Here is a 71,615-nt window from a genome sequence, read left to right on the forward strand (position 1 = left end):
GTAATCCAGGAGTGGATCACTGGACAGCGGTCAAGAACATCCTGAAATGCCTAAAAAGGACTAAGGATATGTTTCTCGTTTATGGAGGTGACAAAGAGCTAGTCGTAAATGGTTACAACAATGCAAGCTTTGACACTGATCCGGACGATTCTAAATCACAAACCGGATACGTGTTTACATTGAATGGTGGAGCTGTCAGTTGGTGCAGTTCTAAACAAAGTGTCGTGGCGGGATCTACGTGTGAAGCGGAGTACATAGCTGCTTCGGAAGCAGCAAATGAAGGAGTCTGGATGAAGGAGTTCATATCCGATCTAGGTGTCATACCTAGTGCATCGGGTCCAATGAAAATCTTTTGTGACAATACTGGTGCAATTGCCTTGGCAAAGGAATCCAGATTTCACAAGAGGACCAAGCACATCAAGAGACGCTTCAATTCCATCTGGACCAAGTCCAGGTGGGAGACATAGAGATTTGCAAGACACATACGGATCTGAATGTTGCAGACCCATTGACTAAGCCTCTCTCACGAGCAAAACATGATCAACACCAAAACTCCATGGGTGTTAGAATCATTACTATGTAATCTAGATTATTGACTCTAGTGCAAGTGGGAGACTGAAGGAAATATGCCCTAGAGGCAATAATAAAGTTATTATTTATTTCCTCATATCATGATAAATGTTTATTATTCATGCTAGAATTGTATTAACCGGAAACATAATACATGTGTGAATACATAGACAAACATAGTGTCACTAGTATGCCTCTACTTGACTAGCTCGTTAATCGAAGATGGTTAAGTTTCCTAGCCATGGACATGAGTTGTCATTTGATTAACGGGATGACATTATTAGGAGAATAATGTGATTGACTTGACCCATTCCGTTAGCTTAGCACTTGATCGTTTAGTATGTTGCTATTGCTTTCTTCGTGACTTATACATGTTCCTATGACTATGAGATTATGCAACTCCCGTTTACCGGAGGAACACTTTGTGTGCTACCAAACGTCACAACGTAACTGGGTGATTATAAAGGTGCTCTACAGGTGTCTCCGAAGGTACTTGTCGGGTTGGCGTATTTCGAGATTAGGATCTGTCACTCCGATTGTCGGAGAGGTATCTCTGGGCCCTCTCGATAATGCACATCACTATAAGCCTTGCAAGCATTGTGACTAATGAGTTAGTTGAGAGACGATGTATTACGGAACGAGTAAAGAGACTTGCCGGTAACGAGATCGAACTAGGTATTGAGATACCGACGATCGAATCTTGGGCAAGTAACATACCGATGACAAAGGGAACAACGTATGTTGTTATGTGGTTTGACCGATAAAGATCTTCGTAGAATATGTAGGAGCCAATATGAGCATCCAGGTTCCGCTATTGGTTATTGACCGGAGAAGTGTCTCGGTCATGTCTACATAGTTCTCGAACCCGTAGGGTCCGCATGCTTAAAGTTAGATGACGGTCGATATTATGAGTTTTGTGTTTTGATGTACCGAAGGTAGTTCGGAGTCCCAGATATGATCACGGACATGACGAGGAGTCTTGAAATGGTCGAGATATAAAGATCGATATATTGGACGACTATGTTCGGACACCGGAATGGTTTCGGGGAGTTTCAGACACATACCGGAGTACCGGGGGGTTACCGGAACCCCCCGGGGAGACTAATGGCCCTATTGGGCCCTAGTGGAGAAGAGGAGGGGCGGCCAAGGGCAGCCGCGCGCCCCCTCCCCCCCCAGTCCGAATTGGACAAGGAGGGGGGCGCCCCCCTTTCCTTTCCCCCTCTCTCTCCTTCCCTCTCCTCTCCTACTCCCACTTGGAAGGGGGGAGGGAGTAGGACTCCTGGGCGCGCCTAGGGTGGCCGGCCCCCTCCCCCTCCTCCACTCCTTTATATACGGGGAGGGGGCACCCCTTGGAGACACAACAATTGATCTCTTGATCTCTTAGCTGTGTGCGGTGCCCCCCTCCACCATATTCCACCTCGATCATATCGTAGCGGTGCTTAGGCGAAGCCCTGCGTCGGTAGCATCATCATCACCGTCACCACGCCGTCATGCTGACGGAACTCTCCCTCAAAGCTCGGCTGGATCGGAGTTCGAGGGACATCATCGAGCTGAACGTGTGCTGAACTCGGAGGTGCCGTACGTTCGGTACTCGGATCGGTCGGATCGTGAAGACGTACGACTAAATCAACCGCGTTGTGCTAAACGCTTCCGCTTTTGGTCTACGAGGGTACGTGGACACACTCTCCCCTCTCGTTGCTATGCATCACCATGATCCTGTGTGTGCGTAGGAATTTTTTTGAAATTACTACGTTCCCCAACAAATAGATTATTCCATGACATAAGTCGGGTGCCAATCAAATCCCGCCTGAACGAAATATTTGGCGAGGATGAGCTGAGCACTTGCGCAATAGTATTATTCTTATCGCGTGCAATGTTGTATAAGGCTGGGAATTATTCTCGGAGGCTAACATTGCCTAGCCAGATGTCTTCCCAAAAACGAATCTCCGACCCCTCCTTTATCGCGAAAGACCCGAAGCGAAAGATATGTTTCTTTGCCGCCATTAGGCCGGCCCAAAAGTGTGAGTCTCCAGGTTTCCAATATACCTGAGACACTGCCTTTTGGCCTATATACTTATTGCGCAGCATGGTTTGCCAAACACCATCCTCAGTAAGAAGTTTGAACAACCATTTACTAAGTAGGGCTTCATTCTTGACCTGCAGGTCATGAATACCGAGGCCACCCTGGTCTTTCGGCCTACAAACCACACTCCATTTGGCCAGCCTATATTTTTTCTTTTCACCATCTCCTTGCCAAAAGAACCTGGACCTAAAATAATCCAATCTTTGCAAGACCCCTTTTGGGAGCAGGAAGAACTAAAGCATATAAAGAACCATATTTGTGAGGACAGAGTTTATTAAAACCAATCGTCCTCCAACCGAGAGCAACTTGCATTTCCAGCTGCTCAAGCGTTTCTCTAGTCGCTCCTCTACATGCTTCCACTCCGCAATGGTGAGACGCCGATAATGAATTGGTATTCCCAAATATTTAATTGGGAATTGTCCATGTGCACAACCAAAAAGGTCAGCATAATCGGCTGCTGCCTCAACGGCTTCTCCAAAGCAGAACAATTCACTTTTATGGAAGTTAATCTTAAGACCTGACATTTGCTCAAACGCTGACAGCAAAAGTTTCAGGTTTCTAGCCTTGTCTAGGTCATGTTCCATAAAGAGAATTGTGTCATCGGCATATTGCAGAATAGAGAGACCACCATCCACTAAATGTGGCACTACTCCTGTAATCTGTCCGTCCTGCTTGGCGCGCTCAATCAGAATAGCCAACATGTCAGCCACAATGTTAAATAACATTGGGGATATGGCATCACCCTATCGTAGTCCTTTTTTTGTCTGAAAGTAATGGCCGACATCATCATTGACTTTGATGGCCACACTACCTCCAGTTACAAAATTTTGGATCCACTTGCACCATTTATCGGAGAAGCCTTTCATCCTTAGGGCCTGTTGGAGGAAAGACCATTTGACCTTGTCATAGGCTTTTTTGAAGTCTATTTTGAATACTACTCCACTCATGTTTTTTCGGTGCATCTCATGGACGGTCCCATGCAGGATTACTACGCCATCGAGTATGTTCCTTCCTTGCATGAAAGCTGTTTGAGATGGCCGGACAACATGGTCAGCTACCGAGTTCAATCTATTTGTCGCCACTTTGGTGAAAATCTTGAAGTTGACATTAAGGAGGCATATGGGTCTGAACTGTTGAATCCGTTCGGCCTCCTTAATCTTCGGCAACAAGATAATCTCGCCAAAATTAAGTCTGAATAGGTCAAGTCGGTCGGCATGAAAACAATTGAACAACTCCAAAAGGTCAGACTTGATGATATCCCAGAAATTCTGATAGAATTCTGCGGGGAAACCATCAGGGCCTGGAGCTTTGTTATGTTCCATTTGGAACACCGTAGCTCGCACCTCCTCTTCTGAGAATGGTGCCGTTAGGATATCGTTTTCTTCTACCGTGACATGTGGAATATCATCTGTTCGGGTCTCATCAAGGGTGAAATTCCCTTCAGTCGGCGCTCCGAAAAGAGATTTGTAGTATTTGGTGATATACTTTTTGAGCTCCTCCTGACCTTCGATCCTCCCCCCATCTTGTTGGAGACTATAAATACATTTCTTCCTATGCTGCCCATTGGCGACCAATTGGAAGTATCTTGTATTACTATCACCCATTAGAATGAAATCAGCTTTGGATCTCTGGTAGTATTTGATATCCTCTTCTCACAGTAGACGGGCAACCATCTCATTAGATTGATTTTTCAATTCAATCTCTTGCTGAGATAATGTGCGCGTCTCTGCAATTTTGTCGAGCTCATCAATGATGGTACAGAGCCTTTGTTTTTCCTTTTTATAAATTCCGTTGGTGTGTTTTGCCCATCCAGAGAGGTGTCGCCTCATGGCTCTTATTTTAAAGATCCATCGCTGAATAGGTGTACGACCAACAGCGGGCCTCTCCCAAACATTCTTGATCATGTCTACGAATCCGTCCCTATGCAGCCATCCCAATTCAAATTTGAAAGGGCGTCGGGTGGCTGGGTTCGTAGAGTTAGAATCCAGAATGATGGGTGCATGATCCGATAAGCCTCGATACGCTCTACGGCTCGCACGGTTACCAGAGGAAATTTTAGTTCCCATTCGGTATCCATTAATACCCTATCAAGTTTCTCGTATGTCGGCACAGATCGGTTGTTTGCCCAAGTGAACTGACGCCCCGACATACTGGCCTCCCGAAGATCCAAACTGTCTATCATAGCATTGAATAGGAAAGGCCAATGAGTGTGGAAGCGGTCATTATTTTTCTCTTTCTGGTACCTCAGAATGTTAAAGTCCCCTCCAATAACAATTGGGTATGGGTTATTCTTAGCCAGGTTAACCAATTCCCGAAGAAAAGCAGATTTATGCTCATCTTGGGCAGCCTCATAGACAGCGACAAGTAGAATAGGGTCATAGATCGTCTAACTTTATGTCGAGAGCGGAACACCGAATCGAGTTGTGATTGCAAGGTGTTTCAGGTGCTTGATTAGCCTGATGCGAATGTACTCCTATTCATTAAGGGCATCTCCAACGCCGACCCTCAAATCCCCCGCATACGTCCGGACCATACAAGCCACGGGCCTGTATCGGTCCGCAGGACGGTCCGGATGCACTTTGTTCTGCAAACCTGAGACAAAATGAGGGGAGGTGGAGCAGGAGGGGGCTTTGCGGGCGTTCGGACAACACCCACGCCCGCTTCTGATCATCTTGGTCCACCTAAACCCCCTTCTCCCTCGCCCGTGCGTATTCTTGCCCAGCGCGAGCTGCCCGCATTCATGTCAATGTAGAGCGGTCGCTCCACATTGAAACCGGCTCAGAGCGGACGCGCCCTCTCACTGCCTCCGCCATGAAGCGGCGGCGGGCGAGGGCGTCGTCTGATGCACGCCTGGCTGAGCACGACTCCTCGCTGCATTCAAATGACTGAAGACTGCCGGCGTTCCTCTATTAAACTCACGTGTATGTCGAGATACCTACTCCTGCCACACATCCGTTCGTGAGCCGGCCGGCATTAAACACAACGTCGGTTGGCTCCTCACGACCGCCCGCTATTTAAACGATAGCGATGTCAGACGCCAGGCAAGAATCACACCACAGCTCCGCTTCTTATTTTCTCCTTTAACAATTTTCTCCATGACATCCGGCGAGCAGAAAAAGAGTTCTCCGCCATAAAAGCCGGTTACGTGGCCCTTCGTCCGGTTTGCATGAAATCAGTGCCGTTCTGCACGTTGTCCGCTGTGTAACGCGCGAAAAAGGAGATCCCGACGCCGACTAGATTTCCTCTTCTTCGTAGTCTCGTCAAACTCTAGACGAACCGCCCCTTGGTTCGTTCGGCCCGCCGCCCCCAGCCGCCTTCGGCATGAGCGAGCCACCGTCCGTCGCCGGTGACGGCAGCTAGCGGCTCTCGCTGATCCCGGAGCACACACCGGTGCACCTCATGCTTCCCGTTGACGGCGGAGAAAAGGCGATCCTCGTGTCCATCCACGGACCCGGCGGGAACCACACCAAGAGCGACCCTTACCCGTGTATGCCCGCGATCCAGGGCAAACGACTCATGGCCACCGCCTCCTCCGGCGCAGGATCGCTGATCTTCGTCGACCTGGACACCGACAGGAAGTACCACTACGGCACGTAGTGCCCCGTTCCCCCCGTCGGGCGGTTCGGAAGCGTCGAGGAGTTCGTCGAGGCGGCATGTGCCACCTTGCGCCGCCCCCGCCCCTATCGGTTTGCTTCGGAGCACAAAAGTTCTTTACCTTCCTATCATTGTTCACTTCTGCTTCGGTACACCCCCCTGAACACATCAATGGTCGAGATTATTCCATACCCCTTCATAATAAAGGGCAAGATGGTCTTTTTTCTTTCTTTTTTTAGGGGTCGATGGTCTTTTTTTCTAACATACGTCGCGAGTCGTATACGAATTACACGGGCCGGCCCATTAAGGCACGCCACGTTAAATATATAAGCGTAAAAATACTGAGAAAAAGAAGAGCTCGTGAGGAATTGAACCGAAGACCTCACACTTGAGGCCATGCACAGCGCAACACATATAATAAAACACAACAGTGTTCACATATCAGAAATATTTTTGAAAAAATACGAAACCTTAATTGAAAAAAATGTGAACAATTTGAAATGCCCACTAGTTATTGAGTTTCTGAACAAAGTTGAGAAAACATATTTTGAAATTTGAACAAAATTTAAAAACATGAACAATTTCCGAACATCTTTCAAAACATGAACAATTTTTAAAATTAGTGGTTTTATTTTTTGGGTTATTAATTGTCGTCTTTTCCTTCAATTTTTTTCTCTTTTGTTTATTAAAATTCATGAACTATTTTTAAATTGTGAACCTTTCCTAAAATCCATGAACTTTTAAAATTTGTGAATATTTTCTTAAGTTTACAATCTTTGTTTTCCAATCCATGAACTTTAGCACACTCCTCTCAACTATTATTTTTTTGACATGGATAAAAGACCCCAACTTCTTGCAGCAGTCTGACATGGATATATGAGGCATCCATGCCAGGTTTGAACGATTTTTGACACTATTTGCACGTTGCGGCACGTCCGGCCATTTATTGGCCCTCTTTCACGAGAGAACTCCAAAAAATGCAAAACTTGTCAAAAATCCAAACAATTTGGCAGGATGCCTTGAATTTGTAATATAAGTTGATGTAAAAAATTTGGGGCCATTTGGCGAATGTCGAAAAAGAATGTGCTTTCAAAAGGTCCCTTCTGGCCCTAACCAAACACCCTTTGTTGCGAATGGTCTATTTTTTGACATCCTTCAAATGACCCAACTTTGCAAAAGGACCCTTCTAGCCTACCCGAAATCCTTCGTTGAAATAAATACGCTCTCAAATGGACCCTTCTAGTCTATCCGAAATCCTTCGTTGAACATGGTCTATTTTTGGACATGCATGAAATAACCCCAACTTTTCCGTTAGCTGGGCATGCCCATGGTAGGCATCCATGTCTGGTTTGAACGAATTCCGACACAGTATACAAGTTGCGTCACGTTCGGCTATTTATCAACTATTTTTCACCGGGTAAACTCTAGAAAAATGCAAGAATTGTTGAAAACTCAAACAACTTTGCATGGTGCCTTGAATTTGTCATAGAAACTGGTGGAAAAAAATTGGGCCATTTGAAGGATGTCGAGAAAAATAACGTGCTCTCACAGGGAGCCTTCTGGCCAACCCGAACACCCGGTGGCTGCAGTCAGAGCAGCACAGGGAGACGGGGACTCGATGGAGCTCGAGGTAGTTGGAGCCGTGCGGAGAGGCAATGACGAGAGCTTGGGAGAAACACGAGAGACGACTTCTCTCAAGGATGCAGATCCTGCAACAGACGTTATTGCGATGAGAGAGATTGCAACAACGGGCCAGTTGTAAAAAGCTAGTGTTGCTGGCCATGAGGCACGTGACGTGCAAAGAAGGCGGCGGACGCGGAGCTGCGATCCTCCAGGTGATCTATATTTTTTCCATTTTAAAAGGTCTGCAAATTAAGAAAAGGAAACAAAAATTTAAAAGAAATAAGGAAAAAAGAAAATGGAGAATGAAAAAAAAAACCCGAAGAAAAACAGACAAACTGAAAAAAATCAGATTGTAGACGCATGGTTTTCTATTAGCGTTATCGTTCAATAAGAACAAGGAAACAAGTACTGTGGTACGATTGTTAAGCTATCCTAGTGGTTAGCGCCTTGAGTATTGAAGGAGCAGCGTGTAGGTTCGATCCCCACATAGTGCAGCCGTTATTTTTTAAGATTAAAAAAAAAACAAGGTGCAAATGACACTGTATTGACGCCCGCATACATAAATAGGTACATACATGACTGTGTATGGTATGTGAAATACATACAGAACTGTATACAGTATGTGAAATGACTATATTGTCCTCTATACATTTTGTAAGGGGGGTGTACCGAAACGGAACTCTTCATTGTTTGCCTAGATTGTTTCTTCTACTCAACGAGTCCATCTGCTTGCTCCACTTCAGGCGCGACGATGGCGCCGCCGCGCTGCAACAACCAGGTGACTCGTCCTCGAAGGGCCTGCTCGACACTGCAACAATGGAGGACACTGCTTCGTCGACGCGCCCATCCATTTTGGCCCATATACGACATGATTGGGGCATGGAATTTTACATCAGGGTCGATCGTGGAGGATCGTTCCACACGTATCCTGACCTGGGCGGCCCGTTCCAGAGCATGCAACAAGCGGAGAATGCCATTGATCAGCATCTTCGTGGCCGCCGGGTTAAAAAAATGTAAATCTCTCAACATTGTTCTAGATTTTTTTTATCCCTTCATATCTCCTTTTTTTCGTTATAATATTCAGAAAGGGTGACATAGCAAGGTGCGTCTCCACTTCTGATGAAGTACGTACAATCTAATAAAATCCTCTGGAAAATGTCTGATCTAATCTAGGTGCATGGAGCAAGCTGGTGTTTCTATGCAGGAGATGGGTATACGACAGTGTCTTTACTGGCCCGACGGCACGCGGAAGAGGCGTACGAAGTCATATACTCCCTCCGTTCGGAATTACTTATCGCAGAAATGGAGAAATGGATGTATCTAGATGTATTTTAATTCTAGATGCATCCATTTTCAAGACAAATAATTTAAAACGGAGGGAGTATATTTCAGAAAGGCCATGAACACATTTGCAGATTGGTTTGCGCCATGGTGGACCAGTATAACGAGAAGCATAATCTTTTCGGGGTTTGCTCATTGCCCTTCCCACACGTCCTTGTCCTTGTGCTGCTACCAAGATAGCACTTTCATATAGTAGTTGCTCATCTGATCTGCTTATGTTTCTTTTTGCAGGATCTTGCATATGAACTCAAGGATCTTGTGCACCATTGTTCATTTCGTGAGGAGGGGGATTGGTACCGCCATATGAATTTCACTGCAAAGACTAAAGGAGCCGATGGTTTGGGCTGCTTGTTCGACAAACTATTTTTCGTCGAAATCAAAAATGTAAAACAAAAAGGAAGTGATGGAGAGTGGGCAGTCAACTGTTTTTGCATGATTGAACCCACTGACAATGGTACTATACTCTTGTGTTAAATTAGATATTGTTGAAATACAGTCTATGGATTGCATTGACTAGAGCATATATGTTAGATATATAATTTTAGATGTGTTTCTGGTTTCATATTTATTATATTGACGTGTTTGTTTGACTTTTGTGTTGTGGTTTCCTTCATGTTCATACATTATGTTTTGAGCTTTACATTTGGAATATCTCAAGCTTGGGCATGCATAATGGTTGTATAGGCACTTGTTTTCTCGGCATTGACTTATTCAGCTATTACTACGTGTGTCTATTTGGCTATTTGACACTTAAATGGCAACTAACCCTGTTATCCTCCGTTTTTTTTACTAAAGGTCATTGCGGTGGTTGTGTAAATGATGTGAAGCACCCCAACAAAGTGGATGCATACGTTGGTGGTCATGTGAGTGCAGATGAGCCATGTTGTGTTCCCGCAGCATGGAGTGACTCCGATGAAGATGTATGTTGATTTACTTTTGTATAGTGTGCATTTAACAAGCTTGTTGTTTTACTTACATGTATGTCTCCCTTCCATTATAGGAGAGCAGCAAGGAGCGTAGGATAAGACGTATGTACGAGGTAATGACATATTTTGTGTGTTATGGTGCCATTTTGTAGTAACATGATGATGTTTGCTCCTTGACTGATTATAATTCCTTGCATGTGTATTACTTTCAGGGCCGGAAACCTTTCTTGTGCCCTGCGTGGGCAGTACCCAAGGAAACATGAGGTGAAGGACTAGGGAAACCGGAGAGGAGGGCACCCCACGATGATGGAAAATGGATCTCATGTCCTTTGGAACAACGGTTAAACAATTGGAGAAAATTAGTAACACAATGTCTTGGAAGATCTTTGTTCGAAAACTGCTGGGGCGATTTGGGAAATCAGGATCGCAGTGTGGTGAAGTACTCATCCACGCAAGGAGGTTTCTACCAATGGGGGTACCTATAGATGAGAAATCCATCATACACATGCATTAAGATTCATGCAATTAGGGCCCACTTCACTTGTACACTAGATAAAACCCCGCGCGCTGCTGCGGAAAATGAAGCCAAGAAATTAGACGGAAAACAATACAAATTATAGACAATTATGATATAACTTCTTATGTGGGGAACACATGCTTACATAAGGCTTATCCCCAACGGATTACTTGAATGTGTGTTAGTTTGTTCCTTAGATGTTGCGTACCTTCTCTTTTGCTTTTTTGGTTTCGTACAATGGTGAGTGATATACTGCATTTCCTACCATTGACAGAGACATGTGTGCATTCTCCTTTACATCACCTCTCAATGTTGTAGACCTGTGTGGGCCTTCCTTGGCTGCTGGGCCGTTCTCGATCCCTGCTCTCAGCCCATCGCTCTATCCTCCCTCTCTGTCCCCCTCTCTGCCCTGCCTCCTTGGGCCCATCCAAGTTGTTCGCTCCTTGCCTAACCCAACCCATGCCTGGCCCATGCCCCTATGGATTTATATGGCTAGCCCGCGGTGCTCGCGACCCCTCTCTATGGTTTCCGGCCTCCCACTTTGAGATACGTCGTCTTAGCCACTCTACTCACTCCATCTTCTATCTCCAGATCCACCACCTATCTCCCGCTTCTTCGCTTCTGTCGTTGCCATGTTGCATGAGCCCTCAGCGGACCACAACCCCAACGATGCTACGAGACGGGGTTGCATTCCAAGCTACAACACGACCAGGAAATGCGGCAGCGGGACCGCTAGTTCAAGGAGGACAAGCATTTGGCGGCGGCACGCCCTTCTCCGGATGGCTCCTCCTCGTCCTTGGCTTCTACATGGGAGGGTGGCCGCACTGCTCCATCTGCGATCCCACATGAGGTCAGATCTGGGGCGGCTCTGCTCAAGACTCCCGCCCCTCGTCTGCTCGGCGACCACCCGTCGGGCTTCCTCGACATCGTCTACAAGAACAACAACTACTATTATAGCTATCCCAACCCCAATACCAACCCCAGCTACAACCAGCGTGGCAACTATGATTTCATGGATACAACAACAGCAATGGAAACTTTCAAGGTAACCACTCGCCAAGCAAATTCAAACCTCATGATGGTGCTTCGGGCTCGGGGGACCTCCCTCCCTCCTCCACTCCCTAACCCCCCTTCCTCTAGATCTAGCTCGACTTATAATCTGGTCGCATCCAATCTGACCTGCTTTTATTATCACCGCCCAGGTCATTTCCAAGTGTCGTGCCAATTCCCCCCTTCTGTCTCATCTGCCCTAGTGAAGGCCGTCTCACTATTGATTGTACTAACCGCTCAAAGCCTTTATCGTACAAAATGTATGGCTATGCCATGCACTGCTATGGTTTCTATGGCATGGAGGGATCCTCGGAGGAGGTCGTGCTACCATCTACTTCTCTTAACGCTTCTATTATTCGTGCTCTCTCCGACGAGGTTCCTCTATCCTTAATCCAGGAAGAGCTCAAACACTGGAGTCTTGGGCCCTGTTTGGTTCAGCTTTTATCGACAGATTCCGCTGCCGCGCAGCAGAATCTGAACCAAAGGGCGAACCCAGCAGAATCCGATTTCAGAAATCTGTTGCCAAAATCTGAACCAAAAGCGGAAGCAGCCCAGGACGTGCTTTCCAAAATCTGATTCCGCTGCGGGCAAAAATCTGAAAAGGCTGTATCAGCTGGTTTGCTAAATGACCTACATCTTTTTCACATCCGATTTTCCACAGCTGTTTTTCCACAGCAGATTTTTCACAGCTGCTTTTAGAAATCCATAGCCGAACCAAACAAGGCCTTGATGGATGGGATTGGCAGATCCAACCGATGTCTCCTAAAGAATTTGCGGTTGTTTTTCTCTCTGTTGAGAGTCTGAACTGGTGTGCCAAAAGTGCGAGCTTTGCTCTACCACTTAACAACATCTCTATCTGAATTGTCGCGGCCCCTGATGTGGCCAAATCCTACGCTTCCCTAGTGGATACGTGGATCCTTCTCGATGATGTTCCCCCTCTTGTGCGAAACATTTCATCCATGCTTGCCTTCTCTGAATTGATTGGCAAATCCGTCCAGGTTAACGAGGGCTCCTTTTGCAGCCTGAGTCATGTTCGTGTGCATGTCCGGTCCAAGGCACCTAAGAAAACCAGAAGCTTCTCAATGGGAGCGAAGACGAGGGCGGTCATCTGGGGAGATCGACAACGTGCTTGGGAAGAAGGGTGGCTCAATGATGGTGGCTGACGTAGTGCACGGTGGTCGGAGGCGGGGAGGGCGCGGGGCGTAGGGTGAGAGCAAAAATAGGCGGAGAAAATGTCTTAGTTTTGGCTAGTTAGTCTGTTAAGGTAACTCCAAAGAATTCATGTTTGGATGGGAAAAATAAGAAAACAGATTGCGGGGGAGGTGTTTTGCCTCCCAGGAGCATTTGCTCCCGCATGAATAGTAAATTCAAAAATTAGTAAAAAGGTAAAAAAAATCTGGTTTTTTTGTAGGTGTTCGTGTAGTGTCGCAAGCATGCTTGACAGTTTTCATGCGACACGGAACAGCAGTGTTTCCTCGGTGAAAATAAATAAATTTAGGGTAACATTTGCTATTCGATTTTTCTTTTTTGCACAAGCAAAAATGCTTAACCTTTTTGCCTAAATATTTGTAGGTAGCATTTGGATGTTACTATGAATACATAAGATTTTTGTTAGGATTCTTTGACATTTTAAAAATTATTATCACATGCAATAGCACGCGCACCCGGGAGCTGAATTGGATTTCCGACTGATTGTGCAGTTCAATGGTACACATTGGTTCAAAGGGAGCCTCTCTCGTGTCCAGCTCTCATGTTCACATTTTTTCAACGACACACTATTGTGAAAGTTTGGTGCACGATGTTCGGCGGGGATTGGTGTCTCAAGAGGAGATGTGGCTTCTGTAGTCAGGACAACAACTTTGTGCGGGGTCGATGGGGCCTCTCTCGTCCTGGATGAACGACGATCACCTACCTGGCCCAAAAAACGGGTCGGGCTTGGGCTATATTTTATAGTCCGAAAGAATTTGAGTCGGGCTTGGACTTCTATTTTTTTATTTTCGGACCTGGTTGTCGGGCTTTTGGCCGGGTTTGCACGTGCGTATGCTAAAAAACAGCGTTTAGGCCAGGATTTCAAACTGCTTTTGGGACCAGGCTCGGGCTTAATAAATGAGCTGTTTTTGGGATTGGGGTCACACTCGGATTTGCAGTTTCGGAATTGGGATTTTGCAAGCTCGGCCGGAACCCGACCGGACCCAAGGTATGATTACGTTTAATCCGGCAGATACTATTTGGCGCGTAGGTCGCGCGCAAGCGATCTAGCACGCACCCCTCCAGCGCTTGATCTAGTGTTTGGGTCGGCCCATTTAGCGCTTGATAAATGAAACCATTTGTTGTTTATCATTTGTTTTTTTATGTTTTTCCTTTGTTTTCTTTTCTACTGTTTATGTTTCTTGATATTTTTTCCTATTTTTATTATTGTTCTTCCTTCATTTTAATTTTCATTTTCGTTTTAGCAACATCTTTCAAAAATTTAAAAACAAATCATGAAGATGAATTCCTGAACTTTTTCTAAAATCATGAACATTTTTAAAATATACAAATATTTTAAAATCGTGAACACTTTATAATTCTTGTTTTACAAATTTATGAACATTTTTTAATTTACAAACATCATTTAAAAGTTTGGAACATTTTTAAAATTCATCAATATTTTCTGAAATGCATGATGTTTTTCTTAATCAGCAAACATCTTTTGAACCAATAAGGTTTTTTCGAAATTTGGGAACAAATTTTAAAATTCACGAACATTTGTTCATATTTTATGAACATTTTATAAAAATAATGAACATTATTGAATTCGTGGAAAAAATCAAATTCATGAATGTTGTTTGTATATGCGAACATTGTTCAAAATCATGAACATTTTTTAATATACGAACATTATTTCAAAATCACAAACAGTTTTTAAATGCCCAAACATTCTATGATTTCTTCATCTATCATATAGGGCCTTAAGTATGCATGGTTCTATGGATTAGATTAAAATGGTGTAAATATACTACTTTACTAACTCTGTACACCTACATATCTGAATATCTAGGTAGCAAATATGTTGACCGGAAGAGTGTTAATACATGTACAAGTGACAGCATCTGTTGCTACTTGCTAGCTATAAAGGAATTTGGGATCTTTGTATCTTACGATGCATGCTGAAACATGTTTATTTACCTTATTAGAGTAGAGTATGATTTATTATGATTGCAGCCACTAATTAATTTTTAATTTTCTTGCAAAAAGCGGATGTAAACCAAGATGTGGAGTGTTAGGCATATTTTACATGTCCGTGGATACAAGAACCGGAGCTAGAGATGATTGAGACGGATTTCATTAGTTATTTTGATATAAAGGAGAACATCAAAGATTGGGTTTCAACCCTTGGGACAACGTTTATTATCAAAAAATGGTGGCCAATGGAACTTCATGGTTGAGTTAACAGATGATGCAGGCATGATGAACATGCTAGAGGAATTTGATGCTTATACGGAAATCACTTTGCATGTTTGATTGGGGGCGAGCAACGCAAACGAGAAGCCACGGGAGGCGAGCGTGGCGTGCGGCCGACTTGGGCGTTGTGCGTTGGACGTGACACAAGCGACCGCCATCGGGCCGAGACGGTTGGGAGAAGCTGCGTGGCCCGGTTCAAAAGTGAAAAAAAAGAGCCAGAAAAAACCACTAACGTGGCATGCTAGCTGGACCTAACAATTGTGACTGACCAGTCAGAATGCTCACAAAATTTTAAATAGAGTAAATTGTGACAACAAAAATTCTTAAATGGGGTAAAACGGATGAAATCTCGCTAAATGGGGTAATTAGCGTCAAAAATGTCAAATAGGGGGTAAAAACTGGAATTCACTCAAAAAAAACATCCAGCAGGTGTTTTCTAGCTAGCTGGACCACGAGTCCAGGACGATGGGCGGAGAACATGGACGTCGATCAATCGGATATCTAGCTGGTTGATGGTACTTAATTTGCTTTGCAATAATGCCAAGCAAGCAACTGAAACTTGATGGCGATACGACTGAAGCCGATCAACCCCCTCGTTGTCCTAACGTTCATCAACTCAACCGGAAAAGAAAAGAGAAGACGACCAACCGATGGGTCACCTATAGATCATGCATGTGTCAAGGACGAGAAATGTCGGCAGCAGGAAACGCAACGGTACACGCTTGACCCCAACGTAGCTAGGAGCCTAGGAATAGGATCATCGATTGATGAACGCCATGCACCGACCCTATTGACACTGCCTGGCTGGACCAGTACGACGGTAGGAGTATATGAAAGGCCAAATAATGTGCCACTGAAACTTCATGGTGATGCGACGGTAGCTGATTAACTCCTGGTTGTCCTGACATCCAATTCAACATGGAAATGAAGACGCTTGGCTGCAACGCTGGATGAATGAGATCCATGTCCGAAGTCACCGACATGCATGGTACTCCACGGTTGGCCGCAGTCAACTCATGTCCCCCGCCTATAGCTTTCCTCGTTCCCACTCCATACCTTCCTATTTCTTTCTTCTTTCTCCACGGTTAGAATCAGAATGACATGTTGACATATGCATGTCTAAGCAAATAGGAATAGGAGTATATGCGATTGACTTATTATACTTTTGGCGAAGAAAACTACTACTAATAAGAAGCTTAATTAATTGACTTGTGGGCACCGCCGGTCCTTAACGAGGCATTCATGGAGTTGTACGTGAAGGAAGGCTCTTCTTAAGTATGAAATCTTTGTGGCGTTTAGGACCATGGGATCCACGCATCCATCCATCGGGGTCCCTCCTCTCCTAACGGCCGATCGAGGTTGAAAGAGTTCGTGTGCACCCTCTGACTTCAGTTCAACGCCGGGGAGGTCTCGTTTATAACGCGGGAATCCATCGGTACGAGTATTGCCGTACGTACTACGTGTTTGCTAGTCTCTCTGCATTTCGAACAATCCAACGTGCTCCGCACTACGTCTACATTTGGAAGATAAAATATATATTAATTTTGATCTCAAAAAAAGAAGAGAAATGCGAGTATTTCGTGTGAAAATGGACAAAATTGACCCTTATCTGAAACTTCAACACAAAATGGCTTCAATCTAAAAATATTTCACGAAATGACCCCTTTTGCATGACGCCCGGGGCTAGGGCGCCATGCTAGATAGCATGACGCCCGCCCTAGCCCGGGGCGTCCTGCTATCTAGCATGGCGCCCTAGCCGCAGGCGTCATACAAAAGAGAGCCATTTCGTGAAATATTTTCAGATTAAGGTCATTTTGTGTTGAAGTTTCAGATAAAGGTCAGTTTTGTTCATTTTCACGTATTTTGTGAGCAGAGTTTTGACGGGACGGCAACCGGCGTGCTGCCTGCCTGCTGGTACGTTCCTTCGACGACTCGAGGATGGGACACTGGGGCCTGTGTGTCGGTCGTTCCTCAATTATTTGGCTCCATTTGTACCCGGCTGAATTCCTTGCACAGCTACATGCTAGTTGATGTGCCAACCTTTTTGTCAAAAGAAAAATAAAAGTTGATGCGCCAACCTAATCAAATCAAGGAAGAGAGGCGCACATCTTAATATATGCAAGATCAATTTGTTGCACAAAATGCACGCTCTTGAATCTTGGCTAACTAGATGATGCCCCACGTACGCGTTTCCGCGGGAAATCTTGCAAAAATAAATGCATAAATACTTGCAAAAAACAGCTAAAACTAATGGAAGGAAAATGTAATCAGAAAAACATACAGTGTACAAAAAATTGAATTTCAATTACAATAATATTGTTTCCAACAAAAATGTAAAAGTTCAACGACATAGATATGCTACAATCGACCAACACATATATCATCAATACAAAATCTAGTGCAAAAATAAATTGCGAATAATTAACATGCATGAATATATGATGTGGCTACATTGCATGCATAGTGTAATGCAAAAAATAGGATTTATGACTTGCTTATGTGGCATTGTTGCATGGCTAGTAAAAATAGATAGTGGGTTGTAGCTATTTAGGAATAGAAGATATATATTGCTGGTATATCTTTTTTATTTAATGAGGGGAGGAAAATCAGTAGCAAACATATCGTGTCCTTTCCCTAACGTGTAGGCGCTAGGGCAAAGATCTCCTCCCGCCCAAAGCTTCACCGGCCATTCTGTGGATTCTCCTCCCCTTTACCTACCGTTTTCGTGGCTGCTAGCAGGGAGGGGAGTCCCGATGCCTTGGATCGGGCTAGCAATTTAGGTTATGTTTTGTTGTCCTCGCACGGCACTTGGGTAAATGGCGATGCTTTATCTTTGAGTTGATCTTCCGTGCTTCGATCCTTGTCGAATTCGTTCGCCAGGACGGATTTGACGGAGCTCTGACATAGATCCCTATAGTCTCCTTGGAGCGGCGATGTTAGGATTTCTCACCATATGTGCACAGATAATGAAATTTGGTGTCACGCACTTTGGATCGATTCAAGGGTCAATGACGACAACTGCGGTTCCAGGGTGTTGATCTTTAGGGGCACGTGCACGAAGACTTCCCGACTTTCATCAACAAGATCAAGTCGTCTCTGGTATCGAAGCGGCGATAACTCCGCATCGGCGGACACCAACATCGGCAATGGGAGTCGTTGTAGGAGAGGGCAAATGAGGAAACATTGATTTTGTTGCTCAAATGATGGGCTCAGTTTGAGGGGTCGATACTCAAATTTGAGGAGATAAAGTATTTTGAAATAAGGACTAGACGGTGTTAGGGCATCTCCAAGACAGACCCGCAAACCTCCCGCAACCATCTGGACTGCGCTGTCCGGACAACGGAAACCCTCCAACGTGGTCCTGTATCGGTTTGCAGGGTGGTCCGGACGCGATTTCTCCCGCAAACCGTATACAAATGTGGGGAGGTTTGTGGGAGTCTAGACCGATCCCACGCCCGCTTCTGACCGCTCAAGCCCACCAAAACCCCTCCTCCCCTGCCCGCGTGCGTTCCCGTCTGGCATCAGCTGCCTGCATTCATGACGCTGTAGAGCATGCCGCTCAATATTGAAGACGGCTCAGGGCGGAGACGCGTCTCCGGTGTCCGTGCATGTTCAATGCGGGAGACGCGTGACAAGATGGGACAGGACGGATATCTACTACACCCGTTCAATGTCGTTGTTCATCGGTATGCCGCCATTAAGCAGGCTCGCCGGCCGAGAAACCCACTCCGGCGTCGCGCATTGATGCACTCGGACGCCTCACCTCACTGGAATCCGCTATATAAAGGCAGCCACATCTGACTAACTCCACAGCACAACACAAGCCCCAACACATCCTCCTCCCTTTCACTGCATCCGCCATGACCGCTAGCGGGAAAGCACTTTCGGACAGTCTATTGCCGGATATGAAGCAAGCGGTGGCCGCCCTTGCCGCCGCCTGGCATAGCCGTCGTGCCAGGCGAATCGAGGCCGGCTTGCCGGCCAGCTCACCCGGGCTCTCAAACGACGAGGGCGACACCACGATGGAGACCGGCTCCGACGAATCCGCCCCGGCTCCCGCGCCTCCTGTGCACGCCGACTTCACCATGGAGCAGGCGCAGACACACTTCAACGCCACCATGGCGGAGGTATAGCCTGCGTCGGCGCCTTTGTCGGCATTCCAGCAGGTGCAGGAGGAACAACGGTACAACATGTTCCTCCTGAAGCATCACCGGTTGGTGGAGGGTCATATCTACGGCGAGCGCGAGAGCGAGGAGGCCATGGCCGCGACGAACCCAAATTTTGTCGCGGAGCTGTGTGCCATCTAGGATGTCGTCCATGCTCAAGCCGCCGCTCGCTAGGAAGCGGCAGTCATGGAGGCGCAGCTGCAGGCGATCACGAAGGAGAACAACCCCAGTTGCGCCTCCTACGCGTCGTGGACGAACTATCAGCCGGCCTGGTGGGACGACGACAACGCCGGCGCCACCATTTCCCCTATGGACCTCACGTCCACCGGCGACGGATAAGGCACAGACTCCTTGAGGGTGAGTATGCCACGGGAGACGGCATGGCCTGGTGTCCCATGTGGGCCGGTCTGTCTCCCGTGTTCTACTCTTCCTCGCCGAAGATGGCATCTTCACTTCATCGGTCTTATCGCCGGTGTTCATGGAGACGGCGGAAGGAGGACGACACGGGCTTGGACGTCGGGCACCGCCGCCGTAGGATAGGTTTAGTGGCGGATCTTTTTTTGTTCTAAACATTCGAAATATAATTAAATCCGCCGTGTTTGTATGAAATCCCGCCGTGTTTATATGAATTTCATCCGGTTTGATGAAAAAAAGTTTGAAATGTATGCGGCTAGCGTTGAAATGGCATTATCCCGCATCCGCGTCCGTGAAACAATCCTCCTACCCACGGATGGATGCAGGAGGATTTTTACGGGTTGCCGATGGAGATGCCCTTAACTTATAAAAAAAAAAAACTACGCAAACAAGATTATTTTGAGGGGTTTAACGTTTTTGGGGAAGGGATATGCATGCAGGATGGGAACGGAGATATTCTCCCACTGTGTAGCCCTAGGCAACAACCATACACGGACGTATCCATGTCAAAGATTTGTTCCTAATTTAATTAGCCCCACCTAAACACCCAAACCCTACAGATCCTACGTATACCTCCACAGGGGTTGGCACCGGAAGGTGTTGTACTTTATCAATAAAGGAAAAAAATATCAAATACCATGCATAATTTTCTAGCAGAACACTTCAGTCTTGATACAACAATCACCATCTATCTACTGTAGTCGTTGGTAGCAGTACCGCAACATCAAACGACTGCATCGAACAAGGAAAGGTCAAAGGGGATTGCCAGTCTCCACAAGGGGCGTTTCTCCAAGAGCATCGATACTTAATTCAACCCTGAACCAAAAATGGCCGAACTCATCCTGAAAATGACCTTCCATTCAGAAAAGAACTAAATGCAAAAATTTAGTCAAAGAGAATACTACAATCCATCCTCGTGGATCATCTCAAACATCTCCCTGTCCGCGTCGTCGTACGCCGGCTCTTCCGCTTTAGGCATACCAGCGAACAACGTGCGGGCACCCGTCTGCTCCACGCTCGTTGTCCCTGTTCGGACAAGCGGCGGCAATGAACACTCCGAGAAAAGCAGCTACCCCACATTGACATTGACGATGAACGACATGGCGGGGGATGTCGAGGACTGCCTACCCAACTGCTTGGCAGCGTAGAAGTACGGGGCCTTGTAATGTTTCGGCCTTGGCGGCATCTACACGGTCGGTGAGGGCCCGCGGCCCGGGCCGCCACGACCTCCACCACGTTCGCGACCTGCATGCCCACCGCCTCGTTCGCCACTAGCACACCCTTTGTCGGCCTTTATCTTCTTGAGTTTTTCTTCCTCTGCGGTCTTTGCTTTGAAGCGACGATTTTGCCATATTGCCGAGTTGATCTTCGTGGTGAGCGTTATGCTCGGATCCTCCTGTTGGAAATATGCCCTAGAGGCAATAATAAATGGTTATTATTATATTTCTTTGTTCATGGTAATTGTCTATTATTCATGCTATAATTGTACTATCCGGAAATCGTAATACATGTGTGAATACATAGACCACAACGTGTCCCTAGTAAGCCTCTAGTTGACTAGCTCGTTGATCAACAGATAGTCATGGTTTCCTGACTATGGACATTGGATGTCATTGATAACGGGATCACATCATTAGGAGTGATGTGATGGACAAGACCCAATCCTAAGCATAGCTCAAAGATCGTGTAGTTCGTTTGCTAGAGCTTTTCCAATGTCAAGTATCTTTTCCTTAGACCATGAGATCGTGCAACTCCCGGATACCGTAGGAGTACTTTGGGTGTGCCAAACGTCACAACGTAACTGGGTGACTATAAAGGTATACTACGGGTATCTCCGAAAGTGTCTGTTGGGTTGGCACGGATCGAGACTGGGATTTGTCACTCCGTATGACGGAGAGGTATCTCTGGGCCCACTCGGTAATGCATCATCATAATGAGCTCAATGTGACTAAGGCGTTAGTCATGGGATCATGCATTGCGGTACGAGTAAAGAGACTTGCCGGTAACGAGATTGAACAAGGTATTGGGATACCGACGATGGAATCTCGGGCAAGTAACATACCGATTGGCAAAGGGAATTGTATACGGGATTGATTGAATCCTCGACATCGTGGTTCATCCGATGAGATCGTCGTGGAACATGTGGGAGCCAACATGGGTATCCAGATCCCGCTGTTGGTTATTGACCGGAGAGGCGTCTCGGTCATGTCTGCATGTCTCCCGAACCCGTAGGGTCTACACACTTAAGGTTCGGTGACGCTAGGGTTGTAGAGATATGAGTATGCGGAAACCCAAAAGTTGTTCGGAGTCCCGGATGAGATCCCGGACGTCACGAGGAGTTCCGGAATGGTCCGGAGGTAAAGAATTTTATATAGGAAGTCCAGTTTCGGCCACCGGGAAAGTTTCGGGGGTTATCGGTATTGTACCGGGACCACCGGAAGGGTCCCGGGGGTCCACCGGGTGGGGCCACCTATCCCGGAGGGCCCCATGGGCTGAAGTGGGAAGGGAACCAGCCCTTAGTGGGCTGGGGCGCCCCCCATGGGCCTTCCCCCTGCGCCTAGGGTTGGAAACCCTAGGGTGGGGGGGCGCCCCACTTGACTTGGGGGGTAAGTTACCCCCCCGGCCGCCGCCCCCCCTCCAGATGGGTTCCAGGCCGGCGCCCCCCCTTCCCAGGGGGCCTATATAAAGGGGGGGAGGGAGGGCAGCAACATGACAGCCTTGGGCGCCTCCCTCCTCCCCTGCTACACCTCTCCCTCTCGCAGACGCTCGGCGAAGCCCTGCCGAGATCCCGCTACATCCACCACCACGCCGTCGTGCTGCTGGATCTCCATCAACCTCTCCTTTCCCCTTGCTGGATCAAGAAGGAGGAAACGTCGCTGCACCGTACGTGTGTTGAACGCGGAGGTGCCGTCCGTTCGGCACTCGGTCATCGGTGATTTGGATCACGGCGAGTACGACTCCATCAACCACGTTCATTGGAACGCTTCCGCTCGCGATCTACAAGGGTATGTAGATGCACTCCTTTCCCCTCGTTGCTAGTATACTCCATAGATGGATTTTGGTGAGCGTAGGAAAATTTAAAAATTATGCTACGATTCCCAACAGTGGCATCATGAGCCAGGCCTATGCGTAGTTACTATGTACGAGTAGAACACAAAGTAGTTGTGGGCGTTGATGTTGCCAATTCTTCTTGCCGCTACTAGTCTTATCTTGTTTCGGCGGCATTGTGGGATGAAGCGGCCCGGACCGACCTTACACGTACGCTCACGTGAGACAGGTTCCACCGACTGACATGCACTAGTTGCATAAGGTGGCTAGCGGGTGTCTGTCTCTCCTACTTTAGTCGGAACGGATTCGATGAAAAGGGTCCTTATGAAGGGTAAATAGAAATTGGCAAATCACGTTGTGGTCATACGTAGGTAAGAAACGTTCTTGCTAGAAACCTACAAACCACGTAAAAACTTGCAACAACAATTAGAGGACGTCTAACTTGTTTTTGCAGCATGTGCTATGTGATGTGATATGGCCAGAAGATGTGATGAATGATATATGTGATGTATGAGATTGATCATATTCTTGTAATAGGAATCACGACTTGCATGTCGATGAGTATGACAACCGGCAGGAGCCATAGGAGTTGTCTTTATTATTTTGTATGACCTACGTGTCATTGAATAACGCCATGGAAATTACTTTACTTTATTGCTAAACGCGTTAGCCATAGAAGTAGAAGTAACCGTTGGCGTGACAACTTCATGAAGACACAATGATGGAGATCATGGTGTCATGCCGGTGACGAAGATGATCATGGTGCCCCGAAGATGGAGATCAAAGGAGCAAATGATATTGGCCATATCATGTCACTATTTGATTGCATGTGATGTTTATCATGTTTTGCATCTTATTTGCTTAGAACGACGGTAGTAAGTAAGATGATCCCTTATAATAATTTCAAGAAAGTGTTCACCCTAACTGTGCACCGTTGCGAAGGTTCGTTGTTTCGAAGCACCACGTGATGATCGGGTGTGGTAGATTCTAACGTTCGCATACAACGGGTGTTGACGAGCCTAGCATGTACAGACATGGCCTCGGAACACACGCAATACACTTAGGTTAACTTGACGAGCCTAGCATGTACAGACATGGCCTCGGAACACGGAGGACCGAACGGTCGAGCATGAGTCGTATAGAAGATACGATCAACATGGAGATGTTCACCGATCTTGACTAGTCCGTCTCACGTGATGATCGGACACGGCCTAGTTAACTCGGATCATGTTTCACTTAGATGACTAGAGGGATGTCTATCTGAGTGGGAGTTCATTGAATAATTTGATTATATGAACTTAATTATCATGAACTTAGTCTAAAATCTTTACACTATGTCTTGTAGATCAAATGGCCCACGTTGTCCTCAACTTCAACGCGTTCCTAGAGAAAACAAGCTGAAAGATGATGGCAGTAACTATACGGACTGGGTCCGGAACCTGAGGATCATCCTCATAGCTGCCAAGAAAGATTATGTCCTAGAAGCACCGCTAGGTGAAGCACCAATCCCTCAGAACCAAGACGTTATGAACGCTTGGCAATCACGTGCTGATGATTACTCCCTCGTTCAGTGTGGCATGCTTTACAGCTTAGAACCGGGTCTCCAAAAGCGTTTTGAGAAACATGGAGCATATGAGATGTTCGAGGAGCTGAAAATGGTTTTCCAAGCTCATGCCCGGGTCGAGAGATATGAAGTCTCCGACAAGTTCTTCAGCTGTAAAATGGAGGAGAATAGTTCTGTTAGTGAGCACATACTCAGAATGTCTGGGTTGCACAACCGCTTGTCTCAGCTGGGAGTTAATCTCCCGATGACGCGGTCATTGACAGAATCCTTCAGTCGCTTCCACCAAGCTACAAGAACTTTGTGATGAACTTCAATATGCAAGGGATGGAAAAGACCATTCCTGAGGTATATTCGATGCTGAAATCAGCGGAGGTGGAGATCAGAAAAGAACATCAAGTGTTGATGGTGAATAAAACCACTGAGTTCAAGAAGGGCAAGGGTAAGAAGAACTTTAAGAAGGACGGCAAGGGAGTTGCCGCGCCCGGTAAGCCAGTTGCCGGGAAGAAGTCAAGGAATGGACCCAAGCCTGAGACTGAGTGCTTTTATTGCAAGGGAAGTGGTCACTGGAAGCGGAACTGTCCCAAATACTTAGCGGACAAGAAGGCCGGCAACACCAAAGGTATATGTGATATACATGTAATTGATGTGTACCTTACCAGTACTCGTAGTAGCTCCTGGGTATTTGATACCGGTGCGGTTGCTCATATTTGTAACTCAAAACAGGAACTGCGGAATAAACGGAGACTGGCAAAGGACGAGGTGACGATGCGCGTCGGGAATGGTTCCAAGGTCGATGTGATCGCCGTCGGCACGCTACCTCTGCATCTACCTACGGGATTAGTTTTAAACCTCAATAACTGTTATTTAGTGCCAGCTTTGAGCATGAACATTGTATCTGAATCTCGTTTAATTCGAGATGGCTACTCATTTAAATTCGAGAATAATGGTTGTTCTATTTATTTGAGAGATATGTTTTATGGTCATGCCCCGCTGGTCAATGGTTTATTCTTGAGGAATCTCGAACGTGATGTTACACATATTCATAGTGTGAATACCAAAAGATGTAAAGTTGATAACGATAGTCCCACATACTTGTGGCACTGCCGCCTTGGTCACATTGGTGTCAAGCGCATGAAGAAGCTCCATGCAGATGGACTTTTGGAGTCTCTTGATTACGAATCATTTAACACGTGCGAACTATGCCTCATGGGTAAGATGACCAAGACTCCGTTCTTCGGAACAATGGAGCGAGCAACCAACTTATTGGAAATCATACATACCGATGTGTGCGGTCCAATGAGTGTTGAGGCTCGCGGAGGATATCGTTATGTTCTCACTCTCACTGATGACTTAAGTAGATATGGGTATGTCTACTTAATGAAACACAAGTCTGAAACCTTTGAAAAGTTCAAGGAATTTCAGAGTGAGGTTGAGAATCAACGTGACAGAAAAATAAAATTCTTACGATCAGATTGTGGTGGAGAATATTTAAGTCATGAATTTGGTACACACTTAAGGAAATGTGGAATAGTTTCACAACTCACGCCGCCTGGAACACCTCAGAGAAATGGTGTGTCCGAACGTCGTAATCGCACTCTATTGGATATGGTGCAATCTATGATGTCTCTTACCGATTTACCGCTCTCATTTTGGGGCTATGCTTTAGAGACTGCCGCATTCACTTTAAATAGGGCTCCGTCGAAATCCGTTGAGACGACACCGTATGAATTATGGTTTGGGAAGAAACCTAAGCTGTCGTTTCTAAAAGTTTGGGGATGCGATGCTTATGTCAAGAAACTTCAACCAAAAAAGCTCGAACCCAAGTCGGAGAAATGCGTCTTCATAGGATACCCTAAGGAAACTATTGGGTATACCTTCTACCTCATATCCGAAGGCAAGATCTTCGTTGCCAAGAACGGGTCCTTTCTGGAGAAGGAGTTTCTCTCGAACGAATTGAGTGGGAGGAAAGTGGAACTTGATGAGGTGATAGTCACCCCTTCCGTGCCGGATAGTAGCGCAGCGCGGGAAGATGTTCCTGTGGTGCCTACACCGACTGGGGAGGAAGTTAATGATGATGATCATGAAGCTTCGGATCAAGTTGCCACTGAACTTCGTAGGTCCACAAGGACACGTTCCGCACCAGAGTGGTACGGCAACCCTGTCCTGGAAATCATGTTGTTAGACAACGGTGAACCTTTGAACTATGAAGAAGCGATGGTGGGCCCGGATTCCGACAAATGGCTAGAAGCCATGAAATCCGGGATAGGATCCATGTATGAAAATGAAGTATGGACTTTGACTGACTTGCCCGATGATCGGCGAGCCATAGAAAATAAATGGATCTTTAAGAAGAAGACAGACGCGGATGGTAATGTGACCATCTACAAAGCTCGACTTGTCGCTAAGGGTTATCGACAAGTTCAAGGGGTTGGCTACGATGAGACTTTCTCACCCGTAGCGAAGCTGAAGTCCGTCCGAATCATGTTAGCAATTGCCGCATACTATGATTATGAGATATGGCAGATGGACGTCAAAACGGCATTCCTTAACGGCTTCCTTAAGGAAGAGTTGTATATGATGCAGCCAGAAGGTTTTGTCGATCCTAAGAATGCTAACAAAGTATGCAAGATCCAGCGCTCAATCTATGGGCTGGTGCAAGCATCTCGGAGTTGGAACATTCGCTTTGATGAGATGATCAAAGCGTTTGGGTTTACACAGACTTATGGAGAAGTCTGTGTTTACAAGAAAGTGAGTGGGAGCTCTGTAGCATTTCTCATATTATATGTGGATGACATACTATTGATGGGAAATGATATAGAATTCTTGGAAAGTATAAAGGCCTATTTGAATAAGTGTTTTTCAATGAAGGACCTTGGAGAAGCTGCTTATATATTAGGCATCAAGATCTATAGAGATAGATCGAGACGCCTCATTGGTCTTTCGCAGAGTACATACCTTGACAAGATATTGAAGAAGTTCAATATGGATCAGTCCAAGAAGGGGTTCTTGCCTATATTGCAAGGTGTGCAATTGAGCACGGCTCAATGCCCGACCACGGCAGAAGATATAGAAAAGATGAGTGTCATCCCCTATGCCTCGGCCATAGGGTCTATTATGTATGCCATGCTGTGTACCAGACCTAATGTAAACCTTGCCGTAAGTTTGGTAGGAAGGTACCAAAGTAATCCCGGCATGGAACACTGGACAGCGGTCAAGAATATCCTGAAGTACCTGAAAAGGACTAAGGATATGTTTCTCGTTTATGGAGGTGACGAAGAGCTCGTCATAAAGGGTTACGTCGACGCAAGCTTCGACACAGATCTGGATGACTCGAAGTCACAAACCGGATACATGTATATTTTGAATGGAGGTGCAGTAAGCTGGTGCAGTTGCAAGCAAAGCGTCGTGGCGGGATCTACATGTGAAGCGGAGTACATGGCAGCCTCGGAGGCAGCACAGGAAGCAGTCTGGATGAAGGAGTTCATTACCGACCTAGGGGTGATTCCCAAAGCGTCGGCCCCGATGACTCTCTTCTGTGACAACACTGGAGCTATTGCCCTTGCGAAGGAGCCCAGGTTTCACAGGAAGACCAGGCACATCAAGCGTCGCTTCAACTCCATTCGTGAAAGTGTTCAAAATGGAGACATAGATATTTGTAAAGTACATACGGACCTGAATGTAGCAGATCCGTTGACTAAATCTCTCCCTAGGGCAAAACATGATCAACACCAGGACGCAATGGGTGTTCGATTCATCACTATGTAACTAGATTATTGACTCTAGTGCAAGTGGGAGACTGTTGGAAATATGCCCTAGAGGCAATAATAAATGGTTATTATTATATTTCTTTGTTCATGGTAATTGTCTATTATTCATGCTATAATTGTATTATCCGGAAATCGTAATACATGTGTGAATACATAGACCACAACGTGTCCCTAGTAAGCCTCTAGTTGACTAGCTCGTTGATCAACAGATAGTCATGGTTTCCTGACTATGGACATTGGATGTCATTGATAACGGGATCACATCATTAGGAGAATGATGTGATGGACAAGACCCAGACCTAAGCATAGCTCAAAGATCGTGTAGTTCGTTTGCTAGAGCTTTTCCAATGTCAAGTATCTTTTCCTTAGACCATGAGATCGTGCAACTCCCGGATACCGTAGGAGTACTTTGGGTGTGCCAAACGTCACAACGTAACTGGGTGACTATAAAGGTATACTACGGGTATCTCCGAAAGTGTCTGTTGGGTTGGCACGGATCGAGACTGGGATTTGTCACTCCGTATGACGGAGAGGTATCTCTGGGCCCACTCGGTAATGCATCATCATAATGAGCTCAATGTGACTAAGACGTTAGTCATGGGATCATGCATTGCGGTACGAGTAAAGAGACTTGCCGGTAACGAGATTGAACAAGGTATTGGGATACCGACGATCGAATCTTGGTAACATACCGATTGGCAAAGGGAATTGTATACGGGATTGATTGAATCCTCGACATCGTGGTTCATCCGATGAGATCGTCGTGGAACATGTGGGAGCCAACATGGGTATCCAGATCCCGCTGTTGGTTATTGACCGGAGAGGCGTCTCGGTCATGTCTGCATGTCTCCCGAACCCGTAGGGTCTACACACTTAAGGTTCGGTGACGCTAGGGTTGTAGAGATATGAGTATGCGGAAACCCGAAAGTTGTTCGGAGTTCCGGATGAGATCCCGGACGTCACGAGGAGTTCCGGAATGGTCCGGAGGTAAAGAATTTTATATAGGAAGTCCAGTTTCGGCCACCGGGAAAGTTTCGGGGGTTATCGGTATTGTACCGGGACCACCGGAAGGGTCCTGGGGGTCCACCGGGTGGGGCCACCTATCCCGGAGGGCCCCATGGGCTGAAGTGGGAAGGGAACCAGCCCTTAGTGGGCTGGGGCGCCCCCCATGGGCCTTCCCCCTGCGCCTAGGGTTGGAAACCCTAGGGTGGGGGGCGCCCCACTTGACTTGGGGGGTAAGTTACCCCCCTGGCCGCCGCCCCCCCTCCAGATGGGTTCCAGGCCGGCGCCCCCCCTTCCCAGGGGGCCTATATAAAGGGGGGGGGAGGGCAGCAACATGACAGCCTTGGGCGCCTCCCTCCTCCCCTGCTACACCTCTCCCTCTCGCAGACGCTCGGCGAAGCCCTGCCGAGATCCCGCTACATCCACCACCACGCCGTCGTGCTGCTGGATCTCCATCAACCTCTCCTTTCCCCTTGCTGGATCAAGAAGGAGGAGACGTCGCTGCACCATACGTGTGTTGAACGCGGAGGTGCCGTCCGTTCGGCACTCGGTCATCGGTGATTTGGATCACGGCGAGTACGACTCCATCAACCACGTTCATTGGAACGCTTCCGCTCGCGATCTACAAGGGTATGTAGATGCACTCCTTTCCCCTCGTTGCTAGTATACTCCATAGATGGATTTTGGTGAGCGTAGGAAAATTTAAAAATTATGCTACGATTCCCAGCACCTCCACCATCTCCGTCTCCGGCAGTATCTCTTCCAGGTCCATGGGGTGGTGGCGGGAGGGAAGAAGAGAGTGGGGAAAAGGGTGGGAATTTGGTGGAGATCGGCGGGATGGAAGAAGATAGTGGGATTTTGGCACGAAAACAATGTGAGCAGCTACAAAAGCGCGGGCTCCGCCTCAGTTTTTGGTGGGCCGGGGGTGTGTCGTAGTCCTACGTGGCTCGTGTCCAGATTCCGGCAATCCCCCACCCCTAGTTTGTTTCAACTTTGCTGCAAAAATGTGCTCCGGACTGCTACGTGTGCCGATGGAGTTCGGACAGCTACATCCGGACAAATACGGGCGATTTGAAGGTCGGCGTTGGAGATGCCCTAACATTTTTAGGGGAAGGGATATACATGCAGGTAGGGATGTAAACGGATCAGATCGGGGCGGAAAATGCCTTTACGGTATCCTTTACCATATTTTTTGTCGGATTTGAAGCGGATCGGATAATGACCGGATGTGGATTCGATAATATTGGACTACGGGTTCGGAGCGGAAGCGGAGTGGACTCGGACCAAGCGGAGCGGATATTGGATAATTTTTACTGATCAATGAAATTAACAACTTACACGCTGTAGGTTCATAGTTTTCGCTAGTCCATAATAGAATCTATTTAAATATTAACTAAGTTAGCTTGTACAGTACGTGTTGAAGTCTATTGGCTACGCTTGTACGTACATGTGGTGTGTACAGTCATACGAGGGCGCTATTAGGGTTAGGGTTATATGATATTTATATGTGGTGGTTCTAATCAATGGTCTAATTAGGTATTTAGGCTTGTCGATTGGGTAAAATTTATCAGATAATCCTATTTGATAACACCAGATAATCCACAAAAAATACCGAATAATCCACATACGTCGGATATGATCAATACTATATCCGCTGCCATATTCGTCGGATATCCGTTTGACCAAAATACGTATCCATATCTGTATCCGTCGAATTTGTGAAAGCGCATACCATATCCTTAAAAATGGATGCGGATACGGATTCGGAACAGAAATTATCTGTATCATTTACGTCCCTACACGCAGGAACGGAGATGTTCTCCCCCTGTTTAGCCCGACAACAACCATACACGGACCGTATCCATGTCAAAGATTTGTTCCCAATTTAATTAGCCCCACCTAAACACCCAACCCTACAGATCCTACGTATACCTCCACAGGGGTTGGCGCCAGAAGGTGTTGTACTTTATCAATAAAGGAAAAAATCAAATACCATGCATACTTTTGTAGCAGAACACTTTAGCATATATTTTTTTTTGCGAGGGAAAACACTTTAGCCTTGATACAACAATCGCCATCTATCTACTGTAGTCAGTCGTTAGTAGCAGTACTGCAACATCAAACGACTGCATCGAACAAGGAAAGGTCAAAGGGGATTGCCAGTCTCTACAAGGGGCGTTTCTCCAAGAGCATCGACACTTAATTCAACTCCGAACCAAAAAAAAAACAGTTAAAAAAAAAACTCTGAACCAAAAATAGCCGAACTGATCCTGAAAATGACCTTCCATTCAGAAAAGAACTACTAGATGCAAAAATCTAGTCAAAGAGAATACTACAATCCATCCAAACCGGCTCTGACATTGATGGCATTGTTAACTACGTATTCACTTCATCCCATAATATAAGAACGTAGCTTGAAGAACCCTCTTATATTATAAGGCCACGTAATAATTAGGGCAGTGATCAGCCTCGGAACCCTGGTCCTGCGCAGAGCGGCGAGCGAGCGAGCGCTGAGTCGGCCTTAGACTTTGGAGCAGGGAGGGAGGAGTGTCGGTGGCGCATGCAGATGTGCAATGGGAAGGCCTGCCTGAGAAGAATGGAGCCCGTAGAATAGAAGCACCGGATGCGTGGATCAGGTGGAGGCCATGCCCATGGGAGCGAACCCAGCCAACCAACCAACCAGCGCAACAACTCGCCGTTACGCTCTTTAAGCAACTAATATCCACACCAATGGGGAATTTCCGCCATGTTTATTGCGGAGAAAGTGGCGCGCCACCGAACCCTCTAAAAGCTAGCCCAGCCATGCGCCTCTCGCTTTCCTCCCCTTCCTCTTCCTTATCCACACGGCCTAACCAACCAAGAAATCGTAGGACTGGTACGTAGAATTGTTTCGGAAGCGAGGCCACACCACACCACACCAAGACACCGAGAAGACGGCCATGTTTATTCGTTCTTTTCTCACGTCCACGGGTTCTAAGCAGGCACTGTGCGTGCGTTTCGCTTCAACGAGGAAGGAAGGGGCCGGAGCGCAGGACGAAGCCGCTCGCCTCGTCGCAGGCAGAAAAACGAGTAGTATTATTCGAGGCTAGGCCAGGCGCGGCCCGTTGCTGCTGGCTGCTGCATTGACCGCATCAAGGGATCGCTGCCACGAGATTCCCCGCCCAGCGGGAGAGATCCCGGTGCAATCAGCTACCTGTCGGAGCTCCCTTCCTCTACTGAATTTTCTACGTATATTTCCACCATGCTGTACAATCGCCTCTGGTGGACCGGTCACGGGCTCACGGTGAAAGATTCCAACGGAGGTACGCCACAAATCCATGCACACGTACCTCCAAGGAACCCACGGCAGGCAAACAGAGAGAGAGGTCTCGACATATATAAACGCCGTCAAAAGACGTCCACTCTCTCCCGCACACGCCGGTGATAATGTTTCTCAGAAGTGCCTGATGTTTCTATCGGTGATTCTTTTTCATATACCTGCCATTTGGAGAGGTGTGCTCCAGTTCGTATGAACGGCCTGGTTCCCTACTGCCTGTGGCTTTCCACGCACCACTGTCCTCCACTGCCAAACCCCCATGGAAATCAGCGCCACAGCCACAGCAGCAGCTTCCTCTTCCTCTTCCTGGGGCTGACTGCCATTTACGTGGAACTGCAGGGAGAGAGCACCAAAACAGCAAAACAGAGTGGCACTCACCGCCGCACCGACTAAACATGGACAATGGAAAATCACTACGTACGGCCACTCCCTCTGTTTCAGAACGCGGTGCATATTTAGTTCTATGAAAGTCAAACATGTTTATGCTTGACCAAGTTTATATGGGAAAACATCAACATGCACAACACATATTTAGTATCATTAGATTTTCATCATAAAGTGTATATTTATATTCTATTTGTTTTGTACGTAAAAATATATTTCATCATGAGGTGTATTTTTATATTTCATTTTTTTTTGTATTTAGATGTCGATAGTTTATTCGATGAACTTTGTCAAACATAGGCATGTTTTAACTTTTGAAAACAAAACACACACTATGTTTTGAAACAATGGGGTCATTATTTATGGATGAAACGGGGCGGAAGCAGACGGAACCGCTTGCTCCTAATTTTGTTTTCATAGTATATCATTTTCTTGGACGCGAGCACATAGAAAAAAAATTCATAAACAAGTAGTACTACCCGGTGTGCATACAATGCGGATGCGGATACATGAGCCAGGATTCATCGAAACTAAAGACTCGCATAAAAACCCATAGAGAAAAACACAAATAACCAACAAACTTGTTCAGTTGATATGGCTACAACGTCTTCCGACGGTCTCCTAAGCCCGTGGGCCACCTCTTAAACGAGCCACACTGACGTGGGGACGTTTGGCCACTACAACGAGGATGGGGTGGGGCGGCCTTGTGGGCGGTGGCGTGTGGACTGGACGGTTACGTATGGCACACAGTGACGTGGCACGACGACGTGCTCATGTGCCTGGCTGCTCGATTAGGAACGGTGACGCGTAAAAGGGGATCAGATAAGTATTATCGTTCTGGTTGTTGGGCCACACCATGGGCTGCATTGCATGCTGGACTATACCACGCGGCAGCAATGATAAACACCGAAAGCTTTGTATTAACGAAGCAGAATTGTCGTTTCCGTGGTTTTCTCTGCTGAAAAGCGTCATTTGCTTCTATCTTTGTTTGCGTTACGCGATATATTGCTTATGTATTCCCTCTGCAGATAAGGGAATGTAACTTCGCAAAAAGGACACCAACATTATAGCGAATTCTTTCTCCGTTGGTACCGTCTTCAACGGCGTGCCGCTTCGTGCCTCCCCCCACCACGCCAACGCCCACCTCCACAATGTTGGTCTTCTCCCTTTTCCTTGCCTCGTCTCTCTCTTTCTGTTGTCCCATCCCTAATTTGATCGATGCCATGGGCGGCGTGAGCACCACCCACATCTCGACCAACCTATGTTTCAAGTCCCGGAAAAACCATTACCCACATCTCGACCAACCTCTTATCATTGCTAACCCCAGTCATCGTCATCCATCCCCACCAATCCGCCTCCCTTCCCCTCTTCTCCTCCATCCGTGCTTATGCCGCACCCTAAGCCCAACATTTACACATTCACACATTAGGTTATTTATTTTGCAAAAATACATAAACATTCATAAACACCATGCCTGCTCAAAGTTGAATGAATTGGAAAAGGCTCACTTTTGCACCACCTAATACTTAAAGAGAGCATAAATATAAACTAATCACCAAAGCAATTTCAATGAGTTGAGTCCAGCAGGGGGCAAATGATGATCGACCAAACGCCAACGATCACAAAATCCCTCTCATTCACACACGTGGCCACCAGCACCTACTGCGTACTACTACTACTTCTAATCAAACATGTCCCCGGACCAAATCGCCATTCACCCCCTGCGGTGGTTGATAATCACACTCAGGTCCCTGGCGAGCGCCCACCACCAAACCCGGAACCACCGGGCGGAAATGTCTCGTTTTTATATAAAAGCCCCTGTCTCCGTCTCCGGTTAGCAGGAGAGAGAGAGAGAGGAGAGAGGACGGGTGGAGGCCAAGAACGCAGCACGACTGCACAGCACCAGCTGCCGACCGACCGCGGGCGGAGCTGACCCCCCGACCCGATCAGATCCCTCGCCGCCCGCCCCCTCAGATCTCCCCGCGCGCGCCCCTCCCAGATCCAGCTCCGAGCACTTGGATTTTCAACAAAGAGGTTGGTGGTGCTGCTGCTGCCCGGTTGCTTTGACCGGCCGGCGGGAAGCCCGTCTCTTGCCGCGGCTGCTCGATCGGAATGTGATCTTCTTCCTGTTGCGCAGGTCCTGCCGGCGGTGGTCCGCGTCTGGAAGCTCGTCGGCTGCTGCTTCTTGCTTCCAGTGCTCTGTGGCGAAGGCGACCGGCGGAGATGGGGCTGGCTGGGGAGAAGTTCCAGCTGGGGACGGTGGGGGCGCTCAGCCTCTCCGTCGTCTCCTCGGTCTCCATTGTCATCTGCAACAAGGCGCTCATGAGCGCCCTCGGCTTCATCTTCGGTATGAGATCCAATCTCGCTCTCGCTCTCCAGATGTGCCCCGCTCCTTGTCCTTTGCTGGCGCTTCGCCTCCCTGGATGCTTGCGCTCCATGCTTCCTCGTAGACGTGCGAGGTCGAGATTCGGTTAGGGTCGTGGGCAGTGGCTAGCGGAAATCTTGGGCTCGTGAGAATTTTGTTTACTGTGAACCGCAAAATCAGTTACCTTTTTTTGTCTCGATGAGGGGAATCACCGTCGGTGGAGTTCCTCGAGCATCGTGTGCCGTGGGTTGGCACATCATGACTAAAACAAAATAAATTTGTCCTGTGCTCAACTTGAATGAATTACAGCTATTCTGCTTAGTGTGACTTGCTGGAATGAATATGCCGAGGAGAAGGGAGCTAGAGTGAGCTTACATAGTGCCAAACGATATTTTGAGGAAGAAAAGAGTAGTGGTTCATCTAAACATATTAGTAAAACAAAAGCAGGTAGATTGCCCCGAAGTTTTACTCAACCTTGTTCTTTATTGTGCAGCCACCACGTTGACAAGCTGGCATCTCTTGGTGACATTCTGTTCACTCCATGTGGCATTATGCATGAAGCTCTTTGAGCACAAACCTTTTGACGCGAGGACCGTCATGGGGTTCGGAGTGCTCAACGGCATCTCGATTGGGCTTCTCAATCTGAGTCTGGGTTTCAACTCTGTTGGTTTCTATCAGGTCAGTTGTGTTCTTTGCCTCCACTGTGCCAGAACTTTTCAAGATTTCATAGTCAATTCAGTTCCTTATCTAAAATGGCAATAGTTGCTTTGGATGGTACGTTGAGTGTGCATAAAATTAGTGTGACTTTGACGCATGCAGTAGTGTCCCTACTATATTCTCATAGCAAACGACATCTTAGGAGAAGGGTTTCAGTTAAGTTATTACTCCCTCCGTTCCAAATTACTCGTCGTGGTTTTAGTTCAAATTTGAACGGAGGGAGTACATGTCGCGTGAGTGCGTTGTCCGACCTTACACTGCAACAAGCTCATGCTAAAAATGCTCTTTATGTCCAGATGACAAAGCTGGCCATTATTCCCTGCACTGTTATATTGGAGACTCTTTTCTTCAGGAAGAAGTTCAGGTTGGTATTTTGATACACCATGTCCACTATGCTGTGTAATAATTATCATCTGACTGATTTTCTATCTTTACTGTCCAGTCGCTACATCCAGCTCTCCCTTAGTGTGCTCCTTTTTGGTGTTGGAGTTGCAACTGTGACTGATCTGCAGCTCAATGCTATGGGATCTGTGCTGTCTTTACTGGCAATCGTCACAACCTGTATTGCTCAAATTGTATCCTTTTGACAATAAGTTTTTGTTTTCTTCTACCGTAAAACTTTCTGTGCTTGCCAAATCATCTGCATATATTAAATGTTGCATGTAGCTAGCTACACATCATGTAGTTTGTCAGTATTAGCTAATGTGAAATAATGAACAGAAGTGACTCCCTACAGCTACTGTGTTTTCTTAACAGCCACTTCGTTTCTACTTTCCTGTTGAACTTATAATAGGTACTGTAGATTTTCTATCCTACTCGGGATATACCTCTTGGTTACAATGCTGAAACAACTTCACGATTGAGTATTATGTTTGCTTTATGGTGTGCGATTTGAGTCCTTAACCAGCCATCAGATGACCAATACAATTCAAAAGAAGTTCAAAGTATCTTCAACTCAGCTGCTGTACCAATCATGCCCATACCAAGCATTGACCCTGTTCATTGTTGGTCCATTCCTCGATGGGTTTCTGACTAACAAAAATGTCTTTGCTTTTGCATACACACCTCAAGTTCTGGTAAGTATTGAACTAGGCTGTGAAAACTTACCTTGATTTTTGACACGGCTTCATGTGATTCATAGTTCGTTCTTATCATTTCTGCAGTTCTTCATCGTGCTGTCGTGTCTGATATCAGTCTCGGTGAACTTCAGCACTTTCCTTGTGATTGGGAAGACATCTCCTGTAACTTACCAAGTCCTTGGCCATCTAAAGACATGCTTGGTTCTTGCCTTCGGCTATGTCTTGCTGCATGATCCGTTTAGCTGGAGAAATATACTTGGAATCCTGATTGCAGTGGTTGGGATGGGACTATATTCATACTTCTGCACCCGTGAAGCTCCAAAGCCCACTGAAGCCTCTCCACAAGTCACTCAGGTACATTCCCTGGGTATTTTCATTGTGCTTTGAGCTCTTGATATTTTCTGCATTTTGGAATCCTGATCTGCTGAGCGACATGATTAAGGAGTAAGCATAAGCCACCTAGCATGAGTTTCACTGGGTAGTCCACTTTATAAGCCCTATCAATTTAATTTGATGTGCTTCATATGTAGCTGGATGGTGGTTCTCCGCCCCTCTTACCTGGGTTACTGCTACAATTTTCTTGTTATTTACCGCGCATGTCATCTGCATGACAGGTGAAAGAAGGTGAATCAGACCCTTTGATCGCAGACTCCTTGAACGCCGCCGAGAACGGGGCCGCTGCAGCCACCGACGAGCCTCTGAAGGTCCCCATGTGGAGCTCCAAGTACGCACGGGCATGAACGCTCCTGCCCCGACCTCTGAAGGTGCCCATGTGGAGCTCCAAGCGCTCGCGGGCATGAACGCCGCTTCGGACCTTGGTTCATGGTATTATATACATAATTATTCAGTTTAGTAGGCAGATAGTAGGGCTGGAAGGAAGCCAGGCCAGCCCTGAGTGTAATGAACGTTCCTTGTTCCATTTTTGGGCCTTTTTTTCTTTCCCCCCTTTTTTTTCCTTCTGTTTTGGCTTACCATGCATGCCTGTGGTGCTGTTGTAAAAGTGGATCTCACACCAAATGACTCCAAATGGCAGATCTACCTTTGTTGAAGCTAAGATACAAAATTTCAATGGCTGGGCAGGGGATCTCTTGTATTATTTTTTCGCATGTTCAGCTTCGGATCCGCGGTTGTAACTTTGGTCGCAAGACTCAACACGTAGTTTATATTCTTTTTTTTGTACAAGTGTCCACTGCACGATCTGTGGTGAGCTTTTGAGCTTTCAGTTTTGTGATATAAGATGCATTTTTCTCTCGCTTGGGTCCCATATGCCAGTTGCTGAAGACAAGACTTGTTTAGGCTAGTCATTGTTGAAGAAATGCCATGCCATTTTTTGTATCAAAATGATACGCACAAACTTTGCGAGCCAATTTTGTTCGATCATGATGTCTGACATAAAATAATAAATATGATTATGCATCTTGTCCTATGATAATAGATGGTGGGAAGCTTTCTTTCTCATTATCTAAAACAAACAAATATGTTCTTTTCAAGAGAATCTGAGACAAATGTTAAACTATACTACTGACATCTTGTTTCTTCTCTCTCACAAAACCGAAATGTTAGTGTTTTTTAGGGGTAACCAAAATGTTAGGTTTTCTTTTTAGTGCTAACTGAAATGTTAGTAGTAAAAAAACTTGGCACATGAACCAAATGGGCCTCTGGGCCTTGTTGGCATGTTGCATTTCCTCCATTTCTCGCAGTCCTGATGCAGGCCCATCAATCGCTCGCTTGTACGGTACCACGGCAAAACTGGGCCTGGATCGGCCCAGTACACGCACCCAGCCCACAGAAATTGGCGGGAACTGGAGGGAGAAACGGCGGGAAGCGCGGCCGCCAGTGGCGCGAAACCCTGACAACTTATAACCCCTCCCGCCTCCCTCCCCGCCGCACCACCTCCCGCCATTGCTCCTGCCTCCTGGTCTCCCACTCTCCCAACTCCCCAAGAAGAGAGAGCGAGATCCACCGCCGGAGAAAGGCAGAGAGGATGGTTGGCCCGCAGTACGACCTCGTCGGCAACCCCCTGGGCGCGGTGCGCGCCACCTTCGAGAGGGCGGCCGCGGCGGAGTCCGGGGGGCGCGACCCCGTGGCGGCGTTCCGGTCCAAGGACTGGGGCGCCAGCGAGGTGTTCCGCTCCTTCCTCTTCGAGCAGGGCGGCCTCGACAAGGTATCAACCCCTCGCCGCCTCTGTTCTTGGCTTTATTTCCCTGTCGCGTGCCAGTACGCTGCGCGAGATTAGGTTATCCACTCGCGATCCGGTTGGCGTCTGCCAGTTTCCTATGCGTCAGGCTATCATGTTTGTTGTAGATTAATCGGCCTCATCATAGATAAATCATCAAATTTTGATAATCTTATGTACACAGTCCGCACTCTGCACTGTAAAAGGGGAAAAATGATTAGTGTCCAAATGAACAGAGGGAAGAAAAATGCTTGAGAGCAAATGCGTTACGGATTTATGGCCGGGGAAAAGGGATTTATTTTTGTACTGTGTGTATTAGATCCTACTGGACTGTTAGCAGATTTCAAATTGTCTTTCACTAGGTGAAATGAGATTTCTTACACTGTGTTGCCCTTTCCAGGTTCCATTGTTGGATGCATCAAATCTCGGATTGATCAAACCCAACACCCTCGTCCGGTTCCGGGGGATGGTTCAGGACATGCTCGGGAACGAGTTCTATGCCGGCGCTTTCAAGGTACTGAAATAAATCTGCTGATATGCTGCCGTCAAGCTTCGGCTACTGCTTCTTATGCTCACCTGTATAAACACTGTTTGTGAAGGATGGGTCTACCTGGAGGACGAACAAGTTTACAGATTTCTCGCCATTCGCTATGCCACACCCGTGTGACTCGCATCTCTGGGAGCGCCATCTCTTCCATTGCGTGCCGGTATGTTACTATATCCCAGAGCACTTGTTTCCCATTTTCTGATCAGTTCTAAAATTCTTTGTACAAAGGGTTGGCTGGTGGAATTCACCTGAATAGTTTGATTTGGCTTCTTTCAGGTGCCTGGACAGAATTCTTGGACACTCGAGTCTTCCCCTGGGCCTGACTTGCGCCAGATGGCAAACTGCTTGACACCTGAACAAAGGGAGAAAAGGAAGAGGGATGGAGATGATGTTGCCATGGATGTAAGCTCTTGTCATGTTTGTTACAATAAAGCATTCTCTTAAAAGTTTCAGTGTCCAGTAACCAGCATTGGCATCTGATGCATTGCTTGCTACAGGTCTCAGAAAATGGAAATGGCGAGAGTTCTTCATGCAGCAAGAAACCAGTAAGAACCAAACTTAGTTTTCTACCATATAGCTTTGTCATTTCCCCATACGAAATGGTCCCATAATCTAGTGTGTTTCTGTTTCCTGTTTGAAGTTCATCTAGCTTCTGATAGCCTAAATTACTTGCCTGGATATAGATTAGCATAATCATAAAATAGGATGAGTAAGCGTATCAATTGATTAGTAACATGTTTTAGTTAATTAAAATGTCCCATTTCATGCTAATCCGAAGTCATGTAGAATGAAGGGTTTGGTTGTCTGACATAAAGTGCATTTGCTTTTTCTCAGAAGGAAGATGACGTCCAGATCCCATCTAGTTCAGCCGAGATGCCAGCAAGTGAAAATGTGCCACAGATGAATGGGAATGATCATCATATTCCTGGAAGCTCTTTTTCATGTCTAGTGAAGGTGGGGCACCTCAACTTTTTTGTATGAAATGTACATTAGCTAATTTATTTGCCGTGCTTCCTGTTCTTGCAAGTCCTATTGTTACAGACTTTTATGCACTGCAGATCTATGATATGCCTGAAAGTCAAGTCAAACTAAATGATGTTGCTGAGTTCATAGGGGTATACACATTTGACCCAGAACTTGCTGCTCCCAATGATAATTCGGATGATATAATGTTTGATCTCATAGAAGATGTAACAGCTCAGTTGCCTCCCAGCAAGGTATGCCTATTGTAGGGTGCATAGTGCTTGATTTCATGCGTGACATAGAAACTTGAATTTCTATGCATATTTTAATATTTGCCCTAACCTCTAGCCTTGAAACTGTTTGTATAGGTGCCCCGTCTTCACTGTTTGGTGTGGCGAAAATTATCATCTGTTGATTTTCTAGCAAAGCATCCTGCTGTTGAGGTGAATTTATGACCTTGAACTGAAAAATGGGCCTGTTGGTTTAACCAATGTATTCATTTCCTCCTAGTAACATACAGAACTCTTAACCACTGTTTTTTTTATCATGCAGCCTTTGCCAAGTCTACTAAAAGGCATCCGGCAATCTTTGCTCTCACATCTCACTCTGGTATTAGGGAAAGATGACCTGGCAGCTAACTGTTTACTGCTGCATCTTCTATCCAGAGTATGTCTTATCACTGCACATTGCTTTCTTTTTGTGCTTTTTGCCAGATATTTTGTATGTTGGTTTAATGATTTCATTGCCTTTTCAATATCTCTACAGCTACGAACTAGGGTGGATGTGGTCACCGTTGGCAGGCTCTCCTTGAATTTCACTGGATTTAACAGAGAAAGTGTTTCCATTTTTGGAAAACAGCTAAATACTTTGATCCAGGGACTAATGCCATATTCACAAGCTATTCCTCTGTCAATTGAGTATCTCAACACAGCCACACTTCAACCTAGAAAGGACAACAAGTCAGGAAGGTAAGTCCTGTTCAGTTTCTTTTTGTTTGTTCAATCAAATTCCATAAGTATGCAACTCCTTGCCTTTATTGGGAGCTAACCTATAAACTGTGCTCTTCATAAAATTTGGTGTAGGTTGGTTACAGGAGTTCTGCAGCTACCTCAAGGCGCTCACTTGACATTTGATGAAACTCTCTTGCAATCTGGATCTTTGGCATCTAAAGGTGTTGAGAATACTGTGCTGCTTAAGAACTTGATGGAGTCACAGATGGTAATAATTCTCCCTGAATTTGTATTTAAGACATGATACATATAAGAATGTATTGCATTATATTTCTACAAGATTCTATGCTCATCCCATTTGAGTGGTGTGTAAGTCTTTTGTCAGCATATGTATCAGTATCAACCATTTTAGGTCAATGACTACATGATCCAACAGTGAATGAAAATTTGAACTCAAAATTCACAAGCACTTAGGTGTAACCAACTGCGCACATCTAAAGTGAATTAGCGATGGCATGATACTTCAAGCATGAACCTCTAAATTATCATTGCTGGGTAATTTTTCATTTATAAATTTTGTCTGTTGCACTTACAGGTTGAGTATGATTTTGAGTACTACAAGCTGGAGATGGCGACCGATGTGCAGCTACTTACTCTTTCCGAGGGAAAATCCAACATCCTGCCTTCAGACCTGGTAGTGCCTTTTCGTCCATCCACTGTTTCTGCGGTGAATGCAACTTCTGAGGAACTTGAGAGCTGGAGGTGGTACTTGGCCACAGTGAGGTCTCTTCCTCAGTCATCTGAACCTGAGATTTACCAGGTAACGAACAAATCCCTCCTTCCATTTATTATCTACTCCCTCCGTTCCTAAATACTTGTCCGCATTTTAACAAATGACTACATACAGAGTAAAATGAGTGAATCTACACTCTAAAATATGTCTACATACATCCGTATGTGATAGTCATTTGAAATGCCTAGAAAGACAAGTATTTAGGAACGGAGGGAGTAGCAGATTCAGAATGTTCAGATTATGTTGGTTTGCATGGCGAGGTTTAAACCTGTACTGAGTTTGCTCGATGTTTGCATCTTAACTGTAGACGATCCAAGATGAAATGGTCAGTGCCATGCGCAACGACAGGAGCTTGGGTTGCACTGAACTTAGCAGGTAATCTTGGGCGTCTAACATGTTGCGTTTGCGATAACATGGGAGTTTATGAACCTCCATCCGGCTAACATTTTTTGCGCTGATGTGCAGATGGCTGACAATGGCTCAGATTACAGCCTCAAGCTTTGGTGAGAAGAGCCTTTCCCTGGAGCACTGGCAGATGGCGAAGGAGCTTGAGAGGCTTAGAAAGGAGAGGATGCAATGAGAAGACGCGTCTCATCAGCACATGGATGTGTGAAACTCTAGCTTTGTAGTAATGGCCTGCTGTGATGTGTATATTGCCTCCTACTAGGGTCTAAATCTTCAAGACTTGGATCTGCATCATTGTTTGTGATCCTTCCTGTGGGTGTCATTTGACAACTCTATTATCAAGTTAAGCCTGTGTTTTTGTGAAATGTGCTCTGGTAGCTACATTCTGTCTGGCCTTGAATGGACAACTAAATCTAACGTTCGTAGTTACTCCCAACTCTGGAGAATTAAGGGCATCTGGTGCTATTCTGCCCTTGAATGGATTACTAAATCTAACACTTTCAGTTTCTTCAGTTCACTGCTAACTCTGGAGAATTTAATGTGAATTGAAATGTGTATTTCTGGTACCAAGTATGTTAACAACCCAATCTCATCAATCCAGGATTACCTTCCCAATAAAAATTGCTTCACTTGCTAATGCCAAAGCAAGACATGAACACTGAATAATAGTACCATCATGACTGGATATATAGCCAGTAGATACAATGTGATGTAACTTTCACAATTGCTCAGTATGCTGCTCCGAGAAGATTATGTGCTGAGCAAATGAATGATAGTACAGCTGCTGGCTTGCTGCATAAACTTCAGAGAGCAGAGCTCAAATTGTACAGACAAACCCTCGCACAACCAAGTTTCATAGCTTGGCAGTGCTTGAGCAAAATACAGGAGGAACATTTACAGGCTTCTTTGCCCCTGTATGATCCCTACATATTTGTTCTTCACAAAGCGGCGGAGAGAGGAATGGTTGCTTGCATGCCTGTTTTACAGGCATGTGTCGCAAAGCAGACGTCCGTCGTCTCAAGGAACTCCTGGGTCTTCACCAGAATCAGTGGGATGTAGTCAAGGACAAGCCTCTTGCACTGAGAAAATAAAAACAAAAGCAGACACGAGCAGAACAAAACTAGTTAGATACATTGCAAAGCGTCAAAATCGTCAGAAGGTTTATGTGTACCATTCAGTTGGTTTACAGAAATAGTTATCTAGGTTTTGAAGCATATCAAGTGATCACGAACATCTAAAGTTCTAAAGAGCCTGAATCCGTAAAGAACTGTGGCATTGAACTGTTTACTTCCAGAAGAATTAGGAGAGTTCAGGGTGTCTTGATTATTTCTGTTGCACAAACGACCACGAAAACTAGTTGATCCTGTGATATTTTCTCATTTAACTACAGGCAGATTCATCTGTCCTCCGGTATCTACGACTGTTTCTGAACTTAACTCACCTGCGGTTCGTAGTTCTTCGCCTTGCTGCATGTTTTGAAAAGAAGCCCGACTATCTCCAGCTGCAAAAAATCGTGACACGCACAAGAAAGCATTAGCCATGTGCAAAGTACAAGCCAACCATTGCACAGAAGATCGGTAACTGTGATTGGCAACATGACAGTTACCTTGGTGTTGGGATCCTTAAGCATCATAAGAACTTCAACAAGAACATGATGGCATAGACCACAGGCATCCCCTCGTGTGGACGACCGAGTCGCCGCCCCCTTTGGGCAGAGGTGCGCTGATTCACATAACTCCTCAGGTTTAACTACAGAAACCTCCAAGAAGAACACGGGAATGTAGTAGTCGACCAGCGTGATGCACTGCGAGAAGATGAAAGCCAGTCAGTTTACTGAACTCTGAACTGTGCTATCCTAGGCAGGCATTGTCATTTAACCACACCTGCTGTCTTAGAGGACCAAGGCTTGCACACGTGTGGTGGAGGGCACTGAGAATCTCGGCCTGTGTTTCGTTTTGTCGCAGGTAGATCAGAGCTTCGGTTGAGTATTGCTCACATAGTACACACAGCTTTCCGTTTGCCGAAGTTAATCCTGACCCTTTGCTTGCAACAGGGAAGCTCTCCTGGGCTGAAATGATCACAAGTCATAAGGTCAGACCAGTCAAAAAAAAAAAGTCATAAGGTCAGCACTCAACAGTGGAACTTGAATTTTTACAAGGAGAGGGATGTTTAGCTGAAGATGTGGTGAGCATAATTTGTCACAGCAGGATCACAGTTATCTTTATGAGTAGCTATAAGCGAAAGTTCAGACTGGCAGAATCAGTGAATGGAAGCAGAGTTTACATGCCCTAATTGTGACTACTTCCAGCTAAATATATGTAATAGACAGCAACTCAGCAAGTAAAGCAATTCTTAGTTTCTTACAATACAGGCATCAGAAACGTGATTCATGTGTCTTTGCAACATAGATCAAAGCAGAAAACTAGATGCACGATTATTTATGGACAGTGTTCTGGTCAAAAATTAAGTAGCAGTTCCTATCATAAGGTGAACACTCAAAAACAGTGGAACTTTAATTTTTGCGAGGAGAAGGTCGTTTAGCTGAAGATGTGGTGAGCATAACTTATCACATCTGGATCTGAGTTTTCTTCTTGAGAAACCATAAGTGAGAATTCAGACTTTTAGAATCACTGAATGGAAGCAGAATAACATGTCTTAATTGTGACTACTGCTAACTACAGATATCTAATAAGCAGTGGGTACACAATTCATAGTTTGTACAACACAGGCATCAACAACACAATTCATACTTGTATGTGTGTGTGCAACTCAGATGAAACAGAAAAATAGACGCAGAATTATTTCTGGTAAGTAGATGCAGGATTATTTAGGGACAGTCTTCTGGTCAAAAATAAAAGGACAGTCTTCTGGTAAAAAAATTCAGTTGCAGTTCTTATCATAAGGTGAACACTAGGAAATAGTGGAACTTTAATTTTTGCAAGGAAAGGGGTGTTCAGCTGGAGATGTGGTGAGCATAATTTATCACATCTGGATCTGAGTTTTCTTCATGAGAAACCATAAGTGAGAAATCAGACTTTCAGAATCAGTGAACTGGAAGCAGAATAACATGCCCTAATTGTGACTACTACTAGCTAAAGATATCAAGTAATAAGCAGTGGGTACACAATTCATAGTTTGTACAACACAGGCATCAACAACACAATTCATACTTGTATGTGTCTGTGCAACCCAGATGAAACAGAAAAATAGACGCAGAATTATTTCTGGAATCAGCACAAAACCAAATTGAGAGATAGTACTCCATTAGTATTTTGGTCAAAATTAAGTAGCTGTTCTTCATACATATGTTTCAGATGGTTTTCGAGCAAGTATTTTCCAGAAAAGTGGATTGGTGGCACACAACTACTGCACTCGGTCGATCTACCTAGCATTATCAGCATGGATGCCACTGAGACATGAACAGAAACTCTTGGATAACAAACAAGAACAACCAGTACGAGCATTCAATCTTGTAATAAATCCACAACTTACTCAGTATGCAGGCATATCGATCTGCGCTCCTCATATATGCATCTCTGCTCTCTGCGAGCGCGGCCGAAAAGGCCAGCCCGAGCAGCACAAACGCCAGCCTCCTCGTCGAGCTCGCCATCGCCATGCCTGCTCACAAGTTTGCCAGAGCACAGTTAATTTGGAGACTCAGAACAGAAAACAGGGAGATGTCCCAACATCTGAAGGCTAGAATGCACGCAACAGCTAACCCCAATTCCTAAAAAGTCAACACATGCATATCTGCGCACACACGTTTTGAGCACCAGATTCAGCAAGACTTGTTCCTGTGGCACCGCCAGAACAAGCTTCCGTCCCCACGCCAGAACAAGGCCCGACGAGATCCAAAAACGTGCAGTGGATGCTACTCGAATCGAGCCTCGCTCGGTAGATGCAGGATGAACATGGGGGTCCAACCCAACCGGGAAGGGCGGAGCAAATCAGCTAGTAGTAAATATTCTCTCAGGGGAATCGCGGAGTAGCTCACCTGGTTGACTCGCTCTGCGGCCGCTCCCCTCTGCGTCTGATTTGCTCTTGGAACGGGGGAGGGCAGCTCGGGGAGTAAAAGCTCCACGAGGTTAGCTGAAGCCCTGTCCTGACTCCTGAGGATGGATGGATGGATGGAAGCGGCGAAGAAGAAGACAACCTTTTCTTTTCTTACAAGGTAGTAACTGTAAAAGAACTGAATTGTGTGGTTTGTTGTAGGCGTAGTAGCTTGCCCTTTTTCGTGAGTTTTTATCCAGCTAGCAAAGTGGCCCGTGCAAATGCACCCACGGTCTATTAATCATCCGTCATGCTTTATTTTTTTGAACTTTGTATACGAAGTGAGATTACATAAATTTTGAAATACATTCGGATTATCTATTTATTATTTTTATGACATAACTATTAGTAAAAGAAAATCTTATCCTAAAGAATATTAATGCAAATATAGCAATTGCAGCCTATTTTAAATAATATTTTATTAAAATTTAATGGTATTATACGCTTTAATATCAAAAAAGATATTCAGTGTAAATCCCTCGATTTCTTTATACTTCAAATCATTGTTAATGAAATCGTTAACTGGTAGCTGCTCGGTTGGCTGGCGAGTAGGAGATTAGTAGGCTAATTTGCAAGTCAATCGGCCATTTAAACAATTTATCACTCGATGATCCTATGGGTAGGGATTAATCGGCAACTTAACTGGTTAATCGGATGAATTCATGAACATGGCTTCAAGTACACGTCAAACTGTTACATCAATTGATCTTAAAGTTTGGTTGATATTAATTCCATTTTATCTTAACCAATTTTTTTGTTGTCTATTTTTTGTTAGAATTAGACTTCTACTGTTTGTCTAACTTTAAAACAACTATTTTGTCAGGAACGCCTTTTCTATGGATTTTTTAAATAATAATAAAGTTAAAATTTCTAGTAAATTAAATTATGTGTGTTAATGATTGGTTTTTGTTCATAAATATGACAGATACATATCTTTAGTAAAGATAAGATATTTATGACATCGTAGATTAATAATTAAGAAAATGTATAGCAAGCATTCTATTTTGATCATCGTCACACCTTACACATCCTATCTAGCACACCACATCTTGAATAGAGAAATATGAGTCAACCATTCCTTTGTCTGAGCGCTTAAATGTGTATGAGATTAAAGCCCAAATCATAAGCCGGCCAATCATTTGTATATGATATTAATTTGATATGTAATTTTTGTACGTGATATTGAGAAAGTCTTTAAGTTAATCAAAAGAACTATGAAGATTATTTTCTAGATCTTACACTGTTTTTTGGCCAATTTGAAATCTGGACACTACAATATCATTCCCACTGTGATTTACAAAAATTAAATAATTTTATTAGTCACTATCTTCAGATATGTTCTCATCTCTACTCGTAAAGGGGGACTTGAGGCTTCCGTTCCACGTTTTTTTTCTGCATCACCTCCTGAAAGATCGAGGATGTCGCCTAGAGGGGGGGGGGGGTGGTGAATAGGCGCTTTAAAATAATTATGGTTTAGGCTTGAACAAATGCGGAGTACTACAACAACTAGGCTCACCTATGTGCACCAACAACTTATGCTAAGCAAGATAAACAACTATGTGATAGCAAGATATATAACATGAAACATTATGACTATCACAAAGTAAAGTGCATAAGTAAAGGACTCGGGTAAGAGATAACCGAGGCACGCGGAGACGACGATGTATCCCGAAGTTCACACCCTTGCGGATGCTAATCTCCGTTTGAAGTGGTGTGGAGGCACAATGCTCCCCAAGAAGTCACTAGGGCCACCATAATCTCCTCACGCCCTCGCACAATGCAAGATGCCGTGATTCCACTAAGGGTCCCTTGAGGGCGGTCACTGAACCCATACAAATGGAGACCCTTGGGGGTGGTCACCGAACTCGTACACTTTGGCAACCCTTGGGGGCGGTCACCGGTACCCGTCAAATTGCTCGGGGCAATCTCCACAACCTAATTGGAGACCCCGACGCTTGCCCGGAGCTTTGCACCACAATGATTGAGTTCCGAACACCACCAACCGTCTAGGGCGCCCAAGCACCCAAGAGTAATAAGCTTCTCAACTTGTAACTTCCACGTATCACTGTGCAGAACTCAAACCGATGCACCAAATGCAATGGCAAGGGCACATGGAGTGCCCAAGTACTTCTCTCCCAAATCCCACCAAAGCAACTAATGCTAGGGAGGAAAATGAGAGGAAGAACAAGAAGGAGAACACCAAGAACTCCAAGATCTAGATCCAAGGGGTTCCCGTCATATAGAGGAGAAAGTGATTGGTGGAAATGTGGATCTAGATCTCCTCTCTCCCCCCCTAAAAAAACTAGCAAGAATCCATGGAGGGATTGAGAGATAGCAAGCTTGAAGAAGGTCAACAATGGGGGAAGAACACGAGCTCAAAGGATAAGTTTCACTGGAGAAAAAGACCCCCTTTTATAGGTGGGAAAAAATCCAACCGTTATGCTCACAGCCCGCACAGAGCGGTACTACCGCTCATGGGAGCGGTACTACCGCTAGGGCGGTGAAAGACCTTTGAAAAACAACAGCGAGGAGGCAAAAGGCCAGTAGAACCGCCGGAGAGGTACTACCGCTCGTCCCCATGGTACTACCGCTAGGGGTAGCGATACTACTGCTTGCGAGCGGTACTAAAAAAATGCATCCGTGCCTACCACCGCTGGACTTCAAACGAGATTTTGGTCCGGAGCGGAAGTAGCCACGGTAGTAGACGCGGTAGTACCACTCTAGAGTGGTAGTAAAAAATTACATCCGCTCCAAGCGGTAGTAGCCGCGGTAGTACCGCTGCAGCCTTTTAAGGACACCAAAACTGCCACAACTTCTGCAAATAGACTTAGAATTCAGCGAAACCAAGTTTGTTGGAAAGCTAACGACATGGGCTAACACAATATTGGTAGAGATAATAATAAGAAGCAAATGATAAAAGGACCATAAGAAAATGGTGAGAACCCTTCCTCAAATAAGACCGATAAATCCCCAACACCGAAAACGCAATAGAAGAAGCATATGAAATCCGTTTTCGATATACTAGAGCTTGTCACGAAGATAACCACAAGCTCTAAAACCTCAAAAAGAGAAAATACAAATAAGAATCAAGAAAGATGATGCAAGGATGTAATGGTTTGAGCTCTCGATGAACGATACGATCAAGCTACTCACTTGAGAGCCCACCTTGATAGTACGGCTATCGATCTTATAACCCGGTCTCCAAACTATCACCATGAGACCGGTAAAATAGAAAACCTATCAAGGGCAAACCTTTGCCTTACACGAAGTCCACTAGAGCTAGATGATGACGATCTTGACTCCCTCAAGTTGGACCACCTTTCTTGATTGCGTTCACTCGATGAAGACTAGTTGATTGCTTCCCCATACTCCACTATGGGCGAGCCACTCTTTGGCACATCTTCACAAGTCCATTGACACCACAGTGAACGGCAAGCTTCAAGGATGATATCTTCGTGATGCTCCACTTGAACTTGCACACCGCAATCTTGATGACGATCACCACTTGATGTCATCCTCCATGGGTTGTATGAGATCTTCCTCTTGATGCAAACCCATGGAAACAAACCTAACCCCACATAGAACTCACACGTAGATCATGGGTTAGTACACAAAGCATAATGGAAAATGCTTACCATACCATGGGATCACTTGATCCCTCTCGGTACATCTTCTATGCTTTGTGAGTTGATCAACTTGATTCACTCTTGACTTAGTCTTGATCAACCTTGAACCTTTCCAACTCTCTTCATTTGGATGATGCCTTGAAGGTAAGCATGAATGATCACACAATCTTCTTCTTTTTCTTCAAGACATGCTTGCAATAAGCTCAACTCTCACATGACCAATCTTTGGATAATTCCTTAATAGCACCTTGGTCAACACATAAACTCCTTGAAACCAACACATGGACTTCAAGAAATGCCTATGGACAAATCCTTCAAATATAACTCAATGCAACCATTAGTCCATAAAGAATGCCATCAATTACCAAAACCACACATGGGGGCACTGCATGTCCTTTCAATCTCCCCCATTTTGGTAATTGATGACAATCACTTTCAAGAGAGTATATATAAGGATTTATGCATTACCATGCAATGCAACAGCTAATAATGCATGCATATGAAATGAAAATGCTTAGGAACAAAACCAAAGCAAGAAGAAATAACTCTATAAACTTCTCCACAAAACTCTCTGAAACTTCTCCCCCATTGGCACCGATTGCCAAAACGGGCGAAAAGCTAAGAATGCCAATATAAATTGTGGTCCTCCATAAATTGTGTATTTCTCAACAAGAGAGTGGAATTCAATACACATATCCAAAGGTAAATACTTGGAGGAAGACAAACTATATTGAGGCACAAAGATTGCTAAAGAATGATATGCCACAAAGACATAACAAAGAGACACACAAGCAATCAAGCAATCAAAAGATACCAATTGAAGCCAGCAATCAAAGGATATCGATTGAACCAACTAGACCAAAGATCCTATGAGCCACATGAATAAAGGATATTATGATATGAGCAAAGGAGTGTTCTAAAGAAACTAGAGAAGCTCCCCATGATTTGTGCACAAATAAGATTTTTTGTATTTGGATACAAAGTGCACAGAATAGGATCATAGCTCACCCAGAATCAATAGAAACTTACAACAAGTGCAAGTGAGCATAAAGGAAACAAAGCCTAGCACTTGCAACAAACACATGGTTGAGCAACATGTAAAAGAGGCAACTTAAGAATAGGCTCAACCAAAAAGATGTGTGTGAGTCATGGCAAAGCACTTGAGAAGACTAACATAAGGATGAGCATTAAGCATCAACATAGTCTTGGATAAATGAGATACAAGGTGCAAGACATGTCCTTCCCACACACACACAACAAGCAAAAGAATACACAAGCTTACTAAAAAGCGAAACAACAACCCAGCTTGTGACAACCCATGGTGCAGATAGAAAATGAAAGCCTCATCAAAATGAGGGATACCAATTAAGATGGCAAAAGCCTCGTCAAGACAAGCATGAGGAAAATAATCTTCACCACACAAGAGTGCATCAAGATGCAACGAGATAAGATATGCACTCAAGGAAAAAGCTTTCACGGAGCCACCAACGAAATAATCATGAGAAAGAAACGGTGGACGTAAAAGAAAGGGATATCAACTAGTTATGCAACTTTTCTCAAGTGTATAAGATTCTAGGTAGATGAAGATCATGATGATATCAATCCACAAAGAAGGATATACACACGAAATAGTTAAAAAGGAAATAACAAGATATACACAAGGAAGCCATAAATATACCAATAAGATATTTGCTTGAAAGCATAGCACATGGCTTAGATATGGTCTTATTGTATATAAATGAATTCCTACTACACAACCATCAAACACATCACAACTAGCAACATGAGATCATCGTTGAGATGCTTTGAGAAAGGAAACAAGTATCACAAGATGGAATGAAAATCATGCCAAGATGCAACCTACACAAGGTTGAATGCAAGAAAAGAATGCATGGATAGATACTTGTTACCGAGATATCATTGAAAGGATGTAGAAGGAACCAATTGAAGGTAGTAGATAGTAGTTCATTGAGCATCCTAGCTTGACTCCAATAAGCACATGGTGACACCACCTTCCTTGTGAGTGAGCCGAGCATCCAATGCATCTCCAATTGTTCCTAGAACAACAACACAAACAAAATGGTACCCAAACACATTGGGACCAAGGAGTTAGAGAACCAACAATACATAAGACAAACTCCACATAAATATGTGCATATAGATATGAAAATGAATTTCATGCACATCTCATCCAATTTGAGACTTGGTGGATTTTCCCCTATATATTGGGTCAAAGAAAGAAAGCATGCCAAAGAAACTACCTGAAGTTAATATGAATGATCAAGACTTTCAAGAACCGATACCAATTGACAAAGAAATACCACGTGAAGAAAAGAAACCAAATGAATAAATCATCACTTGGAGGATATCACTTGAAAGATTCATCAAGGAATGAGATATCCATTGAAACACACAAAAGAGAGATATCGAACTCCCAAAAGAGAGGATGGTTCCAAACAAACCAAGCCCTCTACTAAGTTTCATGATGGCACAAAGTACCAAAAAGAAACAGCTTGCCTTCCACCAACACACACTTGATAAAGATCACAAGATGAGAGTTTTATAGAAAATAGGATAGCTCCTCCAAGAGTAGTGCATTATAGAGAATTTGCATTTGAATACAAAATGCACAAGGTGGGATAACCACTTTCACTATATCTAGAAAACACTAGACAAGATCAAGAAATTAACAAGATCCACAAGTGGTATGGAAGACAACGGGAGTTGACACAATCCTTGGCAAGAGATAAGGCAAATAAAAGCAAAGGCCAATGTAAAGATGGTCAACAATTTCTACCACATAAATGATTACCAATCACTAGTACAACGATGTGCTATACAAACGGTTTTTAACCCCTTTTCGCGACGGCATTTGGAACCGTCGCCTAGTGAGAGACGACGATAGGGGGGGTCCTTCCCACACGACCCAGAGACCATCGGGGATATTCCCTCCTTGTCGGAGTAATGGGCCACGGGTAGCCTAACCCGAGCCCCAGAACCTTTCAAGACATCGGGGCCGGCTGCGCCCCTCAAGACGTCAAGATAGAGAGCCGCCTTCTGGCGGCCGGCTGGCCGAACGGCCGACTGCCAGAAGACGGCCATGCTCAGGAAGGCAGCTCCAAGACGGGCCGACTCCTGGCAAGCGGCCTCCAGAGAGGCCGGCTCCCAGCAGTCGGCCCATGGCACCCTCAAAGTCTGCGCCCCCATTAAGAAGACAAGACAGGGTGAGGCTACAGTGTAGCCCATCCCCCCGTATCCAGGGCCGGACGTGGCCACAGTGCTCCGTACAGGCGGAGATCTCCGCCCGGCGCGACACTGTTGCCACTCCGCCCCTGACGTCACTCCTGTCAGACGGAGCCCCGCTCCCACGACCGCCTGTCGGTATGGCCTGAAGACGGCGGGCCCTACCGGACAGCGAGAGCCCGAAAGACGGCGGAAGCCTCACCAGTCGGACCCGAGGGAGGCCGGCTCCCAGCAGGCGGCCCGTTCCTTCCTCGGGGCCCGTGCACCATTAACCAGATAAGACTCGGAGTGGCTACAGTGATCCCCCACCAGGCGGCGGGACTGTAGCCACGCTCCCCTGACCAAACGTGCGTCATTAGCATCACAGCTACAGTAATCAGCAGCCGGCAAGACCCGCGAGTGGCGGGAGCGGCCTATCGGCGCCGTACCGGACCAGCCGGCGGGGCCCACCAGGCGACGGGCCCCAGCAGCCGGCGGAGAAGCCGGCGACCAGAGAGACTGACAGCCGGGTCCTACACCCAGCCGGATTACCATTGTACCCATGGGGGGTAGGCCTTTATAAACCCCCAGGGCACCCATGCAAAGGGTTGGAACCTGTTAGAGTTAGACCTACACCTAGGGGAAGAGGAGAGCAAGCCGTACCTTCTTCTACCTCTAGCATATAGCTCGAGGAGCACCATTGTACTCACTAGTGCCTTAGTGATCATGCGGAGACCCCGCAGAGCAGGACTAGGGGTGTTATCTCCTAGGAGAGCCCCAAACCTGGGTAAAGTGCGCCGGCGTTCGTGTCTACGCCTCATCCCGCTTCCAGGCACCGGCAACGTTCTACTCGCTCCCACCATGATAAGCCACCCATTGGCATATGTCGCACCCAACCCCCTACATTTGGCGCCCACCATGGGGCAAGGTGCACCGTCTCCCGAAGACCTGTTCTGGACGGGAACCTTGTTCCTTCCTGGCGAGCGCAGCCAGCCCGGCACGCCAGACGACGTCTGCGCCGACACGCTGCACGGTGCGGAGGTCGCCTGCGTGGCGAGCAGCCTCGCCGATCTTATCGGTGAGATTCGCCTCTCTGACGAGCCCGCGTCTAATGCGGGCACCGATGGCCCCGAGAGCCGCCTCGTGCGCCTCCTCGATCAGCTTCATGTCACCAGCGAGCCTGCTGTTGACTTGGAGTCGGTCGGCTCCACCGACCCGATGTTGGTCGACTCCGACACGGCGTCGCTCGACGCGTTCCTCACCAGCGTGGTGGTCTATGCGAGCCGCTTCCTCGCGCAGACAACGGCGGCAGCACCGTCACGGAAGTGCTCGTCACCAGCCACGGTGAGCACTCTGGCGGAGGTGGCTAGGATCCGCTGCAGGCGGTGATGCAAGACATGGCTGCGCCTATCCCAAAAGACGCCAACGCCGAGACGCTGGAAGCACGCCGCGTCCAGCTCTTCGAGAGCACCAACCGGCTGGCCAACATGAGACGCCTTTCGGAGGCCTACCAGCGGGAGATGGACCGTGCCGTCGGAGGCACGCCGGCTCCTGGTGGGCCTAGCCGCATTGGCTTGATCCGGCAGCGTGGCGCGACCATCGCCAGCATGTTTGGGACAGATCGTCCCGTCTACGCCACGCCTGCAGAGAACATACGAGCTGCCCAGGCGGCAGCAGACGAGCTAGACAAGCTCGAGGGCCACAAGCGTCGCCACATGACGGAGCGAGTCCAGCAGCTCCTTGACGCGGCTGCTGAGCAGCAAGATGCCGGGTGCCGCACTGAAGCGCCCAACCGGCGAAACGACGACCCGCCTCCTCGCCGAGACCAAGGCGCAACATCCCGGACGCCGACTGGTGGCGTCCGCGATAGAAGAGACAAGGAGCCGGCTGCTAGCCACAGCCGGACTCGCATCACCATCGAGCGCAACCAAGACGGCCGCCCAAGAGCAATGCAGCGACGAGACGACTGTCCGCCTCCTCCTCCCCGTAGGGAGAGGCGCATTTCCCCGCCACCTGTTGATCACCCATCACTCAGCGACCGCCTTGGCCGCCGAGAAGGAATCGGAGAAAACGATGCCCGCCACCGGATCGATCGCCTCAACCGATCCCTGGCGCTAGAAGAAGAAGATGAGCTGGGTCCGCATTGATTCGGCCCCCGCATCCGAGACGAACCTTTCCCCAAAGGGTTCACGCTCCCGAGAGATACACCCAAGTACACCGGCTCCGTGAAGCCGGAGGACTGGCTGGTCGACTACTCCACAGCCGTCAGCATCGCGAACGGCAACAAGCGCGTTGCCGTGAAATACGTTCCGCTCATGCTCCAGGGCACGGCCCGGACATGGCTGAACAGCCTGAAGCCCCGCAGCATCAACAGCTGGGTTGATTTCACCGAAGCCTTCATCCGCAACTTCACCAACACGTACAAGCGGCCGCCCAAACCTCGCCAGCTCTCCTTGTGCGTCCAAGGCCCCAACGAGTCAACTCGTGACTACCTCACGCGCTGGGCCGAGCTGCGCAACTCTTGCGAGGGCGTGCACGAGGTGCAGGCCATCGATTACTTCATTGCCGGGTGCCGAGAGGGCACCCTCCTCAAGCACAAGCTCCTCTGCGACGAGCCGGCGACCCTCGACGAACTGCTGATTATAGCAGACAAGTACGCCACAGCCGACTCCTCCATGAAGGCAGAGATCCAAGTTAATGCGTCGGGCAAGGTGGCGCCTCAAGCTCCTCGGACCCCGGCTGGTGACACCAGCCGGCGACAGCAACCAAACGACAACAAGCGCAAGGCCATGCAGCCGGCCTCCATGAGCCGGCAGGTGGCAACAATCAAAGATCAGCAGCCGGAAGGGCAGCCTCCTCCCAAGCGCGAGAAGGGCGGCAAGTCCAACTGGTTGCCCGCCTTCTCATACGAGCAGACCCTTGATGCACCCTGCAAGTTCCACAGCGGCGCGAAGCCGTCCAACCACACCACTCGGAAGTGCCACTGGCTCACCAGGATCGCCAAGGGTGATGGACTCCAGCCCCCTCCGCCTGCCGGCCCGCAGCCTCCTCCTCCTCAGCAGCCGGCGGTTCGGCCAGTCGGCGTGATACAAGAAGAATACCCTGAGGAGCATGGAGCTTATGTCGTGTTCACCAGCGTGGCCGACGACAGGCGTAGCAGACGGCAGCAGCAACAAGAAGTAAATGCAGTAGCATCAGAGACCCCCGAATTCATGCATTGGTCTGAGAAGCCCATCAGCTGGAGTAGAGCCGACCACCCGGAGGTGATGCCCAATCCCGGCTCTTATGCGTTGGTGTTGGATGCCACCTTTTCCACGGAGAGGCGAGCTGCTCGCTTCTCCCGAGTTCTAATAGATGGCGGCAGTAGCATCAACATCCTGTACAAGGATACCATGGAAAAGTTGGGAATCAAGCAGAGACATCTTTAACCCAGCCGGACTGTTTTCCATGGCATTGTTCCAGGCCTTTCCTGCTCAAAGGAAAAAGCCAAGGAGCAGAAAGCAAGGAAAGATAGAACTCGGTGAGCATATTTACATATCAAAAGGCCCTTGGCCAGCATTCAACAGAAGTTTGAAATACACCCCGCGGGTGGAATTGTGCGAAGTTAACAAAGTTTGTTGAGACTGATAAGCAGGAAAAAACAAAGATAAATTGGCAGCCTAGGGAACAACAGACGGGCTCGGTGGAACGGTGGAGTCGGTGGTGCCGGTTGGTCGCCTTTAGTAGCAGCCGGCTCGCTCGGGCGTGGCTCGTTGCTGGAGGCGCGGTCGAGCTGAGGCTGGCCGTCGGCTCCGACCTCTGGCGCCTCCTCTTCACCTTCCTCCTCCTCATCGTCTTCTTCCTCGCTGCTGGAGTCGATCACCTCAGCCGAGTCCTCGCCGTCCTCCGGGTTCAGCCTGAACCACTCTGGTGGTGCCTCGGCACCGTTCTCGGCCCGCTCCGGGATGAAGATGCTGGTGTTGGTGTACTCGGCGATTGCTGCCGCCCGCTTGACAAGATCATCCTCCACTGCCACCAGCTCCTCCTGGGCCTCCTGTCGAAACGTGGTCAACTGGGCTAGATTTAGCCCAGGGTACCACGCCTTGATGAACTCCAAGGCCCGGCGTGCTCCAGCCCGGGCCGAGGAGCCCTTCCAGGCCTCAAGACGGCCGGCCGCTACCTCCAGCCAATCGGCAGTCCGACTGGGAGTGCGCGGTGCCGGCATGTCCGTCCACAGGGTGGAAATAGCCTGTGCCCCGACATGCTGAAGACGGCGCATCATCCGATGAGCCGGCCGAAGACGGGCCTGGATGCTGAGGAGCTGCTCGCTAAGGGTCTGGGGGGCGTCGGCAGCAATCTGCGCACCTTCCGCCCTCCGACCTTCGCGATCAGCCTCGATGGCTTGATTGGCGGCGTCAGAGTGACTAGGGAAGAAGTCTGCTCAAAACGGAAAGCAAAAGAGCCAAAGTTAGGGACAAGAGGCCGGCTTGGTCAGCAGCCGGCAGCCCGAAGAAGAAAAAAGAGGGAAGCTCACCGTCGACCATGTCTTCAATCTCGCCGAAGCCGGCAGTTAGCATCGTCTCCTTGTCGGTCCAGGCGGAGCGTTCGGTCTCGAACTTAGCAAGGAGACCGGTCTTCTTGTCCTCCGCCTCCTTCTGGGTCTTCTTGAGAAGCTCCGCTTGCTCCGCCAGTTGCGTGACCAGCCGGTCACGCTCTTCGGTCAGCTTGCTGCAGTCCGCCTCCTTGGCACGAAGCGCGGTGTTGGCATCGCCCAGCTGCTGCTGCAGGGCGGCGTTGGCCTCTGCAAAAGTAGAAGAGGAAAAGGATATCAACAATCAACAAAGAGAGACGTGGTTGCCGGGAAGATCCGGCCCGACTGCTCACCAGTCGGCCCGAATCTCGGGGACTACAGCCTGCGGGTGCGCCAGTGCGCCCCCGCGAAGAAAGAAGTTATCAAATATCAACAGACAAGAAGAACAGTTGCCAGGAAGATCCGGCCCGACTGCTCAGCAGTCGGCCCGAATCTCGGGGACTACAACCCGCGGGTGCGCCAGCGCGCCCCCGCAGTGAAAGAAAAAGACTTACTCCGGCTCTCCGACAAGTTGACGGTCCGTTGATCCAAATCCTGGACTTTGGAGTTGAAGGCGGCTGCACAGAGGTTGTGATAATCCTGCAGCAAAGATATCAGACAATATTAGTACTCGAAGCTTGCCAATTAGAGTTCCAAGCCGCCTGCTTAGCAGCCGGCCCGAAACTCGGGGACTACACCCAGTGGGTGTGCTGGCGCGCCCCCACGGAGCAATACAAGAATTAAAAACAAAAAAGCAAGAAGCATACCCGGACGGCTGCTCGTGACTCCAGGAACGCATTGTTGTTTGAGTGCATCAGCTTCGGCGCAGAGCTTGGCCTGGACGTCCAGGATCGCCTTGTTTAAAGGGCCCGTCCCGCCTCCCTACACCCACCCAGTGGGCGCAGCGCTGGTCGCCTCGGCGTCCGGGATTGAAGAGCTCGCGGCGGCGGCCTCCAGCGGGCGTGGCACCGAAGCCGCCTTTGCGAACTGGCGGCGCGTCGGGGTGCGGACCTCAGGAGTTGGGCCCGCCATTTCGTCTCCGGCTATTGACACCGGCGGATCAGCCGGCTGCTTGTCTTGCGCCTCCTGAGAAGGTGGTGGCGGGGGCACGATTACGTCCGGCATGACGACATCGCCGCCGTTCCTCTCCATGATCGGGTGATCGTCGCCGGCTCCCCCAGTCGGCGCCGCGAATTCTGGCGGCGGCAGCGCGGGGTTCAGGGGGGTGACGAATATCGTTGACTGGAGGCACGCGTCCTCTTCGGCCTGCTCCTTCGCTGCGGTAGTGGCCTCGGCCTCCGCCAGCTTCTTCAAAGCGGCGGCCTCCGCCTTGTCTGCCCCCGCCTTCTCCAGGCGGGCGGCCTCCTGCTCCTCGCGCGCCTCCCGCGCGTTTCGCTCCGTCGCCTCCCGAAGGTCGGCGGCCGGATCGATTCGCCGGATGGTGGTAGAGGTCTCCGCCGACCCAACGATGGAGGCGGCGACCGACTTCTCGAGAGAGAGCGGAGCCCTAAATCAAGAAAATAAAGCAAAGGAAGTTCAGAAAGAATCAACGAGAAAGAAGAGCACAAGGAAAAGAAACTTACGCCGACACCATAGGAGGCGCCTTTGGGAGCTTCTGGTACTTGGCCGCCTTCGCTGCGGCCTCTTTCCGCCTGGTCGCGGCGGTCGGATTCTTGGCCTTCTTCGGCGCGCTGCCGAACAAGACGGCGCCTTGCTTACGCTTGCGCGTGCCGCCTCGAGCAGACGGCTCGACGGAGGGGCCCGCATCCGCCCTGCTGGCGCCCCGAGCTGGGCGTGGCTCGTCTTCCTCCTCGTCATCGTCAGGCCAAGTCTCGATGCCGCCTTCCTCGGAGCCGCCTGCTTCGTAGATGCCGCCTGTCGCAGTGTCCTCCAAGGCGGCCGCCCAAGTCGGGGTCGTCCGGTCCGGCTGGTAGTCGCCGCCCGCCCCTACGATGGCGGCCGTCGCGTCCGACATGTAGATATGTTTCAAGTGGCGAGAGGCCGGCTGATCAAGACCGAGATCAAGACTAAGACAAGTATCAAAAAGAAAGAATTGGAAACTTACTGCGGGCGGCGGGTCGGCGCGGGAATATGGCCGCTTGCCGAAGCTCCAAGACCCCTCCAGCTTGAAGCCGGAGATCTTGTTCACCAAGTTTGCGACCTCGGCAGCCGGCATCTCCTTGGTGCTCAGCCGGCACGGGTCGCGATGCCCGCTCATCCGGCTGATCAGGTGCGGCTGGCCTTGGAGCGGGAGAACCCGACGCGCAACGAAGGCAACCAACAAGTCGGTCGCCTTGAGGCCCTCGGTGTTGGTTAGCTCTCGGAGTCGTTGGATGGCGGCGGTGCCATCTGCCGATACCGGTTTCGGCTTGTAGCCCCAGCTGGCCCGAGGCTCAGCCGGCGGACCGGCTACATAAGCCGGCAGGTTGATGAAGTCGACGGCCGGGTCGACGTTCTCCACGTAGAAGTAAGATTGCTGCCACATCTTGACCGACTGTGGCAGCTTGATGGTGGGGAAGGCGTTCTTCAACGACGGCCGGCGAACCGCGATGAAGGCACCGCACTGGGCAGCCACCTCCCGGACGGAGGTGCCCAGCTTGGTGTAGAAGAATGCTCCCCACAGCTTGATGGTGGGGAGGATGCCGAGATAGCCTTCGCACAATGTGACGAAGGCGGCTAGGGGCATCACGGTGTTGGGCGTGAGATGATGAGGCTGGAGGTGATAGAATTCAAGAAATGAACGGAGGAAGCCGCTCGCCGGCAGGCTGAAGCCGCGGATGAAGTGCGAGCGGAAGACGACCCGCTCGCCCTCACCTGGCGCCAGCGAGATCTCCCCCTCCGGCGGCACGCGCGCCTTCACGTAGCCTGCGCCGGGAAGACGCCGCGTCTCGCGGAGGAAGGTGATGTGATCCTCGTTGACGTTCGATCCATCCCAGTCTCCTCCCCGCTCGCGCGCCATGGAGAGCTCGACGGAGGAAATGGCGCGGCCGGGGAGATGAGAATGGGGCAGGGCCAAGAGGGCTCGGGGCGGACGAACTCGACGGAGGCGAGCTACGGCAGCGCTCCGGCCTGGCTCGGGGGCGCTGCGGCGGGAGGAAGAAGAAGGAGGCAAGAGCGGGGTGGAGGGGCGCGCGTGCTCCGCCGCTCCCTCTCCTCCCCCTACTTATAGCCTGCGGGCGTGAAGCCGAGGGGGCGGGCATGGGATCGTGGGGATTAACTGTGCCCACGACCCCACCTTTACCGCGCGAGTTACTGCGCGCAGTAACTCCGCGGGGAAACTCAACCGACCGCCTCGGCCGCAGCGGATGCGCTCGCGTGCCGAGGCCCGGTGGTGGCGGGCCCAGCCCGCAGTCACGTCCCATCACGCGCATGGGCTGGCAGGCTGGCCCGGCTGGAAGGCGCCACGTGGCACGCCCACGATAGGCGGCGGGCCTAGAAGCTTAGCAAGCACGCCACCTAGTTCCCGCCGTTACATTCGAAATTCCAGATAGATCCGAGTGGACGTAGCCGACTCCCCTTAGGCAGCTTGGCAGGAGTCAGATGAAGCTTCCACCCATAGCACCCGGAGGAGGAAACTGTTGAGGCTTCTCGGCTCCTCAGCCGCGGCGCCTCACCAGCTTCGGGGACTACTGTCGGAGTAATGGGCCACGGGTAGCCTAACCTAAGCCCCAGAACCTTTCAAGACACCGGGGCCGGCTGCGCCCCTCAAGACGTCAAGATAGAGCGCCGCCTTCTGGCGGCCGGCTGCCAGAAGACGGCCATGCTCAGGAAGGCGGCTCCAAGACGGGCCGACTCCTGGCAAGCGGCCGGCTCCCAACAGTCGGCCCATGGCGCCCTCAAAGTCTGCGCCCCCATTAAGAAGACAAGACAGGGTGAGGCTACAGTGTAGACCATCCCCCCGTATCCAGGGTCGGGCGTGGCCACAGTGCTCCGTATAGGCGGAGATCTCCGCCCGGCGCGGCACTGTTGCCACTCCGCCCCTGACGTCACTCCTGTCAGACGGAGCCCCGCTCCCACGACCGCCTGTCGGTACGGCCTGAAGACGGCGGGCCCTATCGGACAGCGAGAGCCTGAAAGACGGCGGAAGCCTCACCAGTCGGACCTGAGGGAGGCCGGCTCCTAGTAGGCGGCCCATTCCTTCCTCGGGGCCCGTGCACCATTAACGAGATAAGACCCGGAGTGGCTATAGTGATCCCCCACCAGGCGGCGGGACTGTAGCCACGCTCCCCTGACCAAACCTGCGTCATTAGCATCACAACTACAGTAATCAGCAGCCGGCAAGACACGCGAGCGGCAGGAGCGGCCTGTCGGCGCCGTACCGGACAAGCCGGTGGAGAAGCCGGCGACCAGAGAGACTGACAGCCGGGTCCTACACCCGGCCGGATTACCATTGTACCCCTGGGGGGTAGACCTATATAAACCCCCCAGGGCACCCATGCAAAGGGTTGGAACCTGTTAGAGTTAGACCTACACCTAGGGGAAGAGGAGAGCAAGCCCTGCCTTCTTCTACCTCAAGCATACAGCTCGAGGAGCACCATTGTACTCACTAGTGCCTTAGTGATCATGCGGAGACCCCGCAGAGCAGGACTAGGGGTGTTATCTCCTAGGAGAGCCCCGAACCTGGGTAAAGTGCGCTTCCAGGCACCGGCGACGTTCTACTCGCTCCCACCATAATAAGCCATCCATTGGCATATGTCGCACCCAACCCCCGACACTCCTGGCACACACGCTCGGCAAAATGAGTTCGTGTGCGACCGACGAGCGCTCAAATACGAAAATACGTACAGTAGAGCTAAAAAAATTATAATTATATAGGCGAAATTGTTTTCGGTCGCAAGTAGATCCCACACAGTCAGTCCCCGCTAAACGTTTCCTTTCGTATGTACATCCCACATAGTCGCTCCAAGGAAACCGTTTCCGTTCACAGGTACATCACACACAATTTTCCCCGTTAATTCGTTTGTGATAGCGTTGCCATTGCACACGATATTAATAATATTATCGTTTGCGTTATTGAATGCATCACACATGGTGCGTAGAAGAAACTGTGTAGCAAAGGCTGTCCATCACACACAGTTTTTATGTGGTAAATGTTTGCGCCAGGTGGCCTAATGCAAACAGTTTTCAAGAGGATGTCGTGTGTGAATGTTCATTAATCTAACACGGTTTATTCCTAGAAACTGTGTGCTGTTGATTATCAATAATCGTTTGCAATAGAAAAACCCAATTAGCAGGTTAATTATCCGATTATTAATAATCCATTTATTAATCTAATTGGCATTTCATATTAAGCACACAATATATTTCATTTTCATAATTGAAATACATCAGAGTACAATATCATATAGCTTCAGCACTCAGCTATCCCATTACACAACTGCACCAGCACCAAGTTTCACATGCAACATCTATAACCTTTCGAAATTAGCATCATAGACGGTACATAGACAGATGTATCTCATGTGGAAAACTGCTGAAGCAGAAGGTGAATATTGAGCCTTCATTGATGTTGAAGGTCTTTGTAACTTTAGGCCAATGCCTGAGGATGATTGACCGTCCATCCTTCGTCCTCTTCAGGAACACTTCAATATTGAACCGTGGGTGTTGTATGAATACCTTCCTCGCCTCCTAACCATACAGGTGGTTTGAGAGGTAATCATCAGTGAACTGCTTTGAAAAGGCCTGAAAACAAGGATGTGCATAAATATCTTCTCTATATTGGAAATGGGGCAAAGGAATAAAAAAGGCAAGGTATAATAGTTAGTACCATCCTGTAGTGAACTGATGTCTTCTTCATTGTGCAGACAAAGATCTTGTTGTTTTTTGTCGCTAATTCCTTTATCCTAACAATCTTTCTGAGTTTCTTGACTTGACTGATATTCATGGACAACTCATTTCCCCATATGCAAAAGGGTCGAACAGTGGGTCAAAACCTCTGACAGCAGGACCTACATGTGCATGACCAAATTGTTAAAAACCTAAATATTAGAAAGGTTCTTGCAATTGCACAATAATGTGCTATTAGACAACGGACCATGCACATGCTAACCTCGATTGTAAACCTCAGTGCTTCTCATTGTTTCCCTACAACACATATAAGGTAGTTAGTCATCAGGTTAAGTAAGGGTTCACATGCTATTAGTAAAATATGTTCATGAAAAATAAGCACATTGCAGATCCATCAGATTAATTCAAGCCACATGGAAAACCCATTTATCCAAACCAAGCATGATTAAGAACTAGGAAATATAGCACTTGTATATGTTTCTCATGTATTAAGTGCAACCAAATTCGATTTATTCCTCACATGCACAACAATACAAAATTCTACCCACGACAATTGGACATCGCATTGCAGAATTAAATCAAGCAGTTAACTAAACACCACAACAAATGAACCAAACATTAACTGAGCACCACATTGCACAATATAACATACTCCTAATAGAAGATCATACAGTTAACCAAACCAAGCATGCTTAACAACCTGGAAATATAGCAATTGTATTTGTTTCTCATGTATTTAGTACAACCAAATTCAATTTATTCCTCACATGGTATACAATAACAGAATGGACCCACAATAATTGAACATCGCATTGCAGAATTGAACCAAACAAAACAGTTAACAAAACACCACAACAAATGAACCAAACGTTAACTGAGCACCACATTGCACAATATAACATACTCCTAATAGAAGATCAGACAGTTAACCAAACCAAGCATTCTTAAAAACTTGGAAATATAGCAATTGTATTTGTTTCTCATGTATTTATTACAGCCAAATTTGATTTATTTCTCACATGGTATACAATAACAGAATGCACCCACAACAATTGAACATCGCATTGCAGAATTTAACCAAACAGCCAACCGCGTCGCGTCGTCGGCGCGCGAGGCGTCGACGGTGGCCTCGACGGTGAGGTGCTCCTCCAAGATCTAGGGGTCGACATGAATGGCAGCCATCGTGACCTCATCTGCACGTGCGGCCGCAATTTGCTTCTCCATTGCCAAATGCTCCTTGAGATCCTGGCTATACTGCGTGCACCATGGCTTAGGGCGGCGCTTATTTGGTAGAGGGGTCAGTGATTTGGGTGGAAGGTGTCGCGCCGGCGGTCGGGGCATGTGGGATGTGGAAGGAGGAGGAGGATGGGGGTCGGGTGTGGATTACCTGCCTGGATAGGCGAGGCCGAGCAGTGTGAAGGAGGGTCGCCAGCGAGGAGGCGGCGCTGCAAGCAAGGAGTGAAGGTTTCAACTTGGAAAGGAAGGCAGAAACAGGGGAAATGTGGCTTTTGGCAAGGGGGAGGGGGCGGGGAGGTATATATTTTCGCGGAAGTCGAAATTTTGGAATCGCTTCAGCGAAAAATTTGGCGCGCAAAGTGTCATCAGACATGGTCCCTTATTAAGAACTGTGTACGATATGTGAACATCACAAACGATTCAGATATCTTAACCCATGTGTGATGAGTTTGAACGTCAAAAATTTTGGTTCGAAATTTCCCTGGTTACAGTGGTCATCCACGTCATTGCATAATTTGGGTACACAAAGGAGACTACAGCACACCCACACTTCTTAATCGACCAAGTTCAGCAATTAAACAGAGCTAGCTGACCTAAACATTACTCTAACAAATTAAAGACCGGCGCTCTTAATTAAACAAAACAAAGAGTACTACTACGACTGGTGCTCGTCGATCTCCGCCGCCGCCTTCATGTCCAGCTCGCGCCCGACGGTCTCCTGGGGAAGGGGCTCCATGGCATCAATTGCACCATACTCGACTAACATCTGGCGATCCGCGTCCGCCATATCTTTGGAATAGGCCGCCACGAGATGGGCATGGGCGATCGCGATCTGGGCTTTGACAGGCTCCGTCATGGCAAGGTATGCCGTGCAGGAACGGACGGCTGCTTGAACTCTCTAGGCGATTTCCAACTCTTCGGTCGTGGGTTGCCTACCGTTGTCAGAGAATCTTCGTTCGATTTGTGCAGTGACCGCCATGAGCTGGGCGTGGACGGCCTCGACATGGTGGTGGACGACCTCCATCAGGGCTAAGGCCGCCACTGTGGAACGGACAGCTGTTGTGCTGCTCTCGCCAGTTGCTATCCCCGAGGCAGATGCTGCTCCCGCCGCCTGAGAAGCAACAATGACTGTTTGGGCTGCCTTGGACGCCCGGACACAGATTGCGGTCGCCCTCACGAAGCTTGTTAGCACACGCCTGGCGGCTGCGGCCGCGCTCTCGCCGGAGTGGGCCGCCGAAGTTGCCCTCACGACGCGGGTCCACGTCCCCATCTTTCACCGGCGACGAATGAATAGTGAAATGATATTTGAGGAGCGGGCTAGTGTGCTTGACACTCCGACGGTGCTCCAAGATATTTTGTGCCGCATCTCACACGGTTGGTGATAATAAACTGTGTGCGATCTACTTGATTTTTCGTCTTGATTTGAATTACGTAATGGGGTCACAGCTGCAAAGGATGGTGTTTGAATTGCTAGAACTTTTATCTGCAGTGAACATGCAACTATAGGTGTGTCATAAAAAAATTGGAATTATTCAGGGTTCGTTTGGACGTTTTTATACATTAACTTGGTTTTGTAGGCATTTCAGGTGCATAATTCAAATTTGAACTACATGCACATGCTCCAGTGCATACAAACGAGTTGAAAAATCAAATCTGTGTCCATGCTTGCATGCTTAGATCCCATGCAAGAAATGGGAATGAATGTCAAACACCCTGCCACCGTCACTCGGCCGCAAACATTGAGATACCTGGTTTTTAAATTCTAGTAAATCCAAAACTCGTCTGAAATTCATGAAACTTGGCATGCCATCATGGAGAGGCATCAACATGTCGTGGTAAAATTTTTGTTCCATTTGTGGCAGGTTTAGGTATAAGCTTCTCACAAACCAGAGCTACTCACAACAAGCGTGATGGTTTCGGTAGGGAATCTGCCACCTTTGGGGACGAAACGATATATGTTGCCTCTTATTGCTTTCAAATATTTTCTAGTGTCAACATAGAACAACAGGAGTGTTGTGTTTATACATTAACTGGGTTTTCCAGGCATTTCAGGTGCATAATTCAAATTTGAACTACAAGCACATGCTCCAGTGCATATAAATTAGCTGAAAAATCAAATTTGTGTCCTTGGTTGGATGCTTAGGTCCCATGCAAGAAATGGGAATGAATGTCAAACACCCTGCCACCGTAACTCGGCGGCAAACATTGAGATACCTGGTTTTTAAATTCTAGTAAATCCAAAACTCGTCTGAAATTCATGAAACTTGGCATGCTATCATGGAGCGGCATCAACATGCCGTGGTAAATGTTTTGTCCCATTTGGGGCAGGTTTGGGTATAAGCTTCTCACAACAAGCGTGATCGTTTCGGTAGGGAACGTGCCACCTTTGGGGACGAAACAATATCCGTTGCCTCTTATTGCTTTCAAATTTTTTCTAGTGTCAACATAGAACAACAGGAGTGTTGTGTTTAATTTCGGAATTTTTCGGCGTTCATTTGGACATTTTTATACATTAACTGGGTTTTCGAGGCATTTCAGGTGCATAATTCAAATTTGAACTACATGCACATGCTCCAGTGCATATAAATTGGTTAAAGAAATCAAATTTGTGTCCTTGGTTGCATGATTAGGTCCCATGCAAGAAATGAGAATGAATGTCAAACACCCTGCCACCGTCACTCGGCCGCAAACATTGAGATACCTGGTTTTTAAATTCTAGTAAATCCAAAACTCTTCCGCAATTCATGAAACTTGGCATGCTATCATGGAGCGGCATCAACATGTCGTGGTAAATTTTTTGTCCCATTTGGGGCAAGTTTGGGTATAAGCTTCTCACAAACCAGAGCTTCTCACAACAAGCGTGATGGTTTCGGTAGGGAACGTGCCACCTTTGGGGACGAAACGATATCCATTTTCTCTTATTGCTTTCAAAAATTTCCTAGTGTCAACATAGAACAACAGGAGTGTTTTGTTTAATTTAGGAATTTTTCGGGGTTCGGTTGGACATTTTTATACATTAACTGGGTTTTCCAGGTATTTCAGGTGCATAATTCAAATTTGAACTACATGCACATGCTCCAGTGCATATAAATTGGTTGAAAACTCAAATTTGTGTCCTTGGTTGCATCCTTAGGTCCCATGCCAGAAATGTGAATGATTGTCAAACACCCTGCCACCGTCACTCGACCGCAAACATTGAGATACCTGGTTTTTAAATTCTAGTAAATCCAAAACTCGTCTGAAATTCATGAAACTTGGCATGCTATCATGGAGCGGCATCAACATGTCGTGGTAATTTTTTCCCATTTGGGGCAGGTTTGGGTATAAGCTTCTCACAAACCCAGAGCTTCTCACAACAAGCGCGATGGTTTCGGTAGGGAACGTGCCACCTTTGGGGACAAAACGATATCTGTTGCCTCTTATTGCTTTCAAAATTTTTCTAGTGTCAACATAGAACAACAAGAGTGTTGTGTTTAATTTGGAATTTTTCAGGGTTCGTTTTGACATTTTTATACATTAATTGGGTTTTCCAGGCATTTCAGGTGCATAATTCAAATTTGAACTACATGCACATGCTCCAGTGCATATAAATTGGTTGAAAAATCAAATTTGTGTCCTTCGGTGCATGCTTAGGTCCCATGCAAGAAATGAGAATGAATTTCAAACACCCTACCACCGTCACTCGGCCGCAAACATTGAGATACCTGGTTTTTAAATTCTAGTAAATCCAAAACTCGTCTAGAATTCATGAAACTTGGCATGCTATAATGGAGCGGCATCAACATGCCGTGGTAATTTTTTTGTCCCATTTGGGGCAGGTTTGGGTATAAGCTTCTCACAAACCAGAGCTTCTCCCAACAAGCGTGATGGTTTTGGTAGGCAACATGCCACCTTTGGGGACGAAACGATATCCGTTGCCTCTTATTGCTTTCAAAATTTTTCTAGTGTCAACATAGAACAACATGAGTGTTGTGTTTGTTTTGGAATTTTTCGGGGTTCGTTTGGACATTTTTATACATTAATTGGGTTTTCCAGGCATTTCAGGTGCACAATTCAAATTTGAACTACATGCACATGCTCCAATGCATATGAATTGGTTGAAAAATCAAATTTGTGTCCTTGGTTGCATGCTTAGGTCCCATGCAAGAAATGGGAATGAATTTCAAACACCCTGCCACCGTCACTCGGCCGCAAACATTGAGATACTTGGTTTTTAAATTCTAGTAAATCCAAAACTCATCTGAAATTCATGAAACTTGGCATGCTATCATGCAGCGGCATCAACATGCCGTGGTAAATTTTTTGTCCCGTTTGGGGCAGGTTTGGGTATAAGCTTCTCACAACAAGCGTGATGGTTTCGGTAGGGAATGTGCCACCTTTGAGGACGAAACGATATCCGTTTTCCCTTATTGCTTTCAAAAATTTTCTAGTGTCAACATAGAACAACAGGAGTGTTGTGTTTCATTTTGGAATTTTTCGGTGTTCGTTTGGACATTTTTATACATTAACTGGGTTTTCTAGGCATTTTATGTGCATAATTCAAATTTGAACTACATGCACATGCTCCAGTGCATATAAATTGGTTGAAAAATCTAATCTGTGTCCTTCGGTGCATGCTTAGGTCCCATGCAAGAAATGGGAATGAATTTCAAACACCAGGGCACTATTGATTGCCGGCAAAATTTGAGATACTTTGTTTTTAAATTCTAGTAAATCCAAAACTCGTCTGAAATTCATGAAACTTGGCATGCTATAATGGAATGGCACCCGACATGCTGTGGTATTTTTCGTGTCCATTTTGAGAGAAGGCGCACTCGAATAACAGCCAACAAAAGCATTTTGAAACAAATAGCTACCACTGTAACCTCTCAAATATTTTGTATAATTTAAATTGTGTGTGTTCTGTTAACCATTCACGTGATGCAATGCCTTACTCTTTTAATGGCTAGGAGGTGCCGTGCGGACAGGTGCTTGAGTGCTTGACTAAACGGGAGGCGTGCGAGCTGTACTCCAATGCGGAGGATTTTTGTAGCTCTTGATCGCAAACGTTTTAGTTAGAACACCCGTATGCAAACGGACAGCTTCCCCATGAAGCCAAGAGAAAATGTGTCGAGCAGGATTTCTGCAGCTCTTGATCGCAAACGTTTTAGATAGAACAACCGTATGCAAAGTGAGAGCTATCACTACAAAAAAATACACTTCCATGATGATACGTGTTTGTCATAGTAGGTCACGTTTTCTGTCATGCATGTACATCCATGACAAATTTATGATAGAATCAAGATAGTCATACCTGTGCTGTCATAGAAGTGTTCCATGACATTACCAAAATTATCATCATGGAAGTGTCCACTTCCATGACGATAAATCGCGCGTCAGAGAAGTGCTTTCATCAAGGGTGACCGACACGTGGCATCCACCGTAACGGAACGCCGTTAAGCTATCGGGTCCGGTTTTGGATCCGATAACCCGTTAACAGCCCCGACCAATGGGAATTTTCCACGTGTAAAATCATCATTGGCTGGAGGAAACACGTGTCGGCTCACCATTGGGACAGATGTCATCCACTCATTGGACCCAAAGCGCCTATGATACGTCGACACGTGGCACGGCCCAACAGAGGCCCATTCCTGTGAAAAGGCCGGCCCGTTTGACTTGGTCAAAAGGTGGCGGGCCGGCCCACGACAAGCCTGTTAACGGCCTGTTCGCATATAGCCCATTTACAGCCCACTAACCCAGGGCCCGTTTACGGCCTATCCGAATTAGTCCCAGTAGCGTCATCTAGGCCGTCCAATATAATTCCAGCCCATTTTAACTTCCGGCCCATGTATGGCCCATGACGTCTTTCGGCCCATATGAGGCCCTTAGTAACCCTCGGACCCTTAACGGCCCGTGGTAAAACTGGCCCGTAACGAACAGTGTATCACTTTATACCCATTAACGGCCCATTATTCCGTTGGGCCGTTTCCAACCCATGTTATCTTTCGGCCTTCTCAGGGCCCATTTATTCTTGGGCTCATTTCCAACATTCGGTTACTTACGACCCGTTACTGTCATTTTCTGCTTGTGGGCCAAAGTCAGCCCGTGGTTACAGTCGGCCCGTTTGTGGCCCGTTAATACGTTGGGCCGTTTTCATGTAAAAAAACCCGTTGGGCTGTTTTCATAGAGTTATCAAATACGACCTATTAACGGCCCATTATTGTCCATGAATAGTATGGCCCATGATTGGCAAAATGATGATACGCCCCGTAGAAGGCCCATGGATCCTACGGCCCGTAAAAGGCCCATGATTCGTACGACCCGTAGAAGGCCCATGGATCCTACGACCCGTATAGAAGGCC

The 71,615-nt window shown here is 47.4% G+C and overlaps 3 protein-coding genes across 3 annotated transcripts; 2 read left to right on the forward strand and 1 right to left on the reverse strand.

The window, feature by feature from the left end:
• Nucleotides 1-34,606: 34,606 nt before the first annotated feature.
• On the forward strand, nucleotides 34,607-38,043 carry LOC123077316 (UDP-xylose transporter 3). The gene is made up of 8 exons (XM_044499573.1): nucleotides 34,607-34,843; nucleotides 34,947-35,156; nucleotides 35,668-35,852; nucleotides 36,188-36,255; nucleotides 36,334-36,466; nucleotides 36,806-36,967; nucleotides 37,055-37,324; nucleotides 37,585-38,043. Exons 2-8 carry the CDS (start codon nucleotides 35,033-35,035, stop codon nucleotides 37,708-37,710), a joined length of 1,068 nt encoding a protein of 355 aa, XP_044355508.1. The 5' UTR covers nucleotides 34,607-34,843; nucleotides 34,947-35,032; the 3' UTR covers nucleotides 37,711-38,043.
• Nucleotides 38,044-38,859: 816 nt separating this feature from the next.
• LOC123077315 (mini-chromosome maintenance complex-binding protein) lies at nucleotides 38,860-43,169 on the forward strand. Its single transcript, XM_044499572.1, has 14 exons — nucleotides 38,860-39,134; nucleotides 39,547-39,660; nucleotides 39,746-39,853; nucleotides 39,970-40,095; nucleotides 40,191-40,238; nucleotides 40,528-40,647; nucleotides 40,752-40,910; nucleotides 41,025-41,099; nucleotides 41,209-41,322; nucleotides 41,422-41,624; nucleotides 41,739-41,874; nucleotides 42,202-42,426; nucleotides 42,707-42,774; nucleotides 42,865-43,169. The coding sequence occupies exons 1-14, from the start codon at nucleotides 38,955-38,957 to the stop codon at nucleotides 42,977-42,979; spliced, it is 1,791 nt and encodes a 596-aa protein (XP_044355507.1). The 5' UTR covers nucleotides 38,860-38,954; the 3' UTR covers nucleotides 42,980-43,169.
• Nucleotides 43,170-43,456: 287 nt separating this feature from the next.
• On the reverse strand, nucleotides 43,457-47,006 carry LOC123077317 (proactivator polypeptide-like 1). Its single transcript, XM_044499574.1, has 6 exons — nucleotides 46,799-47,006; nucleotides 46,297-46,422; nucleotides 44,688-44,872; nucleotides 44,411-44,608; nucleotides 44,246-44,305; nucleotides 43,457-43,883 (listed from the first exon to the last, which is right to left on the reverse strand). Exons 2-6 carry the CDS (start codon nucleotides 46,418-46,420, stop codon nucleotides 43,743-43,745), a joined length of 708 nt encoding a protein of 235 aa, XP_044355509.1. The 5' UTR covers nucleotides 46,421-46,422; nucleotides 46,799-47,006; the 3' UTR covers nucleotides 43,457-43,742.
• Between the last annotated feature and the right edge of the window lie 24,609 nt (nucleotides 47,007-71,615).

This window comes from Triticum aestivum, chromosome 3D (assembly GCF_018294505.1).
Source record: "Triticum aestivum cultivar Chinese Spring chromosome 3D, IWGSC CS RefSeq v2.1, whole genome shotgun sequence".
NCBI lineage: Eukaryota > Viridiplantae > Streptophyta > Magnoliopsida > Poales > Poaceae > Triticum > Triticum aestivum.

Excerpts from the sequence above, each read along its gene's own strand:
- LOC123077316 (XM_044499573.1), top strand. The coding sequence starts at position 35,033 with ATGGGGCTGGCTGGGGAGAAGTTCCAGCTGGGGACGGTGGGGGCGCTC. Across the intron at positions 35,157-35,667 it reads CGCCCTCGGCTTCATCTTCG|CCACCACGTTGACAAGCTGG; the intron begins GTATGAGATCCA and ends TTTATTGTGCAG. Across the intron at positions 36,256-36,333 it reads TTCTTCAGGAAGAAGTTCAG|TCGCTACATCCAGCTCTCCC; the intron begins GTTGGTATTTTG and ends TTTACTGTCCAG.
- LOC123077315 (XM_044499572.1), top strand. The coding sequence starts at position 38,955 with ATGGTTGGCCCGCAGTACGACCTCGTCGGCAACCCCCTGGGCGCGGTG. Across the intron at positions 39,854-39,969 it reads ATCTCTTCCATTGCGTGCCG|GTGCCTGGACAGAATTCTTG; the intron begins GTATGTTACTAT and ends GGCTTCTTTCAG. Across the intron at positions 40,239-40,527 it reads CTTCATGCAGCAAGAAACCA|AAGGAAGATGACGTCCAGAT; the intron begins GTAAGAACCAAA and ends GCTTTTTCTCAG.
- LOC123077317 (XM_044499574.1), bottom strand. The coding sequence starts at position 46,420 with ATGGCGATGGCGAGCTCGACGAGGAGGCTGGCGTTTGTGCTGCTCGGG. Across the intron at positions 44,609-44,687 it reads TTGGTCCTCTAAGACAGCAG|TGCATCACGCTGGTCGACTA; the intron begins GTGTGGTTAAAT and ends ATCTTCTCGCAG. Across the intron at positions 44,306-44,410 it reads TTAAGGATCCCAACACCAAG|CTGGAGATAGTCGGGCTTCT; the intron begins GTAACTGTCATG and ends GATTTTTTGCAG.